Source organism: Rosa chinensis, chromosome 7 (assembly GCF_002994745.2).
Source record: "Rosa chinensis cultivar Old Blush chromosome 7, RchiOBHm-V2, whole genome shotgun sequence".
In the NCBI taxonomy this organism is placed as follows: domain Eukaryota; kingdom Viridiplantae; phylum Streptophyta; class Magnoliopsida; order Rosales; family Rosaceae; genus Rosa; species Rosa chinensis.
The window spans coordinates 20,711,615-20,781,728 of NC_037094.1; the positions used below are offsets into that span (position 1 = coordinate 20,711,615).

At 38.9% G+C, this 70,114-nt stretch overlaps 8 protein-coding genes, 1 long non-coding RNA gene and 1 other non-coding gene across 11 annotated transcripts; 2 read left to right on the forward strand and 8 right to left on the reverse strand.

Moving 5' to 3' along the window:
• Positions 1-20,604: 20,604 nt before the first annotated feature.
• Positions 20,605-21,875, reverse strand: LOC112178873 (heat shock 22 kDa protein, mitochondrial). The gene is made up of 2 exons (XM_024317125.2): positions 21,578-21,875; positions 20,605-21,297 (listed from the first exon to the last, which is right to left on the reverse strand). The coding sequence occupies exons 1-2, from the start codon at positions 21,789-21,791 to the stop codon at positions 20,840-20,842; spliced, it is 672 nt and encodes a 223-aa protein (XP_024172893.1). The 5' UTR covers positions 21,792-21,875; the 3' UTR covers positions 20,605-20,839.
• A 2,293-nt stretch (positions 21,876-24,168) lies between these two features.
• Positions 24,169-27,060, reverse strand: LOC112177569 (BAG family molecular chaperone regulator 5, mitochondrial). The gene is made up of 2 exons (XM_024315852.1): positions 26,652-27,060; positions 24,169-24,524 (listed from the first exon to the last, which is right to left on the reverse strand). Exons 1-2 carry the CDS (start codon positions 27,058-27,060, stop codon positions 24,169-24,171), a joined length of 765 nt encoding a protein of 254 aa, XP_024171620.1.
• On the forward strand, positions 25,907-25,997 carry LOC112181061. Its single transcript, XR_002928671.1, has one exon. It is a non-coding gene; the product is annotated as a small nucleolar RNA snoR26 (small nucleolar RNA).
• Positions 27,061-29,597: 2,537 nt separating the features above from the next.
• LOC121050359 lies at positions 29,598-32,098 on the reverse strand. 2 transcript variants are annotated; one of them, XM_040510046.1, is made up of 8 exons: positions 31,960-32,098; positions 31,398-31,667; positions 30,983-31,269; positions 30,625-30,798; positions 30,421-30,528; positions 30,232-30,301; positions 30,047-30,148; positions 29,598-29,915 (listed from the first exon to the last, which is right to left on the reverse strand). In XM_040510046.1, the coding sequence occupies exons 2-8, from the start codon at positions 31,593-31,595 to the stop codon at positions 29,814-29,816; spliced, it is 1,041 nt and encodes a 346-aa protein (XP_040365980.1). In that variant the 5' UTR covers positions 31,596-31,667; positions 31,960-32,098; the 3' UTR covers positions 29,598-29,813. The 2 variants fall into 2 exon arrangements, with proteins under 2 accessions (XP_040365980.1, XP_040365981.1); XM_040510047.1 differs by having other exon boundaries at positions 31,916-32,055.
• A 5,829-nt stretch (positions 32,099-37,927) lies between these two features.
• LOC112177570 (serine/threonine-protein phosphatase 4 regulatory subunit 2-like) lies at positions 37,928-38,539 on the reverse strand. The gene is made up of 2 exons (XM_024315853.1): positions 38,464-38,539; positions 37,928-38,337 (listed from the first exon to the last, which is right to left on the reverse strand). Exons 1-2 carry the CDS (start codon positions 38,537-38,539, stop codon positions 37,928-37,930), a joined length of 486 nt encoding a protein of 161 aa, XP_024171621.1.
• A 1,049-nt stretch (positions 38,540-39,588) lies between these two features.
• Positions 39,589-41,267, reverse strand: LOC112177571 (zinc finger BED domain-containing protein RICESLEEPER 2-like). The gene is made up of 4 exons (XM_024315854.1): positions 41,042-41,267; positions 40,117-40,838; positions 39,942-39,989; positions 39,589-39,594 (listed from the first exon to the last, which is right to left on the reverse strand). The coding sequence occupies exons 1-4, from the start codon at positions 41,265-41,267 to the stop codon at positions 39,589-39,591; spliced, it is 1,002 nt and encodes a 333-aa protein (XP_024171622.1).
• Positions 41,268-43,238: 1,971 nt separating this feature from the next.
• Positions 43,239-45,056, reverse strand: LOC121050312. Its single transcript, XR_005802649.1, has 4 exons — positions 44,886-45,056; positions 44,662-44,734; positions 44,359-44,469; positions 43,239-43,427 (listed from the first exon to the last, which is right to left on the reverse strand). It is a non-coding gene; the product is annotated as an uncharacterized LOC121050312 (long non-coding RNA).
• Positions 45,057-45,843: 787 nt separating this feature from the next.
• Positions 45,844-46,869, forward strand: LOC112177572 (SMR domain-containing protein At5g58720). The gene has a single exon (XM_024315855.2). It carries the CDS (start codon positions 45,964-45,966, stop codon positions 46,864-46,866), a length of 903 nt encoding a protein of 300 aa, XP_024171623.1. The 5' UTR covers positions 45,844-45,963; the 3' UTR covers positions 46,867-46,869.
• Positions 46,870-47,143: 274 nt separating this feature from the next.
• On the reverse strand, positions 47,144-51,414 carry LOC112180200 (vesicle-associated protein 1-2). The gene is made up of 8 exons (XM_024318718.2): positions 51,240-51,414; positions 51,069-51,139; positions 50,575-50,656; positions 50,365-50,480; positions 50,110-50,274; positions 49,969-50,019; positions 48,400-48,477; positions 47,144-47,616 (listed from the first exon to the last, which is right to left on the reverse strand). Exons 1-8 carry the CDS (start codon positions 51,289-51,291, stop codon positions 47,506-47,508), a joined length of 726 nt encoding a protein of 241 aa, XP_024174486.1. The 5' UTR covers positions 51,292-51,414; the 3' UTR covers positions 47,144-47,505.
• A 1,941-nt stretch (positions 51,415-53,355) lies between these two features.
• Positions 53,356-57,528, reverse strand: LOC112180004 (phosphatidylinositol/phosphatidylcholine transfer protein SFH11). Its single transcript, XM_024318488.2, has 11 exons — positions 56,961-57,528; positions 56,744-56,843; positions 56,244-56,510; positions 56,043-56,120; positions 55,644-55,745; positions 55,160-55,209; positions 54,959-55,067; positions 54,726-54,806; positions 53,864-53,905; positions 53,739-53,780; positions 53,356-53,648 (listed from the first exon to the last, which is right to left on the reverse strand). The coding sequence occupies exons 1-11, from the start codon at positions 57,329-57,331 to the stop codon at positions 53,574-53,576; spliced, it is 1,317 nt and encodes a 438-aa protein (XP_024174256.1). The 5' UTR covers positions 57,332-57,528; the 3' UTR covers positions 53,356-53,573.
• Between the last annotated feature and the right edge of the window lie 12,586 nt (positions 57,529-70,114).

Below are 70,114 nucleotides of genomic sequence, written 5' to 3' on the forward strand. Positions count from 1 at the left end.
CACGAAACCTTACCCAACAATTTGATAAAATCATGAAGAGTCCATAAGTTTTCTCAAAGATTTGGCTCTAAAGGAGGCTCTTTTCAAACTTAGAGCAAGAGATTTTCGCATTTAGAGAGTTGGAGTTCGATTTGCAGCAAAGGATTTCAAGGTATGAATTTGATTTCGTCGATCTTGTTGATGAATTCGGTGCTTTAATGATGAATATCATGAATTCGATGCTTTGAGTTTGATTTCCGTGGTCTGAATTTTGAATTAGTTTCGAATTAAAGCCTATGTTCATTAGTTTTGTTTCGATTTAATCATTATTAAGTTTCAAAATAATCACTTGTTCTCTTTTTATTGTTTAATTAAGCACTTTGGTGCAACTTGGAATATGGGATTATGATAATAGCATAAATGGTCGAAAATCATGTATAATAACAATTGGTGCAGTGATAGCAATTGATACTAAATGACGGAAACAACTTTGGGTATTGGCAAGGTTTGCATAATAGGCAGACCAGTGTTGGGGTCAATCAATTGTCATTAAAATATTGGTACATATGTTACATTACAATGTATCACTCGCGCACTAAACATATTGATCTCTGTTACCACTGGATACGAGATGCAATTCTCAAGAAGATGTTTCACTTGCAAAAGATTTACACCAACCGAAAACTCAAGAAAGGATAAGTTATTCCCAAGCAGAAAGCTAGACTTTTGCATTAAGGTTGCTGGAATGGACTTCCATTGAGAAGTCATGGTGTCCATGGTCTAGAGGGGTAGATTCAGGGGCGTATCTACTCCAGTGGCTAGTTGGGCTAGTTCAACCCAGATTTCCAAAAATATTTTATGCAATACATGTCACACCCCAAACCCGAGATCAATATTATATTGAAATATGGTACCCGAATTCGTGATGTGAGTTATTACAAATAAAACTTCCTCAAAGAATAAATTAAAGTAAAAGAATTTGTAAATAAGTCTGAATAGTACTTTTATTAGGAATTGAAATTATTATTTTTACAATACTGAAGTTGAACAAAATATAATACATTATTTCTCTTGAGATAGTAGTAGAAAATAAAACATTCATTTATTTAGAGAATCACCCCATTTCTACTCGTTACCTGAAAATAAGGTGTAGCATCATGAGTAACACAGACCCAGTAAGTACAGCTGACATTCTTATATTAAAATGTCTTATAAGAAATCAAATTTGGACAACCAATTAAAATGTACCAAGAACCATTTATATGTTCATACAAATTCTTAAATATGTATATGTATACACACAATACACACACACACACACATATACAAATATATTCATCCGTGTGAATGGTTTATGAGACTGGAAATAAATCACATAGTCACATCTCCTTATCGAACCAACAAATATTGCAGCATTAATATATGAAATAACCTTAAAGCAATGCATGCTTGATTCTCTTTTCACTTAGCACCGTAACATATTAATAATATATCGCAGACAGATATTTGATCAAAATAATATAAGTACACTTCTCTTCTTAGTGAATTTTCGGATTAACTTGTAACAATTCATAAATCCACGTGCTAGGGTCCAACGTACTATACCAAAGCACGGGTAAGCCGCAGCATACTGAGGACACTACCAAAGTATGTATACTCAAGGTCGGCACTTCCTTCCTATGAGTATAATAGTGCACTATCTGTAGGGACTAGGGCCCAGGTTAACTTCTCATGTCACAAAACACTTTTACCAGTAATTCACTTAAGCACGGGGTAGTACTAATCACCCGGCTTCACAACTGTACTTATCAGACATAATCAAATTCACAAAATACAATCTTTATGAATTATAGATTGTAATATATGTATATGTACGCACACATATAGAGACATATACTTAGGAATAATCTAATATGAAAACATATGTAACATAATTGTATAACACAAATAAGTAAATTCACTAGCAAACAACATAATTAAAAATAAGCTTGTACATAACTGAAATCAAGTAAAATAATAAAGCACAAGCATTAAATGAGTAACTATACACAATTCAACAAGATTATATTATAGTTAGTATTTCAGTCCTTATGTCCAAATCCATTGAAGTTCATGGAGAAGGTAGAAGAGAAGGAAGATTCTTTGACTAAGAGTCCTTATATGATGACATGGGCTTCGGCCTCTTTGACTAAGAGATTTTTCGGTCGGTATGCTTGCATCAAGGCGAGTTAGATCTTTTAGATAGAACTCATTTCATAATGTTTTCAGTCTGTAGTTTGATATGGTTTCTAGACTCCTAAACATTTTTGGTTTATGTGGTAGTGATGTTATGACATTGTTGAAAAAAAAAAAAAAACAACCGTGTTCATGTTTCTCCGATTAGAGCCATCAAACTTCAAAATGTGTTATGTTGTCCATCACAAGTCCGAATTAATCAAATGAGTACATCATTTCAAAGGGTTTTTCACAAAGAATTCAATGGAATGAGTCATATAATCCAGTTCGAAGTGACATAGTCCAGAAATGGTGAAGAACCATAACAGTGCAGAAACTGATATTTTTGATACTAACCTTTGGCGTCTAAGTCTTTACGTACAGTGTAAAGTTACCATTACTTATCAAACTTTCCAGATCACAAATATAGGTCCTAAGCTTCAAATTGATATAAAGTTTGTAGAAAATGGTTAAGAAATGAGGGAGATATGAATTTTTGAAATTGTGATAGTTGCGTGAGATTTCCAGCGAGTTTAAAAGTTGAAAACTTTGATTAGCCATAACTTCTTCATTTCTTAATCTTTTTTAGTGATTCAAAAGCCTAAATTGAAGAAATTTTGATGTGAGTTTTGGAAATTTTGTTGAATATTCTAGACCATGTGAGTTTTGGATTTTCCCATAAAGATAATAATTGTCTCTCCACATTTCTATGCAAGTTACTTGAAAGATCCATGAAGTTTGAAGAGTCATGAAGAAGCATTAATTGTAAGTGGTTGGATTGTGGTGTATGAATGAGCATTTAGTGAATGATTATAGAGATTTCTATCCTTAGCTATAAAAGGGTGTGAATATTTAGCATTTGAAAGGTAGTACAGAAAGAGGGAAGTGTGTATGGAGATAGGAATGAAAACACACTAAAGCCACGTTTGGTTCGAGGAAAGTAAGTATCAGAAAATGAAACTTGTTCCTTTGTTACGTTTGGGATGCAAAAGGAAATGAAATCATTTCTTGAAAGAATGGAAAATAAGGGGGAAGTAGTTCCTTCCAAACCCCAAAGGAATTACTTTCTCCCCTTCTATCTTTGCATTTATTACTCACAACATAATATTTTTAGAGTTAATTACATATAAGTGCATCTTAGAATGTCTTTTTAGCCATAAGGCCATCAACTAGTTTTTTCCTTCATAACGCCACTAGATTAAAAAAGATGTTATATTTTGGATATTAAAAACCAATATATTTACATAAATGCCACTAGAGTACAAAATCAACATTCATTCTCTCTCTCCTCTCCGGCAAGGTCTCCGGTCAACTCCGACGGGTCTCTGGCGAACTCCAGCCGACCTCCGGCTAACTTCCGGTGGGTCTCAAACCAACTTCCGGCGGGTCTCCGGCGACCACAAAAGCTACTATCCCCAGCAACAAAAGCTACTGTTGCTAGCAACAAAAGCTACTCTGATGAGATTTCCGGCAACCTCCGGCGATGTCACAAAAGGTACTGTCACCAGCAATAAAACATATGCTCCCCAAAACCAAAAGCTACTATCTTCACCAACAAAAGCTACTGTCACCAACAACAAAAGCTACTGTCACCAGCAACAAACACTACTGTCACTAACACCAAAAGCTACTGTCACCGGCAACAAACACTACTGTCACTAACACTAGAAAGCTACTGTCACCAGTAACAAAAACAATAACCAAACAGAACAAAAACTACTACCAAGCATAACAAAAGCTACTTCCAGAGACTGAAAAAGCAATTCTGAAAAACTACAAAGCTATGGAAATTTAAAGGATACAACCAAAATAAAAATGCAACTGTAATAGAGAACATAAAACATATTCAATGATACACAAAATATGCAAGATTCAACAATGATATAACTATGTAAAAAGCTACTTCCATAGTTGTAAAAAGCCACTACCATAGCTGTGAAAATCTAGTACAATAGTTACATAAAGCAACTGTCAATGTTGTAATGCTACTGTCATTTTTCAGATGACCACCGTTGATGTTTCTTATTGTCAAGCTCTACCACACTACACTAACCATAGAGGCATTATTTTGCCACCTTCAGCACCAGACTTCATTTCAACTTTAATTGGTTGGCTAGATGATATCTTGGTCAATGGAGGCTTCACTACTCAAATTCACATGATTTTTGGATTCTACTACTGCAAAGGGGAAGAATTCTGCAAAAAAAAAAAATACAACAAAACAAGCAATCTTTATCAACTAGATATTTAGGTATAAGCAATCTAAAATATACTAACATAGATACAGAAAGCTACTATGACATATGTAGAAAGATACTAGCCTAGTAACAAAAAGCTACTAACATAGATACTAATTGCAACAAAACCAATTGATTATCCATGTTGATAGTGTAACACAAATCTCAAACAAGAAATGCTACATATACTAAATCACAACAAAAATAAAACTAAATTTCATATAGAATCCTAATTTTTCAATATGATAAGCTATTAATAGAAAACAACTTGAAATCAATCAAAATGAAAACAAAAAAACCTACTGGAATCAGCTTAAAAAGATACTAGCATAAGCATAGACAGCTACTATCATTATGTTGAATAATCACTATAATAGTTACAGAGAGCTACTGACTTGAAATTAATCAAAATGAAAACAGAAAAGCTACTGACATCAGCTTGAAAAGATACCAATTTAAGGATAGAAAACTACTATCACTGTGTTGAAAAACCACTACAACAGTTATAGAGAGCTACTGACTGCAACAGAAAATAAAAGAATTTTTGAAAGAACAAAGATATGACAAAGATCAGTAGGCAGGCGTGAATGAAAACACATGAATCTAAAACTAGATAAACACCATCGAAAGCCCTATGAAGAATCTTATTAGTTTCCATGTACTAATTCTTAATTCTCCTTGTGCATTTTTTATCAGGAAAAGATTATCTACTTACTGAAACGTAATAAAACTAGAAGACATACAAAACAACAAACCTTGAATACGACATCTAAAATTTGAACTATTCATCATCTTATTTCCTTTAATAAGAACAAAATGTTACAAATATGAATAAAACACTATGAAATAGAATGCCAACAAAACAAGAATAAAATATGGTTGAGGATCATTAATATAAACAAACAGCAATATAATACATAAAGTGCATTCTCTTATAAAGTTCACAAACTAATTAAATAAGCCTAGCCTTTAGTTGATAACCTTGGTGAACGGAAGAGCAATGCATCTTGGAGTTCTGACCTCCTTCCATCTTCAGAGCAACCACAAAGCTCTAGAGGAATTAGACCAACCAATGCAACTGGGACTACCTCTGATGGGAGAACCAAAAAGGTTGTTAGAATCATCATAGAGTAAATTAAAGCAAAGTATCTATGTAGATCAGAAGATGGGAAGGGCATCTGTAGTTAACAGATGCTGCTCTAATGGTTCAAATTATGAAGATTTGGACGTTTCTCCATATTGTACTTTTGTAGAGATATTTATCAATTTTAGTCATTCAAAAAAAATTAAATAAGCCTTTAGAACCGCCTTTACATTCTCAGTTATTGCAAACACATGAACAACATGCTTCAAACCCATGGCATACGATTACGAGAAGCAAAAGCTCTCTACATTTCAAAACCAATGAACAAATAAAATCCATGGATTCTTAAGAAAGAATAGGAAATGAAACTGCAGAAGCACAATTTCTACTTAAATAACCAAAAATCACCTATTCTAACCAAACCATCTACTTGGAGATCATTGATTTTGATAACCTAATTTCATCTCCATTATCAAAGAACACTAATCAAAACTGAACACAAGATCCACATCTCCGTACCTATTCGGCAGAGAGAAGCCAATCGGATCGTTGCCAGAGATACTGAGGGGAGCTTCGTTGAGATAAGGCCATCAAAACATCAAAATCAAGCAGTTCCAGTAAATCAATGTGTTCAATTTCGCAAATGCTTAACCAAAATCCTAACAATTTCCATAACTCAGTACAAGCAAAATGAAAAGCTCCGGAATCTAGTAATGACCAATCGCTATGAAGAAAATAAAGAAATTGAAATGGAAAAAGTGTAGAAACTAAAAGGATATCAGATTGACATTACGAAAGAGTCGTCAATTAGAGCTAGATTGAGCTTGGGGTCGGGAATGGCGAAGATCTGGAGATCGAGCGGCTAGCAGTAGGTGAGGTCGATGAGACCGAGAAGCTATCAGGTTAGTTAGAGCTCGAGCATTGTCACCGGATCTAATGGTTTCGTCCATAGTAGTAGTCGTCTTGGACGTTGTCGCCGGAAGCTAGAGAAACAAAATCGACGAGTGGTTCGTCAGAGGATGATGAGGAAGAAAGAGGGCTTCTAAGGGAAAGTCGGGGAGAGAGAGATATATATATTAATCTGATGTGGGCAGGTTTTGTTAAGTGGAGGGGCAAAATCGTCATGAATGAAGAAATTTGATGATGCAAGTGGCCTTATTTGTACAAGAAAAATTAGGTGGCCTTTTGGCTAATTAAAGTTTCAAAGTGACACTTATGTGTAATTTTCTAATATTTTTATGGGAAATTGGTCCAAACAGTACCTGAACTCTTGCTCCTTATAAATTTCGGTACCTCACGTTTTGAAAATATCAGAACGGTACCTGAGATTCTGACTCCGACCAAACATTAGTACCTACAGCTGTTAACTCCGTTACTACATCTGCCAATTGGCAATTTTAAACTTAAATTGACCAATTTATCCTTTATTTTATATTTTTTTTCTTATTATTATTATATATATATATATATTTTTTTTTACATTTCTCAATTGTTCTTCTTCATATAATAAAAAAAAAATTTGTTTTCCAGTGAATGCAAAAGAAGAATTTTGACAGTGAAGAAGAATCCCATTCCTCCTCCTCCTCTTTTTGTCTCTCTGTGGAAAGAAACCCCATTTTCGTCAACAGTTTCAAAGTCCCAAACACACACAGACCCCTCTCTATTTTGGACTCTTGTTTTTCCATTGGGTCTCTCGCATTTTTTCTTGTACAATTCTTATGCTTTGTTCTTCTTGAGCCCTATTCTCTTTTGCTTATACAGAGAAACAAAGCGGGCAATTTCTTTCTTGCTTTCTGATAAACTTCTATAAAAACCACATTGCGCGTGTGACGATCAGAGAAAGACCCACAAAGCCTCAACCTTTTTTCAGTATATTTCTCCTTTCGGGGTTTTGCGTTGGATTTCGTTTTTAGGTGCAGCGATTTGTTCTTGCTGAAATTCATTCTCCAAAACCCTCTTTCTGAACGCAAAAAGAGAATGGGAGAGAATGGGTGACAGCGGTGTGATCGTCATGGCCGGAACGTCGGCGGCCTCCATGACTTTGTTTCTGAAAGTTTCAATCTTTTTCTGAATCATGGGTCTATTGTAAATTTGTAATGGGTTTGGTCCAATTTCAATTGGGTTTTGCTTAAACCTTAGGAATTTCATGAATTTAATGAGGATGATTGCTTAGATTTGTCTCCTAGAATCTGAGAGCTGGGTTTAATTAATCAAGGGATGTATAGTATTGGGTCAGCTTTTTCAGACCCGCACACCTGTAAGTATATTGGGCTATTACCATTCAACACATGCTCTCCTAAAGCTGCTAGGAGATTAGAAGATGCAAAGGATTAGGAGAATATATCTCTTGCCTTTCCGGTGGCTCAAGGCTATAAAGGAAGATTGCAGAATCGGATCACCAAGAGGAAATCAAGGAAATCATGCTCACTGATCTTGATATGAAGGTGTCTTTTAATTCATATCATTTTGCATGATTCTAAATTAATTTGCATTGCTTTTAATTGATCTGAAAATCTCATTTGTTTTACAATGCATATCCGATAGAGATATTTGATCGCAGTTAGAAAAGATTTGATTGCATATTCAAAACAGTTTAAAACCTTTCTATATTTATCTTATTCGGTGATTAAGAAGAGATTTGATTGAGGGGGAGTTTTGCTCCTCTATAAAAGGTCCCTTAAACTGCATTGTGAAGGTAGAGTTTTGGTGTTAGGCATTTTTGTTTGTTTCATGTGTTGCATAGTTTTGCACAAACTGATTTATGGAAAAACTCTCCTTCATATTTACTTTTCCTATTCACTGCATTCCTTCTCACATATCATACTTGAGATCAGTGCGTCCTTGATACAAGGAGAAAGGGAAAGATTGATTCATTGAAGCTTACCAGACATTGAGAGATTTGAGTTTGTAGTATAGGCTTTTCAAATTGTATACAAGTTAGCTGTGTTGCTAGTAACGTGGTTGTGATGAATACCACGACTTGTGATCTGTAAAGATTTGATTCAATAGTGGATTTGTTCCTCGTGTTGGCTACGTTAAAAGTCACGCAGTGAAGTTTCCTCAGTGGAGAGGTTTACACTGCGTCAGCAATTGTTGATGTCTTCTTAATTGTGTTGTTAATTTACAAAGCCTTGTTTGTTATTCAAATACATAGAGTTTCCGTTCCATCTGGTGTTTTCACTTGGTATCAGAGCGGGTTCTAGAACTTTCTAGTGATCCCGGGAATGATAGAACATTCACGTGATAGGGCTGCTGGTGGATCTGTAAATAGTCCTCCATGGTTCAATGGCGGATGTGAAAAATATACTCAGTGGAAGATATACATGAAATCATATCTCTATGCTCAAGATGAACATGTGTGGAATATTGTAGAAAATGGCTGGAAGGTACCTGTTGTAAAAGCAAAAGGAGAAAGCTCTTCCACTGCCACTCTCAAACCAAGGAAGGATTGGACTGAGGAAGAAGTTCGTGATCTGCAAGCAGATTTCAAACTAAGAATAGCATTTTCACAACCCTCTCTGAACAGGAAAAACTAAGGATCAGTCATTGTGACACTGCCAAGCAGGCATGGGATCTTCTACAGACGACATACAAAGGAAATAAAAAGGTACGAGCACAGAAATTACAAGCATTGATCTTTGAGTTCGAAACTATGACTATGGGAGATGATGAAACTGTGGATGATTTTCATGGTAGAATTCTTAAAATTTCCAGTCAGTGTCGTAGTCTGGGGGCACCCTTTGAGGAAGATAAGATAGTCAAAAAGATACTCAGGGCCTTGCCAGAAAAGTTTCATTCAAAAGTCACTAGTATAGAGGACTCATTTGATATTGATGAGTATCCACTCGATGAGCTCATCAGAAATCTCAAAACCTATGAGATGAGGCTAAAGCCTGAGAAGAAATCTAAGGGTGTAGCTTTCAAGGCAGTGAAAGAGGTAGAAGAAGAAGAAACACTTGACCTTGCTCTCTTAACAAAAGAATTCAAGAAGTTACTCAAAAGCAAAAACTCTATGAGGAATCCCAGTGCTCCCCTGAATAATTTTCACAGTAGCAGTAATGGAAGTAGTGATTACAGTATGAAGAATGGGAAAGGCAGCTTCAAAGGAGCTCATTCAGGAAAAACCAAGTGTTATGAATGTGGCGGTTACGGTCATATTTCCACTTACTGTGGAAATAGAAAACATAGGAACAGTCAAAATAAGTCACTACTCTCAACATGGAGTGATGATGAAACTCAAGTAGTTGAAAATGTGGCATTTGTATCATCCTTATTAGCTGACTCTGAGTGTGATGAGATATTCTCAGATGATGAAACTACTATCCGCGGCAAGAAACTCTATAAGGCGTCAAAAGCCACATTGATCAAGAACATGGAATTGGAAAGAGAAGTCGAGATGTTAAAGGCTGAAAAAGGAGAGATGCAGCACCTGTTAAAGGAATCTCAGACCTTGTTGGATCAAGAGCGGAATAGGTTCGCTAATGAATTAGCAAATGTGTCAAATGACGAAGATGCGTCAGCATGGAAGAATGAACGTCTGGAACTCAATAAAAAAAATCAAAGTGCTGGAACTTGAGGTAAAAGGACAACATGCCTTGAACTTAAATTGGCTAACAGAAATTGATTCCTTGCAGGATGAACTAAAAATCACACAAGAAAAGTTTACCAAGTTCGACATCAGCTCAGGAGCTGTATCTAAACTAATTGGATTAGGTAAAGCCCCACATGACACTTCTGGACTTGGCTACTCTGGTGAAAGTTCCAAAGGTACAAAGTTTGTAAAAGAATCTCGACAAATCATTGAGAATGACGAATCCAGTACCAAACCTGTCAAAAGGTTCAAGAAGCATAAATATGATCAACAGGTAAAAGTTGACCAAGGAACTGCTACTGGTCAAAACAGGTATCTCAACTCTAAGGACTTTATTCCTACCTGTCATTACTGTGGTAAGATAGGACATATTAGACCTAGATGTAACGAGAGAATGGTTAAGGCACAGCCTGTTCAAGAAAGTTGTAGTGTAGAATCACTACAAATTGAACTTAGAGAGCAAAAGGAGCTTATTAATAAGCTGACTGATTTATTTTCTAAAAGCAACTTAAAAAGTGCCAAAGATAAACCTGTCTGGACTAGGAAAAACAGTTCTCTTACTCACGCTGATGCTACTTGTCTTATCACATGTGTGAAACCAAGTGAAAAAGTGACACATATTGAGGCCACCTATCTAGTTGCTCTAACTGCTTTGGAGGACAAAAGCAAAGATTTCTGGTATGTTGATAGTGGCTGTTCTCGCCACATGACTGGAGACAAAGCATGGTTCTCCTCCTTTGAGGATGAATGCACAACAGGATCTGTCACCTTTGGTGATGGGAGAAAAGCAACCATACTAGCACGAGGCACTGTCAATACTCCTGGCATTCCAAATCTCAAGAATGTACTCTATGTTGAAGGGCTGATAGCAAATTTAATTAGTGTCAGTCACTTGGCAGATGACTATGAAGATGTGTGGTTCAATAAACAACGATGTCTAGTGTTAAATCATAGAGGGGAAGGCATCATGGGAGGTAAGAGATCCTTTGATAACTGTTACCATATTAAAGCTAATGAATCTTCTTCTGCGCAGTCTTGTCTTTCAGTGCGATCCACAGAGGATACATTTGAATTATGGCACAAGAGACTTGGACATGTGAACTATCAAGATCTGTTAAAATTATCTTCCAAGCAATGTGTCAGAGGCTTGCCATCTCTAAAAGGCAAGACAGATAAGAAGTGTCGAGGCTGCAGAATTGGGAAGCATATCAAGACTCCTCACAAAGTGGTGAACTCAGCTACAACCACAAAAGTTATGGAACTGCTCCATATGGATCTTATGGGACCAGCTCAAACCGAAAGTATTGGAGGTAAAATCTATATGTTGGTAGTGGTAGATGATTTTTCAAGATTTACATGGGTAAATTTTCTGAAAGACAAAGCTGAAGCATTTGAATCTTTTAAATGCCTAAGTCAGAAAATGTTGATAGAGAAGCAATCATCTAATTTGTGTATGATAAGACTCAGATCTGATAATGGAATTGAGTTTAAAAATGCTGCTTTTACTAACTATTTCAATGAGCTTGGTGTTTCCCATGAGTTTTCAGTAGGGCTGTCAATTCCGACACGACCCGATAACACGACTCGAAACCCGCACGAAATAAAGCGGGTTGAACCCGCACGATTAAAAAGCGGGTCGGTGGTGGGTCAACCCGCCATGACCCATTTAATAAATGGGTCGGCCACGGGTCAACCCGCTAACACGAAGTGAACCCGTATAACCCGATTATGCTATGTTTCTTCTTGAAATTTTGGACGTTTGAAGTATTTAATCATAAGATTAGACAAGTTGGGTTTGGGTTTATATCTTGCGACACGACAAATACCTTAACCCGACACGAACCCAACCCGACACGACCCATTGACAGCCCTGGTTTTCAGCCCCAATCACTCCTCAACAAAATGGAATTGTTGAGAGGAAGAACAGAGTCCTGTTGGATATGGCCAGAGTCATGCTACATGATGCAGGTCTTAGCACCAACTTTTGGGCTGAAGCTATAAGCACTGCTTGCTACACCATAAATTGAGTCTTTTCTCAAACCGGGCACTGACAAAACAGCATATGAACTTTGGAAAGGTAAAAAACCAAATGTAGGACTCTTTCATGTTTTTGGAAGTATCTGCTACATATTAAGGGATCGAGAACACCTTGGGAAATTTGATGCAAGGAGTGATGAAGGTGTGTTCCTAGGTTACTCCCTGAATAGTAGGGTTTATCGATTTTACAACAAGAGAACTCGTGTGGTGATGGAATCTATCAATGTATCCATTGATGATGAGCTTGTCAAGCAGGAAGAGTCATATGCAGATACTTCTTCAACCTCAAACACACTGGCAGAATCTAAGTTAAACAATGATGAGGAAGAGGAAATAACTGACAGCATTTTTGAACCTGCTCCGACAATAAGACAAGGTTTCAAACAAGTTTGAAAGGATCATTCTAGTTAAGACATCATTGGGAGAGTTTCAGATGGCCTAAGGACTAGAAGTCAAGCTACCGCACAGGTAAGTCAAGATCAGGTAAGCCATGACAATGTATTGCTTTGTTTTATCTCTGAAAATCTGATGAACATAAATATAATATCCCAATTTCGTTTTGTGTCATTGGTTGAACCAAAAAATGCTAGGGAAGCCTTATTGGATGATCAATGGATTAGTGCTATGCAGGAAGAATTGAACCAGTTCACTAGGAATGATGTGTGGTACTTAGTACCAAGACCTAGTAATTGCAATGTCATAGGGACTAAATGGATTTTTAGAAATAAAAGTGATGAAAAAGGGAATGTCATTAGAAACAAAGCTAGGCTAGTTGCACAGGGATATTCACAGGTCGAGGGTCTTGATTTTGATGAAACTTTTGCTCCTGTTGCACGATTAGAGTCTGTGAGATTACTCTTGTCTGTGGCTTGTCATCTTAGGTTCAAACTGTTCCAAATGGATGTCAAAACTGCTTTTCTCAATGGTATATTACAAGAAGAAGTTTATGTGGAACAACCCCAAGGTTTCAAAGATCCACATAACCTGGACCATGTCTACAGACTCAAGAAAGCCTTGTATGGACTAAAGCAGGCTCCATGAGCCTGGTATGAAAGGCTTTCCACTTATCTTGTGGGAAAAGGGTACACTCGGGGCTCCATTGATAAGACCTTATTTGTGAAACGTGAAAACTCTGATGTTATTATTGCTCAAGTATATGCTGATGACATTGTCTTTGGCTCTACATCTAGGCATCTAGTTCAGGAATTTCAGTCAATCATGGAAAGTGAATTTGAAATGAGTATGTGTAGTGAACTAACATTTTTTGTTGGTTTGCAAGTAAAACAGCTTATGACAGGTTTATTTCTTTCCCAAACCAAATATGCTGAAAATCTGATCAAGAAATTTGGTCTTCAATCCAAGAAGGTGGTCAACAATCCAATGAGCACCACTACAAAGCTGAGTGAAGATCAGGATGGGAAATCAGTTGATTCCACACTCTACAGAAGCATGATTGGCAGCCTGCTATATCTCACTGCCAGTAGGCCCGATATCTCCTACAGTGTGGGAGTGTGTGCTCGATTTCAAGCTAATCCTAAAGAGTCTCACTTAGAAGCTGTCAAAAGAATCATACGATATGTTGTTGGTACTGTTAACTGTGGCATTTACTATACCTTTGACACTAATGTGGAAATTGCAAGATACTCTGATGCTGACTGGGGAGGGAACTTGAAGGACAGAAAAAGCACCTCTGGGGGATGCTTCTTCATTGGCAACAATCTGGTTGCCTGGCATAGCAAGAAACAAAACTGCATTTCTCTATCTACTGCAGAGGCTGAGTATGTTGCAGCTGGGAGCTGCTGCACACAAATGCTTTGGATGAAGCAAATGCTTCATGATTATGGCATCTCTCAAGGTAAGTTGTCTATTTTCTGTGACAACACAAGTGCTATTAACATCACAAAAAATCTTGTTCAACACTCTAGAACAAAGCACATTGATCTTTGATATCACTTCATTAGGGATTTGGTTGAGCAGAATATACTTGAGTTAAGTTTTGTGCCCACTGATAGTCAACTTGCTGATCTGTTCACAAAACCTCTTGACACTGCTAGATAGGTTTGAGATGTTGAGAAATGCACTTGGGATCTGTGCTAAGTGTTGAGGCATTCTTCTGTTTGGTCATTGTTAATTGAGAAAGTTGTGATCTTAGTGTACTTTGACCATTGTCCTTAGTGAATTGCACATTTCATCAGTTAAGTGTCCATTGCTATCATGTCTTATTCTGGACAAATAATTGTGTACTCATGTTTAGTCACTTAATCAAGTAACTCTGTTATGCACTTCACTTATAGCTTTATGTGGTGGCATGTTCTTTGTTTACTGTCAAGAGAGAATCGGTGAAGTAGGAGAACTGCCTAAAATGCTCAGATGTTTCATTCCCTCTTCTCAAAGTAATCAGGTCCTAGTTGTGGTGAACTTTCTAGGATTTGTAAGAAACGAGAATGGATAATTGTATCCCATCTCTCAAAGTAATCAGGCCTTGGTTGTGGTGAACTTTCCAAGGTTTGCAAGAAACGAGTTGGTGGGTGATCTATGTACGTAAAATATGACATTACAGACAACAACTCGAGACTCTCTCCTTGGAGCATCCTTGTTATGCTTAGTACCCTAAGATAGTCTGTTCTGGGAGTTGCTGAGAAGCGTCTTGTTACATGGGTTCTTGTTGTTACAAAATAAAGAAGTCGATGACTCAACTAAAATACGTACCTGGGAACAATCTTTCCTAATTCTCCTAGGAGATCTCCTCAGCTCAGTTCATATGTTAAGTTTTTCTACTTCACTTCTCCTCCTGTCTCTAAACCTGATTCTCAGCCCCATGTACTGACTACTCACATTTGTCACAGGTTTACTCCTTAAGAACTAATATTGAGTACCAATTCAATTTGTTGATAGAATACATCATGATTGATGCTATGAAATATGTGTCCTTCTCTAAGTGATTTATGCTCTCTGTGCTTCGACTATGCTATATTTTCTCCTTTCGATATGCCAACTGCATTCATTGCTTTGATACTTAGCAGAGGAATAGATTGTGTGATATAATTGCAGATTATGGGAATCTATATTTCTCTTGGTCTCTCTCTAATTGACTGCCATCTGATTGCACTTAATTTCCTTACTGGTTAAGCCTAAGTTGAGGGGGAGACGTTATTTGCATACGTGTATCTCGGAACAATAACTTGTAATAATTCCTCTCTGTCTTGGAAACGTTATCTCCAACTGGCCTATCTCTTCTATTTCTCTAACCCTACTGGTTCGATATAAATACCTCTATCATATCTCTTTCAGATTTCACTCTGGTTTGTCTAAATGTGCAAGTTTTTCCAACTCTTCCTCTCTCATCATGGTTCGCACAAAGATCACCTCACGCATTGGTGGACATTGGCGTCTTCCTCCTCCCAAGGAGGGCCGCCAGGCCGCTGCCAGAGCCGGCGTCCTCCATCCTGGCATGCATCGTGAACGAAGCTGGAGTCCTCCTGCTCCCTCTCGTCAGTCTTCTCATCTTCCTACTGAAGCCTCTTCCTCTGCCTTGCCTCCTCCGGTCTCTCTGGACAGTCTTCGTAATAACATCCTGGTGGCTGATTAGCGGATCGCTTGCCTCACCAATGATATGGATGATATGCACTCCCTCCTAGTCCACACCAACCACACTTTGACCAACCTCCTCAAGGAGGTCCGGAACATGTAGAACCACCCTCCAGGATTTGGCGCTCCTGGTCCAGGAGGAAGATGCACAGGAGGAGAGCTCTGCTTCTATGGATACCGAGGAGTTCAAGGACACCGTAACCAAACTGATGGAGGATTTTAACGTGCCTTCCCATTCAAAGGGGGAGAAGCAAAAAAAAAAAATTTCATCTTTTCAGTTTTCTCTTCTTTCAGCTTTTTATTTTTCATTGGACAATAACTTTTATTTTGGAGTTGTAAGTGCATAAGCACAGATATTTGTTTTTGGGATGCTTATTATTATTATTTGATTTTTGTTTTGGCAACTTGGATTTGGAAAAAGATGGAAACTGATTCCTTAATCCAAGTAGCACCTTTTTGTTCTTGATTAGAGGTTATCTGTGAAATCTAACATGCAGGGGTACAAAGATGAAAAAGTCATGTGTTGAATGGGAATGCCCAAAAGGGGAGATTATAAGTATATTGGGCTATTACCATTCAACACATGCTCTCCTAAAGCTGCTAGGAGATCAGAAGATGCAAAGGATTAGGAGAATATCTCTCTTGCCTTTCCGGTGGCTCAAGGCTATAAAGGAAGATTGCAGAATCGGATCACCAAGAGGAAATCAAGGAAATCATGCTCACTGATCTTGATATGAAGGTGTCTTTTAATTCATATCATTTTGCATGATTCTAAATTGATTTTCATTGCTTTTAATTGATCTGAAAATCTCATTTGTTTTACAATGCATATCCAATAGAGATATTTGATCACAGTTAGAAAAGATTTGATTGCATATTCAAAACAGTTTAAAACCTTTCTATATTTATCTTATTCGGTGATTAAGAAGAGATTTGATTGAGGGGGAGTTTTGCTCCTCTATAAAAGGTCCCTTAAACTGCATTGTGAAGGTAGAGTTTTGGTGTTAGGCATTTTTGTTTGTTTCATGTGTTGCATAGTCTTCACAAACTGATTTATGGAAAAACTCTCCTTCATATTTACTTTTCCTGTTCACTGCATTCCTTCTCACATATCATACTTGAGAGCAGTGAGTCCTTGATACAAGGAGAAATGGAAAGATTGATTCATTGAAGCTTACCAGACATTGAGAGATTTGAGTTTGCAGTATAGGCTTTTCAAATTGTATACAAGTTAGCTGTGTTGCTAGTAACGTGGTTGTGATTAATACCACGACTTGTGATCTGTAACGATTTGATTCAATAGTGGATTTGTTCCTCGTGTTGGCTACGTTAAAAGCCACGCAGTGAAGTTTCCTCAGTGGAGAGGTTTACACTGCGTCAGCAATTGTTGATGTCTTCTTAATTGTGTTGTTAATTTACAAAGCCTTGTTTGTTATTCAAATACATAGAGTTTCTGTTCCATCTGGTGTTTTCAACACCATTTCCACCGCCTTTTTTAGATTATCCAATTCACAGAGTTCGGAAATCTTCACATTCTTATCCGCAATTTTCCGGTCTGTGGTTCCGGCGAGCGTGGTCGCCAAGATAGGAAATTTGGAGTGAAAGTTACAAAAATTCAAAGAGAACAGAGAAGTTCTTGAATTGGGTTTGAAGAAGATGAAGCAAGGCTTCAAAGGCTTTGGCTTTATGAAATGGTAAGAAGAAGAAGAAGAGACCCATGACTGGTTTGGTGAGGTTGTGCAGCGAGAGAAAATCGAAGTCCAACAGTTCCAAGTGTTTAGGCTGAGAGAGTGGATGAGAGAGAGAGAGAGGAATAGGAAAAGGCGGTGGCTGAGGCGGCAGCAGAGAGAAAGGGGGAAGAATGCATAGATAAAAATAAATGAATAAATAAAATAAAATAAAAAAAGGTTAATTAAGATACGAAGGGACAATTGTGCCCTTCAAAAATTGCCAGCTAGATGACGCTTGGTTTTCCCTAAACCATTCTGTTGAGCAAAAATAGTAAATAAAATATACTCAACAACGCCGTAACGGAGCTCACGGCTCTACGTACCAACGTTCAGTCGGGGCCAGAATTTCAGGTACCATTCTGATATTTTCAAAACGTGAGGTACCGAAATTTATAAGGAGCAATAGTTCAGATACTGTTTGGACCAATTTCCCTTATTTTATTACATTATTTACAAACTTTTTAACAACTTTCCTAATAACTTTCCTTACATTACCAAACATCAGAATGGAAAGTAGTTGGGAAATGAATTTCCCATAAAAAAAAAACAAAAAAATTACTTTCCTTTCCGTGAACCAAACGAGACCTAAGATCCTTTTGTTCCGGGAGGAATAGCTTCTCATCATATTGCAGCAGGGACCTTAGGTATATTGGCAGGTCTATTCCATCTTAGTGTTCGTCCACCCCAACGCCTATACAAAGGATTACGTGTGGGAAATATTGAAACCGTCCTTTCCAGTAGTATTGCTGCTGTCTTTTTTGCAGCTTTTATAGTTGCTGGAACTATGTGGTATGGTTCAGCAACTACCCTGATTGAATTGTTTAGTCCCACGCGCTATCAATGGGATCAAGGATACTTCCAACAAGAAATATATCGAAGAATTGGTGCTGGCTTAGCCGAAAATCAAAGTTTATCCTAAGCTTGGTCTAAAATTCTTTTAAAAACTTGCTTTTTATGATTACATCGGCAATAATCCGGCAAAGGGGGGATTATTCAGAGCGGGCTCAATGGACAACGGGGATGGAATAGCTGTTAGGTGGTTAGGACATCCTATCTTTAGAGATAAAGAGGGGCATGAACTTTTTGTACGTCGTATGCCGACGTTTTTTTAGAGTGGATGAGGTAGCAATCGTCTATCGTTGGCTAATTTCAGCCAATGATAGACAATTATTAGTTGTTCTTGGCTTCTAATCTCATCTTCCATTTAAAATTGGACGGTTATTAGTCATCCACCTCAGCACTTAAACTTAATAAATTAAATATTCACTAACGACGGTTATCTTTTCTTCTTTTCCGTCATCTCACCTCTTCTCACTTCTTCTCCACAATCCAAACCTTCAGCAGAGTAAATAATTCTGGATCCTAGAGTTTATGGCAATCCATAGATCCTCAAAACCCATCTCAGATTCACGATTGGAGAGCAAAGACGAGCCGTATTTGAGCAAAACATGTGCATTCTGATTAGGTTTTTCCTTCAATCTCAGATCCCAAATCCCCAGAGTTTCTGCAATTGAAGCCAATACAAATGGTGATTTAACTTGCAGTTCAAAGCCCAATGTCGCAACCTAAAATATCAATTAAAAAACGTAACCAACAAGGAGAATTAATATTGAGTAAAACCATGGGCAGATCTTTGTGTTCTTGGATATGAGATTTGAGGAAAACTCATGGATTCAAAAGAAACCAGCAGTGCTAGAAAATCTGGAAAATCGCCACCAAATCCGAGACCGTCATCGAAACCTACCACCGCTACTTGCAGGAATCCGGTTCGGGTCTGAGGAAAGAGATCGAGGTCGCTCAGGGGTCGTTGGAGACAGTCGGCAGCGTACTCGATAAGTTCGGCAACACAGATCTCAAGAAAACGGCTCAAATCATCTCTTAGGGCACCGACGCGATCCTGGCCCCTGATCATGAATCCAATTCATCCGATTCCAACAACAAGGGTACACCTCCCATAAGAAACCAGCAGTGCTAGAAAATCTGGAAATCGATAAGGATCGCTGGCTTGAAAGAAAGTTAATTAGAAAATTCAAACCATTAAAAACCAGCGATGTTGAAAATCCATAAAAATTTCTTTTCCTCCACAGTCTCAAACTTAATTAGAAGGCCCAAGAAGATTGAAAAGCTTAAGGAAAACGAGCAGAAAGAAAGAATGAGAAGAAGAAGAAGAGGAGGAACCAGGAACCACGGAGATAACGGAAGAGAAAAGCAAATAGACGGTCGTCAGTCTTGAAACTCCAATTTTTGGATAATTAATGGCCAAGTGCTGAGATGGATGAGTAATGACCGTCAAATTTTAAAGGGATATCTTCACATATGGTTTATGAATTTTAGATATTTCTACACTTTGGTGAACCAACTTTCATAACTATAAGAATGGTGTATCAAGTTTGCTCTAATCTTTCATTTTGGTGTACGCCATTAAATTTTCCGTTATCTTTGCCCAAAAAAAAAAAAATTCCGTTATCTTTCCCTTAGTTTTGTCAGTTTTTTTTTTTTTGGTAAAGATAACGGAAAACTTAACAGCGTACACCAAAATGAAAGATTGGAGCAAACTTGATACACAATTCTGATAGTTATGAAAGTTGGTAGAAATGCCAAAAGTTCATACACCATTTGTGATGTTTTCCCAATTTTAAATGGAAGGATGAGATTAGAAATCAAGGATAACCAAGGCTAAAATTAGCCAAGGGAAAGATCCTGATCCTAGTCTAAGAGTGTGATTCCTTGAAGTGTGCCGTACTCGAAGTTGGTTTACTCTTGCTGTAATTGTAATTGCATATAGTGAAAGTCAATTGTTGTTTGCTGTCCCGTAGATGTAGGCTATTCTCGAACCACGTTAATCCTTCTCTATCTCTTTTATTTCCTTGCTCATTATTATTTATGGTTTGAGTTGTCGTGATTTCCCTACCATTATTCTATCACATTCCCTTTGCATACTTCTCTCTAAATCCTACAATCTCACAGAAAGTCCTTGTATGTACGTAACCATATTTGTTTAGGTTTACAATTTTGATGTAATGCAACTAGTATCATTTGCAGTTTTGGGACACAATTGAAAATCTCTATGGATATCAAACGAGAAAACTTCATCACAATGGCCGGAAAAGACATTGAATGCTAGGGAGACTCAACGACGATGAATTTGGAGAAATGACAGATGGATTCACATTTCATGTAAATGAAAATCGTCAGTTCTTAGTATCTGCATTTGGCTAAAGTTACAATCGGCTTACAACTCTGATTTGGATTTCTATTATTCATCGAAAAGCAGAGCTTACAATCCTAGACCAAACCACGAAAACAAAAGCTACAACTCGAAAAGGACTCAGTATGTTCAAACACCTCAGAAATTCACAAGACCAACCCAGCCATCTCTCTAATCAATCTTCACCTCATACACATTCTTCTTCTCCTCCTCTCTCACCTTAGGAACCACCACCTTGAGAACCCCATTCTTCATTTCGGCCTTGATCGAATCGAGCTCATAAAGGTTAGGAGGCAGATCCAATCGGCTAGAGAATCTCCTCCCTCCTTCTTCTTCATCCTCAGGGTCCTTTCCTTCTCCTCTCACAGTCAGAGTGTTCTGCTCCACAGACACCTTCACGTCCCCCTTCTCAAGCCCTGGCATGTCCATCCTCAGCAGCAATGCATCGTCGTTTTCCTTCACGTCCCACCCTCTTCTTGATCCGGCTGCACCGACTCCTCGAGACGCAGCCAGGTATGGGTTGTCCATGAATTGGTCCATCAAGTTAAGGACCTGGCTCAGACTTCTTGGCACCTGGTTCAGACTTCTTGCAAGACTCCGAGACTCATCGTAAAATGGATCAAACACATCTGCAATCACATAAACCCAATTGAGAATTGCATAATTAACAAGAACCCAAATGAGGTTTCACATAATTAACAAGAACCCATATGAGGTTTCACATAATAGACAGAAACCCTGTTGAGATTTCATAAAATTAACACAAGCCCAGTGAAGCTTTCACACAATTAAAAGAAACCCAGTTAACATTCTTACATATTAACAGGAACCCAGTTGAGGTTTTAACAATATTGAAAGACCCTCAGTTAAAGATTGAGAAAAATAAAAAAGAACTGAAAGAGAAACTACCTATAGGGTCACGGCGGCGAGAGGGAGAGCTGGTGGTGGTGCGGTCGACGGAGACGCTCCGGTCATCGTCGTCGTAGCTGGTCCTCTGGGCGTTGGTGTTGAAGGAGCGAGAAACAGAGGGAGCTACTGAAACAGAGCGAAGAGGGTTGAAGAGCTTGGAGAAGAGGCTTGGGGATGAGGCCCTTCTGAGAGCGATTGAGATTGACGAAGCCATGGAGCTATGTTAAGAGAGCAAGAACGCAAGAGCTAAATGGGTTTTGGAAATTGATGCAAAGAGCGGTGATGGCCTTAAAAGGGTTTAAGCAGAGGGGTTTATATATAGGGAGGGGACACCTGTGAGGATTATAGGGGGAAAGCGTGGAGAAGGGGAAAGATGAGAACCGTGGAGAAGGTTCCAGAGCTGAGGGGAATTGAATGTTCTGGAAACAACAGATTCATGTGACACCTTCCTTGTTTTTTTTTTTTTTTTTGGTGGGGGAGGTATTGTTAGTGTATAGTATTTTTCCCTTGAAAAGCATAGTGCAAGGTCTTTCTTGCAATTTGGTGGCTCCGGCTTGGTGGATTTTATTTTGGTAAGAAGGTTCTTCTTGGCTCATGAATTATATCGGAAAAAAAAAAATTTGTTTACTAGTAATTCAGGAAGTTTTATATATCTGTTCTTACAACTAAAAAAATAAAAAATAAAAAATAAAGAACTGTCTATTACCTCTACTAATAGGCGCTACCTCACCCTCATCTATACTATTATTAAGAGAAGATGCTTTGTTAGCCAAAACTAAAAAATTTGACAGAAATGACCCTGAAACATTAAAAAACTTTGAGAATTAATTAAATCACAAGGGCAATTATGACAATTACAAATTATATTTTTATTAAAAAAATAAACAAAAAAAATCCCACAACCCACTTTTGTCTCCCACTAACTTCTCTCTACAATAACTGTTTTAATCCATTATCTTTTTTTCTTTTGGAAAAAAAAAATTTAAAAAAAAAAAAACACTTGCACATGCAGAGCATGTGTAGAAGAAAACTAGTATTATATAATGTCAAGTTGTCATTCGATTGCTTACTTTGTTTTTTTTTTTTTTTTGAGATTTGAGAGAATAGTTCTTCCTACTACTAATATTTTGAGTCGAACATTAAATATAAGAATTCATTGGTAAATGCATTAGACCTAGAAGGATTGATTTGCATCATTTCCCTTCAAATTCATGAGGGTCTTTAACTAGATGTGTGTGTTTGGTGTGGTGGTGAGATAATAATTTCCTATTTAGGAGGTCATGTGTTCGAGCTCCATGAAGAGTGAGGAGGGGTGAAGTTACCAAAAAAGAAAAAAAGGGTCTTTAACCCAAATAACCTAAACTTTAAAGTCCTCCATTTGGCTACTTCAATTCGTTTTGCAAGAAATAGTGTAGATATATCTTACAAATTAATTAATTGGAATGAGTAAAGTAAAACATTATTCCACTAAAACTACTCTATTTCTTTTTGCAGGAACAAGGGAACTCAAGTAATTCTCTACATGAATTTCTATTATAAACATGGAATGAAGAAACGCATTTGCATGTCAAAACCTGGAAAAAATGGCTCAATTTTTTCATCATCTAAGCAGAAGACACTGAGATCATAATTCATATTTGGTTTGAGTGTTTCCAAAGGATGTAGCCTACGCATTCCGTTTGACGCAAAATAAATGCAATTCCCATCTAAGCCTTTGAAGTCACTTGCTGAGAGGCACAAGGAAGAACCTTGGTCTGCCAATAATAATATTTGATCCCCCAAACTTTGTACCCTATCAAAGTTGTTGCCCGAGCCAATCTTGTATACCCTAAATCCACTTGTTCTAAAGTACACATTCTGTCCTTCGTAACCTAGATCTCTATCACCTTCCACACCGCCCTCATCTTCTTCGTCGCTGACGTCAACTTCCTCATCACTCTCACCATCCTCATTGTCGTCGTCACCTACTGGTGCACCGTCCGCTTCATCGTCGTCATCTCCTTTTAATTGTTCATTGTTGTTGTTTCCTTCATCACCACCCTCATCATCCTTATTACCGGCGACGAAAACACCACCAAGAAAAAAGGAAACGAGGAAAGCACCAACGAAAATGAATAAGCATACAAGGGCATCAGCAACAGTAAAAGAATTGAGTTCAATCATAAGGCCGATCTGCCATAACAGAATGCTGATGATGTGGATGATAATGCAGATGTGAATTAGATCATCTTCCTCACCCACATACATTGTTTTTCGGTCATAAATTTGATGGATCAACAAAACTTCATTGTTCGCTGATTCTAACAAATATGAGTTCACTTCACTATTCCGCAAGATCGTAAAGTCGGGATAAATCTCTGGTACAATAAACTCGGGGTTATTCAATAAATTTTCAAAACTGTCAAAGACGAACTTCACTTCTACTACATTAATTATCTCCAAAATTCAAACTCTCATCTTCCATGTTACCGTCATCACCATGGAGCACGGCATATAATTTGCCACATGAAAACAGTATATTTATAATATACCCTGATATCAGGAAGAATGTCCAGCTTTTGTCTCCAAGTTTGCACAAACCTAATACACACTTAAAAACTGCGCGCAGCCACCATACATTCGGACTCGTTTGGGCTAGATAATTCAATATTTTCGAGGAAAGAATCAGCTTCATGATCAATTACTACAGACTCATCATGGAAAGATGGAACCTTGTGCTGGGCTCCAGAAATCGGGTTTAGTACAAGTATCTCAGCGTTTAGTCCTTTTCCTTTGACCATAATCAACCAACCTTTAGAAGAACCATAAAACCACCACCCTCCTGGAGGGAGCCTCAACTTGTGAACTTGACCATTAGTGAGGCTCGAAAATATCTTGGACCTAGGGTTATGAGGGTGTACTAACCAGGGGAGCTGCGGAGCACCACGGATGTCTCTTCGCCTAGCAACTGACCTCCAAGACTCACAGACAAATCTTAAACGTATTCGATCGGTTATGTCGAGACGCTGTATAATCTTCTCCATAATATCTGGTTGTGGCTCTTGCCAACTCCGGAAACGAGTTGGGTTGCTGCTCATGTCTTTTCACGTACTCTCTCGATCTAGCTTGCTTTTTCTTGTTGTTCAATTGTAAATCAATATTCAATTCCAGGATGATACTTTAGAATTAAGTACATACAAGGAGCTTCTTCAGTAAAACTGTGCTGTACTAGGAATCCATGCCATATCCAAATAAAACAGAGTCTGTGGGTTTTACTTTTTCCATTTTTCAGAATTCAATAAAGATTTAAAAAGTATAGGGTTTACGTCAGTATTGGTATTCTCAATTTTTAGTATGCATTTTAGTTGTAAAATTGTGTGCGTGGTTGTTGCTCTAATTAACATGGTAGAAAATTATAGATTAAGGAACATGGAGGATTGGAGAGGGATCCATTTTTCCTTTACATAGAGTAATTAAGAACCATTCCATCGTGTTGTAGTTATCAAATAGGAAAACAAAATACTTCCATGTTCCCAGCCTTGTAATGCATGAAACAAAGTCTAAATGGTAGCAAACTTTCAACTTGAACAAATTAGATAACCTACAAGATCAAACCACATCATGCCTGACTGCATCTATATATTACTGATTTACTATATTAATTAAACCAAGGAAAAACAACTACAATATCCCAATATGGTATATATCCTTCTCATCCAAACTCAAAAATTCACAATTTGTAGTAATTTACAGCAACCCAATAGAATTGATAATGTGAACCAAATGAAAGTATTAGGATGGATATGGTTTAAACCTGGGGGGTAGGGTTTAGGGTTACTATCCTAACTTACCTAAGCTTTCACTGAGATTAAGACACGTGTTAATTTTCATATCCAATTAATGGTCTACAACAAACAACAAAGCTAGCTTGTGTTTTTTTGTTCTATATCAGTCTATCTTATTCTTCTCCTAATCTCTTCCTTTCACGCTGAAGTGCAGATCTCCCTCTCTCCCCTCTCTGCTCTCCCTCTTCTACTCTCACTCAGCACCAATACATAACAACAACTGCTAATCAAGTGGGTTTAGTTAAATTAGATTTTCTGAACATGAAAATACCAAATTGATAGGTGAAAATATCAAATTGATAGGTATGGTTGATCCCGTAGTGCTTGAAGGGAGATAATTCAAGTATCAATGAATGAAATTATACAGGGAAGAACCCATCAATGGAACATCCAACCCCAAATTATACATATATGATTATCTTCGATCTGTTTAATAGTTTTCCCTCTACTACTTGCTAGTTGAATTTTTGATTGTCTGCTTTTCTGAGTTATAGAAAGATTTCAGCAAGCATCAGTGATGATTTTCTTTGATTCGTTATCCTTGCACTATGATTGCCCGTGAAGAAAACTATGGGGAATTTGAATCTGAGATGCTATTTCTTCTTTTCACTCTAGTTTTGATTTGATCGATAAGTTGGGTATTATATGTTTGTTTTAGTACTTGTTCTTTCTGGATTGAGGATGTAAATAAATCTGCATTTACCTATCTGCAACTTCGCGTTATCTATCTGCATCTTCCCATAATCCATTTTGGGAATTTGAGATACGATCAAGTTACAAAATTTATTTGATATTCGGCATGTCTCAATTCGATAAACTGGAGAATAAGATGATGAAGTTGTGTTTGATCTGGAGAAAGAAAGAGTGGGCGAGAATACAGACCCTTGATTTTGTAAAATCACTAATTTTTTAAGCTGGGGGAGAAAAGTAGACAATTGGATATGAATATTGACACGTGTCTTAATCTCAGTGAAAGTTTAGGTAGGTTAGGACAGCAATGTGCTTAGGAGAGGATCTGGGTCCGTGGTTAATAGGCTTAGATGGAAGGGGCCGTGACCACTTATCCAATTTCAACTCAAAAATTGCCCACTTATTCCACTAAGAGTTTTTATTTAACCCCATTTACCCAATCTAATATCTACTGACAATTTTGCCCCTATTAATTAACTCTCTCTCTCTCTCTCTCTCTCTCTCTCTCTCTCTCTCTCTCTCTCTCTCTCTCTCTCGGATCTGGATTGGAAATTTTCGGCAGCGAAACCCCAAATACTCAGCAGAAAACCTCTCCATTTCCTCACCTCCTCTCTCCCTACACCACCCCTCCTCCATCTCCGCCACGACGTCGTTCCAGTAGTCCCTCCCAAACCCACCGCTGCACCCACCCCAGAACCCCTCCATGTCTTCCTGAACAATCGCGTCCACGATCTCCTGCAGCCCCACAATCTGACGGCTCACCTTCCTCCTTGCCTCCCTCACCGTGGGGTCCACCCCGGTCACGGAGTCCAAACTCAGTAGCAACTTCATCAGCGCCTCGTTCATCCTCAGCTTCTCCTGCACACTGCTCCTTAAGGCGTCGACCTTCTCCTGCCGTTGGATCAGGTGCTGGAACTCGTCGGCCTCGGAATGGACGGTCGCGATTGTCTTGTAGAGGCCGCAAACCATTTCACTTGGGGATCACTTGATGTTGAAATGGTTTGTGCTGAGTATTTGGGGTTTCACTTGGATGGCGAAGAGAGTAGCATTTTTGTTCTGTAGCTGGAGTTGATGAAATGACATTCTCCACAGTTTTTTTTTTTTTTTTTTTTTTTTTTTTGCGTTTTCTCTTGTTTTTTTTTTTTTTTTGCCTGAGTCCCAATTACATTCTTCACTGCCATTCTCTATCTCTTTCTCACTCTCTCTTTCACTTTGAGGCGGAGTTCAATATGGGATGTTACTGGGGGGCCCTAATATATCTATTGCCCCCAATAGACCAACATAGTACACTACATTTCCACACTATAAACACAAATAAACGTATCAGCTATCAAAAAAATAATTCCCACAAATAATAACATAGAGTAAATAGATTATTGAGGGAATAACATAGAGTCAATAGATTATCGGGGGGCAATAGTATGTCTATTACCCCCCAATAGACCAACATAGTACACTACAATTCCACTCTATAAACACAAATAAACGTATTAGCTATCAAAAACATAATTCCCACAAATAATAACATAGAGTCAATAGATTATTGGGGGGCAATAATCAATCTATTGGGGGCAATAATATGATTACTGGGGGGGCAATAATATGGTTATTGAGTATTATTGAGGGGCAATAAATTCATACGCCGGAATCCCGACACCAGTCAAGTAGCCGGATTCCGGTCGGCGGTCGGCCACTGGTCACCGGAGTCGGGCAAAGTGGAGGATGATTTCTCCCTCTAAGTGAGAAAGAAGGAGAGGGCAAAAAAGTCCCAAAAATTAATAAAAAAGAATTAATTGGGTATTAGGGAAATAATCCCTTAGAGTGTTTTGGGTAAACGGGGTTAAAAAACAGTTAGTGGAGCAAGTGGGCAATTTTTAAGCAGAAATTGGGTAAATGATCATTTCCCCTAGATGGAAATGATTCTCAATTTTGAATTAATTAAAATTACCAAACTGCAGTAAGAGGATTGCAGTCGTCTATTAATCTCTGTGACCCAGATTTAATATATTTCAAAATTAATCATGAAGGGGATAGCATTAATCAATAACCATAGCAGAAATAAAGAACTCAGACACAAACGATTTGCTGACGTAGTAAAACTCTCAAATTGAGTTAAACAACTGCGGGCCTTAACTCCTGAAGGTCAAATGAAAAGCGATGCACTAAGTGAATATGAACAAGCACATATCAACTTACAACCAACGTGAATAGCTCTGACCTCAGCTATTTCTGACTAGACTCATTTAGACGGTTACACAAACACCACCTTGTTATTCTCCACCTTCAGAACTGCTTCCACTCATCTCTCTAACTTTAACACACGAACTATGCACGCCACTTCCTCCCAATTGACCTTGTGAGATTCTCGGACATGCAAATGATATGAATGATATGAAGGTGTTTGATTGAATTATCAATTCACTTCAACATGGAACAAGTGAACTAATAATTCTCAATGAAACTCATGAGTTTTTCTATGAATGAAAAAAAAAAAAACTCTCTCAACTAACCATGGACGCACAATGTATTCTCTAGAAGCGTAGTAGAAAGAAAATATTTTTCTCCTCCATGTATATGTAGCCAACACCCTAAAACATCTAGGGAATTTAAAACTCTAGACCTAATTGACTTCTATTAGGAAAGTAGTATTCCTAAAAATATCTACGTAATAAAAAATAATTCTATCCCTAAATAAAATGATATGCATAACTAACCAAATCAATTAAATCAAATGCAATCCTATAAATTAGATACATGAATGAATTCAATTGAAGCTCGCACTATGCCAAAAATGTATCAGACGACAGACAGAAACTGTTGTCTGATTTGGAGTGCCACCATTGTAGAGCGAGCCGTTGTCTGTTGAAAATTCAGACAATGGTGGAACACAGTTGTCTGATAAACAAACAAGCAACGGGTATGTGGTATAACTGTTGTGTGATGGCTAGACAGGTGGCTCAGTAGATGCCATGCGCAGCTGCACAGCAGTTGAAGCGCTTCCTTCAGACAACAGTGCTTGGTTTCAAGCTGTTGTATGTTAACTATATCAGACAATATATTTTTATTTTTTGTGTTGTCTGATTGATCCTCAAATTTCAATGCTTGGATTATATCTGTTGTATGATCAACATTTGGGACAACGGAGTTCAATTGCAATTGTTGTCTGATTTATTTTTTGGACAACAGAGTTCAATTGATTCTGTTGTATGATTAATGTTTAGGACAACTGAGTTTAGTTGCTTTTGTTGTGTGAGTAGAAATTAGAATACACTGATTTGTTAAAAATCGATGTGTGATATGAATGATGGTAATCAGTTTCTGCCCCATTCTCGGCCATTCAGACAACGGGCAGTCGACATTATATATATTCTGTTGTGTGATCATTTGAACATCCCATTCCTGAATTAGATTGTGCATTCATTTCGTCTATTTACAAATTGAACAGTATTCCATCAAACACGAATATTGGAAACCATCAAATGAGTAATCTAACCAATACTTTAAACTTCAAAAGCAAAAGAGATGCATTTCCAAATAAGAAAGCCAACATTTTAAACAAGAAAAGCATTCTAGTGCATGCCCATCTACTTGGGACATCAAAAAGCTGATACACATATGTATTGTTCCAAAACATGCCACATGGTGCATGAGAATGTACCAGCAGAGAAGCACAAAAAAGATGATTTCCTTATCAAAATTGTATCAGCAACAAGCGCGCTACTTCAAGGCTCATGCACATATGTGTTGACAACAAACTTCCCCCACTCATTTTGCACTTGATCAATATCTGCTTGGGTGTATTGGCTGCTGCCTCTCCTCTCCCACTGAAATCAGTTGATTATATCAAAAGGATTAGTAACCAAAATTTTTGGTGAATAAGGCATGGACATAATAACAAAGTTCTGAGAAATTGAGTCAAGTGACTATATTTATAGCTATATATATATGTCGATACCTTCGTAGGAAACAATGACATGTCTTTATCCTCAATGATATCTCTCATGTATCGCATGATAAAGTATCCACACTCCTTGTTGCTAGGTTGGGGAGGAATGCCCTAAACACAATCAAATGACTCAAGAAGTGAAATCGGACAAACTGAAATATTGTTTTCTGAAAATCAGAAGTAGTGAAGCTTACAGCCAAATTTTTCCATTGGACTGAACTCCGGCCTTGCTTTTTCTTTTCAGCATTATACATACTCATAGCACTACACCAAAACAATAATATAATTGATGATGTACCATATAGGAAAGGAGGCAACAAGTGTATTCAACAGATTTTATAAAATTGAGGCATGTGTGATTAATATGTAAACCAACGACTTACGTTTCCACGATAGACATCCAATCTCCTGTGGGTAAGCTTCTTTTCAGCGGGTCCATAAAATAGGCGCTTTGTTTGTCCGGATCAACAAGTGTCAAAGTCCAATGATCACTACATGCATGCAAAATGTCATATATCCTGAACACTAATTTTTTTTTGTTCAGACACAAGTTATTTATGAAAGTTTACAAACCTTCGTGAACTTACCCCGAGTTAAATGGCAACAAGAACATCTGTCCTGGTTTAGCAGTTGCAAGCCTATCTTTGATGTGTTGGGCCCTGACAGTTCCATTCCCACACCCCACAGCACCAACAAGTGAAGGGTCAAAAAATTCAACCATGTCAAGCATTTTATAAGCCTTCAACTGATCATAGAGGTACCTGATAACAAACATTTATACCAAGTCAGTAAGTTCAGCAACTGCATTTCTTATCAAGGCAACAAACATTTACACCAAGTCAGTAAGTTTCAGCAACTGCATTTCTTATCAAGGCATTGGGGAGAGAAAAAAAAAAAAATATATATATATATATATATATAATAACAGTACTGCATATTTTCTACCTCTGGTACACTACAATGCAAGTTCTAGTTAATTCCCTCATGCTTGCCAGTCGCCGAACATCTTTTCCCAATATATAAGTCTTGCGAGAAAATCCAAACACTACAAGCTCCATGTAGAAGCTGATTGTATGCCCATCTTTGAATGCATCTTCACCCCACAAACATAACATCTTCAATGAAGCTAGTAATGATGGTGCCAATTTAGCCAAGCCAAATTCAATCTCTGAGTCCTCTTCCCCTATCTCTTTCCTTTTCTTCTTCTTTTCAGCACTATCCTTGAGAGGTTTCTACAATAAGAAAATAAATGTGAGGTATATATCATAAATATATGCTGCATATCTAAAGTTATGTGAATTTCTATAAACAATTGAATGTTACCAAAGTATCTATAAATTGAATTAGACTGAGTTTTTACCTTGAGATGTGATTTTATGACTAGGTGTTTAGGCCATGCTACCCAACTCCCCATAGCCTGCTTCACTGTTTCAATTTCATCTTTCACAGGAAATGGCACTTTTGCTTTCTCCTCAAGCGCGGCATATATAGAAAAGCGCACATTGCCATCCCCTAGTGGAGTGCCATGAACGAGTTGGGAAGGATCCTCGCACTCCATAACAGTGGCACAAGCAAAAATATGTTCAACAGAACCTATTGCCAACTTGCATTCAACCTCAGCTACCTTTGACTACAATGTAGACAAAAAAAACAAGATTTATAGCTGTTTGTAACAATAAGCTGCAAGCTTGAGACAGTTTCAAAAAATTGGAAACAGGAATAATAGTTATTCACCAACAACTATTGGTTCTGCGATTTGCAACACAACTTTCCAGATTTCAAGTAAACATTCAAAGATACTATTTTCCAGAGTTTCATGCTATTCGCACTTGAAATGAATTGTCAAACAATATGGGGCGTGACAGAAAAGCTAATTACATGAGAAATTCTGAAACAGTGCAGTAAGAGCGTAACGGACTCACTTCAACTCCGTTTTTCACGAAACCAAGTTCAAAATGATCATTGAAGATTCGCCTTTAAGCTACCAAAAACTGAGAGTAAAACAAGTACAGTTTTTTTGAAAAATCATGAAATGACCCACTGGTTTAGCTTTGATAATTTAACTTTGATCTTTTCCAGTTCATTATTGGCATTAAGTAAAACCAAATTACCTTTGATGTGGGTGGACACATCGTCAAATCCACGTATTCTACCCCCTCCTCATTCTCCGGATCCTTGGTCAGATTGACTTTTTCTTCAACAGCCTCAGTGACATCCTCACGGTTGACAACTACTTTCTCAACCAACTTGGGAAACCCATTACCTCCCTTGGAGCAAGGACGTTTATTCAACCTACCTTCCTTAACCACCTTTGTCCGTTTCCTTTTATGCATGAGGGTTTTGTTTTCCATTGCTTCAAAAATGCTCCGAATTTTAGTTCCATCCACATTGTGCGCTACTTCTTCCAACGGAGCTTTATCCGATTCTTGAGCCATCTCATCTACTGTCCTTGAGCAACTTCCTTGGCCAGATGCATGTGGCTGAATAGTTGCACCTTCTTTTCCATTTACCTTTGCTTCAAGTTCAGCAAACTTGGCCTCCCACATAGCCCGCTCATCTGCAAGTATTTTTTCTTTCGCTTCATTAATTATCCTCTCCCTTGCCTCCTCTAGTATCTTCTCCCTTGCCTCCTCTACTATCTTCTCTCTCTCCTCTAACAATATTTTCTGCACACTAACTCTGACAGTAGCTTCTATGCTCTCCTTTCTACTTTTAGGGAGGTGGAAGTAAGTAGAGGGAGTGACAAAACCTCCTATTCCCCGCACTCTTCCCCCATGCTCTGGAGTCCCCAAAGCCAATGTCAAGACATCATTTGTTCCTTCAGCATTTAGTTCTCCACTAGCAACCTTAATTTCTCTTCAAGTTTGCCTGAGAGTTTAGAGTAGAAATATCATCACATATCATGTTCAGAAATCTTATACATACATAATAGGCTTTTTATATTGGACTTACTATCTTTTTAGCAGTCTTTTTTGACTCCTCATCCTTGAAACTGCCATCCTTTGTTTGCTGTCCTTTTATCCACAAAGTGGCTCTATCAACTTCTTCGTCACTCATTCTGGTAGCCTACAAAGTGAAATAGTTAATGCATGCATTACACATGGTGTAAACTCCACACTAGTAAGGTAGAAAACAGTTTCACTAACCAACTCATCCTCCAACCCTGCATATCCCTTACGGGACATTCTATGAGGATACTTATTCAAGCTCCGCCTCTCTTGTTGCTCATGACGCTTTTCCTGCAAAATAGGGATACTTAGTTAAATGAGAAGTCTATAGATACATAACTGCAATGTGAAGTCTATATATACGTAACTGCATTTGATATTTGTACAACTAAATGATTTTAGTAGAAGTGCATTTATACCAAGAATGAGGCTTTCGTCCGCATTTTCACAAATTTTGTCCAATGGTTAGCAAGGATGAAATGATAATCATTCGGAGGATATCGCAAGGCTTCATGAAAGGATAATCTGGAAATTTATCATCTCCCAACTTCTAAGACGCAGAATCTGCAGGATGCCGAATTAAGCCATCCTTGTTTCTGTTGGTGGCATGCCAAGTTAAACTCTTCGATGTTTCAATTGATTGAAACATTCCTTTGAACGTAGGAATCGGTGGAAAGTACCACAACACTTTTGTAGGTACTCCCTCCCTTTCTTTTTTGCAACTTCCCACCTAGAAATACCACATGTGGGACAACACATTTCATCAGCATACTGTTTTCTATATAGAATACAGTCATTCGAGCAAGCGTGTATTTTGGTGTAATCCATTCCCAATGCACTCAAAGTCTTCTTTGCCTCGTACACAGAGGCAGGTATCTCGTTTCCTATGGGCAGAAATTCAACAAAGGCAATCAACCAGTCGGAGTATGCTGCATCACTCATACCATGCTTCGCTTTCAAGTTGTAAAGCCTGACCAACACATTCATCTCTTTGTGTACCTATTGCAACCAGGGTGTAAGGGTTTGTTGGCATCTTCTACAAACTGCCTGAATTCATTACACTCAGTTGAAAGCTCATCATTCTCATTGCCTTCCAACTCCACATCACTATCTAATTGTACTTCATAATCTGCCCCCACATTTCCCTCCACAGATTCAGATTCAACACCCTCTGTCTCTGCGCTATCAATATCACTATCTGATTTTGACTGTACCATAACCTCCCCATGTTTTGTCCATTTATCATAACCTACGTCTATCCCATTTAGAAACAAGTGATCCTTTATCACTTGTGCAGAAAAGTCTTTCACATTTCCACATTTTGTGCAAGGACAACAAATGCGATTAGGGTCTCTAGCATTATCAACAGCAAACTGACAAAACTCCTTCACTCCTAGCTTATATTCATAAGACCTCCTATCAGCATGCATCCATGACCTATCCATCTACATTACACTAAACTAATTTAGAACACAAACCAAACCTACATTTACCAAACCATTTAAAAAAGACAGCAACTTGCATTTATATATACTCCGATATCAAGTGACTAAGCAAAGCATCTATATAAACCAATTTACATGTCAGAGAAGTAAAAAACAAAATTGTTCGACCAAAAATTCATTCAAAAAGTACCTTAACTGTGCTCAGAAATATATAGGTACTCAACATCAAAATAGTTCAGTCAATACATGATCTAAACAACAATTAGCATAAATATATGGATATGACGAAATGCATCTCTTTTAATAAACTTCTAGTAGCCTACCTGTCTTATACATTCAAAATGCATTAATTAATCATGGTAAATGCAGATCAATGCATAGCCATAAGACATCAAGTCAAACCATACCAAAATGTTTGGACAACATTTTCCCAACTAATAAACATGCTCCACACTTAGTTTGGTGTAATATTTTATTGTTTTCTACAAAAGCTTATTGCCCTCACAAAGATATAGCAGCCTATTTCAATAAACAAACAACATAGATCATAAAAAAACACAACCATTTTTTATGAATGATATAAAGAATACAAAGAATCATTTTTGACAGAAAACCTTACCAGTTAAGCTCCCAACAATACTCTTGCTTAACTCTAGCTAGCTTCAATCTCCCAACTCTAATGGATAAAACCCTATACAACAAAAGCAGTGGTTAAAAGCAAAACCAAAACCAAAACATGGAGCCGAGAATTTAAGGCAGACCTTCAAAATTAAATACTCTTGTTTTGTATAAACCAAAAGCATATCCAGACTAAATTAATAGAGAACTGAAATCCCTACATCAATACTTCACCAAAACTCAATGCATTATCAAAGTTATTCACATTGTCAAAAGTGGGAAAAGAACTCAACATATAAGCCACCCTCATTGACCAGTTCACATTACTATGTACTTCAATTACATATCTTGATTACAAGAACAGAACACAAGGCGGTTTATTTATACTTTTAACTTAATTACTATATGTAAAAAAAAAAAAAAACAAGAAAACCAGTTTCATGCTCATAAATCTACCTCTAAAAAAGTTCAGCTCTTTTGCTCTCAAACACTGTGTAGTATACATTACAAAACGAACTGCAATTTGCGCTCATAATACGAATAATCCTTGAGCCAAAAAAACACACTTGAAGTTCAACAAAAGGGGAATGGTATCCTACAGCATTGACATTCGATTTTCTTTCGAGATCCACTTTTAGAATCAGAAGCAAATTTCGACCCAGATTTGTTGTTCTTAGAACTTCGATTCCTCCCTGCAACTCGAAAACCAAAACCAATTTCAGAACAACAACAAAAATCTAAACTTGTTTCATTCAATGCACACACATACATAGGTTTCCACTCAAGAAGATTTACTAAGTACCAACAGACAACAAGAATATCTAAATTACAACCAGGTTGTTCATATAAAACATAATAAAGAAAAGATTTCACCAACAATTCAATAAACAATTACTAACCACAAAGTCCACAAACCAATTAACAAAACGATCAAATAAGTATAATCTACTAAGAATTAACAGAGTAAAAAGAATGGTCTTTCACCAAACAAAGATGGCACCCACTTTCGGACAACGAACATTTACATTTGAAAATATACCCATCTTTTTAACACCTGACAGAAATCAGAGGACTTGACAATCATCTAACAAGGTAAAGTTAGAACAACCAAAGAGAAGAATATGAACGATTGCACATGCAGTACCGATTAAGGAAGTCGCACTCACCCCAAATTCCTAAACGGAACAAAAGTAGAATTCAAACACATGCAGCTCAAGTATTTTTGCCCAATTCCAAACTTTACCTTGACAAACAGACCACCTCGGGCAGAGGATATCGATGATGATCTTCTTCCGCTATTGTTCCAAGTAACCCAGCTCGTTGTTCTTGTTATTGTTGAGTCTTCGTCTTCCTCCTCATCTTCTTCATCCGGATTTATCAATTAATGTACCGAGAAACTCCCCCCCCACCCCCCCCCCCCCCCCCCTTTTTCCTCCTCCTCCAAATCCCCAAATTGAAAACCCTAATCCCGTGTTTTCAGAAGATGGTGTTCTAAGAAGATGGGTTATGAGAAAAAGATGGGTTTGGAGATGAAGATGGGTTCGATCCGTAAAGAGAAGAACACGGTGGGGGTTTTGCTTTGAGATATGAGTTTTCCAGTTTTTGTCGAAGACTAGCTAGCTAGCTACCCCAGTGTTGAAAACGGCCAAGTACATTTAAGTTTTGCTGTTTTGTCGAAGATGGGAGACAATATGCCCTATTAATTCCTATCAGAGTGTGGTAGACAAAGTGCATTTAAGTTTATTTTTTTATTTGTATAACCAATTCAAACAACACACAAAATAATTTTGGTTGTCTGATAATATACAATGAAACTTCAGCTTAGAGATCCAACTAGCAAATCTCCCTCTTAGTGCAAAGGGACAAACTCATTTTTCCCGCCTAAGATTACCATCGCACATTCACACAACACAAATAAGCCATTCCGTTGTAGGAGCTTAAATCGTGTACCAGCATTTCACTCAAATATTGGCCTTTTTGGGGATACTCACTCACATTTTGGGGTACATGTGATTTTCTTCCAAACTTGCACAACAGAAACAAAAAAAATGTGTTGTATGTTATTTTGCAACTTACTCTCATACAGCATATACAACAATACTGTTGTGCAAGGTGAGTCAAAATTTCGACCCAAATTTGAGCAAGGTGAGGGGGAATTTTTTTTACATTCAGACAACAGACAACAGACAAATCCTTAAAACTGTTGTACAATAATCTTGGACCCAAAAAATTTGATGTACGACCTCCTTATACAACGCCAATCTCATTAAACCTATTGTGTGAAGCAGTTTCAGTGATCACACAACGGATTTTTTTTTGTTGTCTAAAAAGTGTAGTGTGATGCAGTTTTTGGCATAGTGTCGTCTATATTGGCAAGTTTGTATTAATCACGCACAGATGCTTTTCAGACCACTTCGGGATTGAAACACTGTCTTCATCCCTTCGTGCAATCACACAAGAAATAAATATGTTATGAGACGCAATGAATGAATTACCTTTGAGAGCTTCACTAAAGTCAGTTGGGGGTCTTCATCATGTGTTCCAATAGCTTTCCTCTTCACCTTAAATATTGACATAGTTCTAACCTCGGCCTAACACTTATTGTTTTGTATAAGGAATGCCAACACATAAAATTCTTATACTAACACCAAAAGAGATCCAACTGTAAAATATAGCATTGGACATATATTAGGACATTAGCTCCAAGATTCCCAGTTCCTAGTGTCCAACAATTTTGCATAAATTAGGATTGGTTATTAACTTATTATTAGTGTAGGATTACAAGTTGGAACTGCTAAAAGTCTGAAACAAACTAATATTGATTGGTGCTGAAACTCTTCTTGTATTATTGGTACTGAAACTTTATTCTAGTTGAAAATTTATAACAAAATTGGAGTGAACAACTGTATTGGCATGTTGAGATTTGGAAATGATGGCTCAATTGCTCCATCTATTAAGTAGAAGGCGTCTAAGTCGCGCGCTATATTTGGTTTAAGAGTGTCTAGAGGATCTAACTTGTCGTTTCCATTATCTGACCCAAAATAAATGCAATTTCCTTCTAACTCTTCGAAGTCACTTGTTGAGAGGGACAACAAAGAACCTTGGTCTTCCAAAATAAGTATTTGGTCCCCGAAATTATCTATACTAATAAGGTTGTCTTTCTCAGATCCAATCTTGTATATTTTGAAAGAGCCTTCCTCATCATCACCATTGCCTTCATCATCATCATCACTATAGTTGTCTTCATCATCATCATCACTGTAGTTGCCATCATTATCATCCTCCCTATCTGCCATCAATATCTCAAATGTTAATATTACTATTACCACTTTCCTCATCACCCTCGTTACCATACTCATCATCATCATCATCATCAATGTCCATGTTATTATCCAAAATTCATTGTTTTCCATACCACCCTCCTCCTCCTCCTCCTCTTCTTCTTCTTCATTGTTGTTGTCGCCTTCATCTTCACCCTCATTGTCTTCCATATCATCATTGACTTAATCCCATACATTAAAGCTCGATGGACCAACAAAATTTCATTGTTGGTTGATTCTAAAAAATATGTCTTGTACAAAGGACATATAAAAAGTTCTTCGTCATCGGGATCCATACATATTTTTTCTTTCTTGTCATAGACCAACTTCAATTCCACTTCATGATCTTCAAACATAAAGTCCGAGCTACTATAACTCCATCCATGTCATCATTATTGACCAAGGGATATAGCATTCCATAAGAAAACAATATGTTGCTAAAATACTCATTTTCATCCAAGATCTCAGAGACACTCCAGCTTTTGTTTCCGGGTCTACACTGCAGCGACCATAAAATTTGAAATATCAAACCTAGATAATATAATGTGATCAAAGAAAAGACATGCTTCATGATCAGGTCCTGTTAGTTGAACAAACCCTTTGACATATGGAAGCTTGTTTATGTCTCCTGAAATTGGATTTAGGAGAAATATTTCTGAGTCTGGTCCTTCTTCCTTGACCATGATGAGCCAACCTTTTGATGACCCAAAGCACCACCCTCCTTGAATTTGCTCAGGTAGCCTTAAGTAGTGAACTTTTCCATTGGAGAGGCTAGAAAAGCTCAAGTACTTGGAATTAGGGGCATGAGGATGTACTAACTAGGGGAGTTGTGGAGCACCTTTTCGAGTAGAACTGACCCCCAAGACCTAGAGACAAATCTTAAGGGTATCCGATCAGTACTTGCTTCGAGATGTTGAACAATCTTCTCAATGATTTCTTGTACGTGGTGGTTCTTGCCAGGGCCTTAGAGGAGTTTGGTTGCTAGTAGGGGTGGCTTCAGTTTGATTCAGTTCGGTTTTGGGCCGAAATTGAGAACCAAACCGAACTTGGACTTTGGTTCGGTTCGGTTTTGTGTTTTTGGGAAGTAGAAACTGAAAACCAAACCGACCAATTCAGTCTGGTCGAGTTAGATTTTTTTTTTTTTTTTTATTAAGTAAAACAGAATTTTACCACTTCTACTTCACCTCTTTGGTATTTTAAGTCTAGAATTTTTTGTTTCTTCAAACCTATAATAATAATCCATAACAATGAGTTTACAAGTTCACTAATGCATGCTTTATACTTCAATAGACAATAATCTATACTCCATAGTTCATAATTCAAACTTCAAAGCTTCAAAATAAAGAATTTAGTCCAAAATTTATAGTCCATCAACGTATGAAATGGTCAAAAAATATAGAGTCCAAAGTTTATAAAGTCCATCAAGTCATCAACACTAACCTCACAAATAAAAAATGTTTGAGTTCACTAAAAGATTAAACATCATAAAGAGAATGAACAAACATCAACATACGAAGGAGGGCATGAACTCAAGCTTGGAAAGATGAAGTCTTCAACTTTGGAGGTAACATACCACTCCAACTACTCCCCATTGCAGCTCAACATGGCATCTTAAGCAATTCTACATTGGCATAAGAGAACAATAAAAAGAAAAACATTAGAAAAGAAATACATACGATCATATATAACATACAAATTACAACTTTATTAACCCAAAGAACATTAAATAAGAAAATAGAAACAATTACCTCTTTCTGCTTCTTCACACAATCCATCTCCTCAATGGTAGGCACTTGATGTAAATACACATTTTCACTTCTAAGCCAATTTTGGCTACATATCAAGGCCTCCACCATTCTAGGACTTAGGGAGCTATGATATTGATCAATAATCGTCCCACTTGTGCTAAAGGAAGATTTCCAAGCTATGGTTGACACCGGAATAGCTAGAATCTCCTTCGCAACGCGGACCAATGTGAGATATTTATAAACTTCATTCACCCTCCACCAATTCAACAAGTCAAAGTCTTCACCATCACCTTCAATAGGATCTCCAAGATATCTATCCACATCATTGTTGATGATCTCGGCTTTCTTTGCTCTTCTCCTTTGCTCCTTCTCTTTCAACTTCCTTTCTAACTCCGTACAACCTTTAATTGAAGAAGACACCCCCTCACTTGATGCTTGAGTGACACTAACCTCACTAACACCATTTTCTCTTCCCTCTTCTTCATACACCTTGTGAAGGTCATACAAGAGATCTTTCACTCTCTTTGTGTTAGCTTCCACTTTTTCATCCATCTCCCCATCAAGTATCTCAAAATAATCAACAACTTTTTCAAGCTTATGACATGGATTAAGAACAATACCAATGAACAAATAGGGATTCAACTTTTCAAAGCTACCCCAATACTTATTAAACTTGTCTTGCATGGGTGATGCAATGTCCAACAAGCACGAGTTAGATTGTTCTTGCAAGATACCATAAATATAAAGTAAATCACCAAAAGTGTTATGAATAGTAGGAGAAGTAGAACAACACACTTTTAAAGTGACTTCATAAAATGTCTCAAGTAATCGGCAAATTGCTCCCCATACTCCCAATTAACACTTGTCGGTGGCCCTTCTTTTGTCTTTTCATTCGTGTCACCTTGGAGCCATTCCCAAAAATTACCAGCATCATCTTCTGTCATTCTATCAAAAGCTTTTTGGAGTTTCAAAGCCCGTTCCAACCTCAAGAATGTGGAATTCCACCTAGTAGGGACATCTAAAACCACAAGCTCTTTGCACTCTAGTTTCACCCTTTCAACACACTCTTTGAAAAAATCAAGTCTTTGTGAGGAGGCCGAGGATCTAACATACCTCACTGCATTCCGAATGGCCACAGTGGTCATCCTCATTACACCGAACCCATCATTCAAATCAAGTTTAAAATATTGGCTACACACCTCAGTGCAAATTTTTCCCTTCATGCAAAAGTGCATTAGGAACCCCCCCAATAACCTTTCCTCTTTTTCAACTCCCTCAATGCAACATTATTTGACGAAGCATTACTAACGGTAACTGTGAGAATCTTCTCTACACCTCATTCCAACAAGCAATGCTCCAAAAGCTTTAGCTATAGCTCTCCCCTATGATTTGGGATCACACAAAAATTAAGAATTCTCTTATGCAACACCCAATTATCATCAATAAAGTGTGCAGTGAGAACTGAGAACCATATAATTGATGTTTTGAATAGAAGTTCATGTATCGGTTGCAAGACACAACATATATCTACTCAATTGATCCATCAATGTAATTACTGGTGTCGATTGGTTTTCTGATGCCTATTTTGTGTACAAGGTTCTTGAAGTGATGGAGTAGGGTCTGAATCATCTCTATTGCTGTGATTGAAACTCAAATTATATAGATTAGATATAAATTAATTATACACAACGAGCTTGATCTAGCTATGTGTCATCAAGTGGGATTAGAAGTTCTTATCCAACATTAACAAGACTTGTTGGGGACATGTATTTTTTTTCTTTTTCTTTTTTTTCTAAAGTAAAATTTTTTCTGACTTTTCATTGATGGCGAAGGTTACAAATAATGAGTCACCCAGTAAGAGTAGCATGTAAGACCACTACCGAAATAATTTTACCTACTCGTCTAGTGATAGCACACAAAAGTAAATAATAGTACCAAACATTAGAACTTTTGTTACTATTATATCTTGCGTTTTCCACTTAAAAATTTCCGAGAGAACATATAACATTGTATGGGTTGTAGTTGATAATTTTGATTTGATTTAACAAAGTTATAGAATTTTACAGTTATCCCTTTATTACAAAAACCTCCAAACGCTTGATGTTTTCATAGTGGGACAAGAACGTGGGAGTTTCGGCCACATTGTTTTTAGAGTTAATTACATTTAAGTGCATCTTTAAATGTTTTTTTAGCCATAAGGCCACCAATTAATTTGTTTCCCTCATAAGGCCACTAGATTAAAAAGGATGTTATATTTTGGATATAAAAAACTAACATATTTACATAAATGCCACTAGAGTAAACAGTCAACAATCATTCTCTCTCTCCTCTCTGGTGAGGTCTCCGGTCAACTCTGGCCAACTTCCAGCAAACTCCGACGACCACAAAAGCTACTGTCACTAACACAAAAAACTACTGTGATTAGCAACAACCTCCGGTGAGGTCACAAAAGCAACTATCCCTAGCAATAAAAGCTACTGTCGCTAGCAACAAAAGCTACGCTAGCGAGATTTCCGACAACCTCCGGCGAGATCACAAAAGCTATTGTCATTAGCAACAAAAGCTGCTGTCATTAACAACATTACAACAAAAGCTACTCTGATGAGATTTCCGACGACCTCCGGCGATGTCACAAAAGCTACTGTCAAAACCAAAAGCAACGCTCCCCAAAACCAAAAGGTAGTATCCCTATCAACAAAAGTTACTGTCACCAACACCAAAATCTACTTTCACTAGCAGTAAACGCTACTGTCACCGGCCAACACCAGAAAGATACTCTCACCAATAACAAAAGCTACTCTCACTATCACCAAAAGTTACTCTCATCAACTCCAAAAACAATAACTAAGCAAAACAAAAACTACTACCAAACAAAATAAAAGCTACTCCTAAAGATTAAGAAAGCTATTTTCAAAGACTAACAAAGTTATGGAAATGTAAAGGATACAACCAAAATTAAAATATTATTGCAATTGAGAAAAGAAAGCATATTCAATGATACAAAAAGTATGCAGGGTTCAACAATGATATAACTATGTAAAACGCAACTTCCATAGTTGTAAAAAGTCACTACCATAGTTGTGAAAATATATTACAATAGTTGTATAAAGCTACTATCAATATTGTAATGCTACTGCCATTTTTCAATGGTGACGCTCTAAACCCATAGGCATAATTTTACCACGTCCAACACGAGACTTCATTTCAACATTTCTTGATTCGCTGAATGATCTCTTGGTCAATTGAGGCTTCAATATCCAAATTCACATGATTTTTAAAATCTACTACTACAAATGCAAAGGGGAAGAATTCTGCAAGAACAAAAATCAACAAAATACTAGTATTTGAAATGAAAACTAAAAATAGCAATGTACCGTTGCGCTGTAAACGTGGCACTCTTTATCAATCAGATAATCAAAAACAAGTAATATAAATAGCTACTGACATAGTTACAAAAAGCTACTATGACACGTGTGCAAAGCCACTGAACCAATAATAAAAAGCTACTAATATACAGGTCGCACAAAACTTGCTGATTGTTCATGTTGATAGTGCAGCACAAATCTCAAACAAGAAATGTTTAAGAGGTACGAAATCATAACAAAAAGAAAATTAAATTTCATTCAGAATCATGTTTTTCCAATTTGATAACTTATTGACAGATGATCACTTGAAATCAATCAAAATGAAGAAAAAAAAAGCTACTAACATTAGATTGAAAAGATACTAGCATAAGGATAAAAAGCTACTATCACTGTGTTGAAAACCCACTATAATAGCTATAGAGAGCTACTGACTTGAATTAATCAAACTGAAAACAAAAAAGCTACTGACATCAGATTGAAAAGATACTAACGTATGGATAGAAAGCTACTATCTCTATCACTACGTTAAAAAGCCACTATAATACATATGAGTTATTGACTTGAAATCAATCAAAATGAAAATCAAAATGCTATTAACTTGAAAAGATACTAACATAGACATAGAGCTACTATCAATGTGTTGAAAAGCCACTATAACAATTATAAAGAGCAACTGACTTGAAATCAAATAAAATGAAAAAAAAAAAAAATGAAAAAAATACTGACATCACGTGGAAAAGATACTAAGATAGTGATAGAAAACTACTATCACTTTGTTGAAAAACCACTATAACATTTATAGCGAGCTACTATAGCAGTCAGACACATGGAAATATCACAAACACAATTGAGGAACTGCCAAAACTACTTAACCAACCTTTTTTTCACCATCCGTGCTAGAACCCCATGGCAGCCCCCTTTGACTAAACAAGTTCAACATGTATGCAGCAGTTCTTAATTTTCTTTGACTCTAGCTATGGGATCTATCCTACATCAGATCAAGCAAAGTGAATAAAATTAACACCTAGCCTCTCAATTTACATCAAATTTTGATATGAAACATATGAAATTGGGACACTTGCTATATCGAAATAGTCGTTCCCAACTCTAAACCCCAATGAAAATGCCACATCTATAAAATCCCAGACATGTTAACATGAACAATGAATAATGATTTTACCTGTGTCCCAAATTGCAAGCAAGCTTGAGCTTCTTGCTGCCGAGATGAACATACTTCACCATAAAATCAACACCTACGCACACAGAACCAAGACAGAAAGCAAAAACATTACACAATTTCAAGAAAGACGAAGGAAATTTGAGAGGAAAAGGTAAATTGGAGAGAAAGAAAGGAAATGCGAACCAATGGTAGGAGAGAGGTTTTCGAAGGAATTGGAAGTGAACCTGAGGAGAAGATGGTGAAAACCAAATGGATCGTTTTGCCTAGCTTTGGATCGCAAATCAAGCAGGCCGGATAACCAGGCGCACAGATTGCCTCGCCATATGCACCTCATTGGAGCACCTCAAGTGCCTCGCCGCTGCCACTGAAGGATAATAGAGAGGTAGCGCTAAGGCTCCGGCTCCGGCGCGAGTCACCAAGGCATCGACTCAGACTGACAGTATGAACGAGTCACCGATTAGAGCTAGATTGAGCTTGATGCCGGGAATGGCGAAGGTTTGGAGATCGAGTGAAGAGCGGTAGGCGAGGTTGGTGAGACCGAGGAGCTATCCGATCAGTTTGAGCTCGGACATTGTCACCGGATCTGATGGTTTCGTTTGTAGCTGTAAATGTCTTAGCCGCCGGTCGGTTCGAGCTCGGGCATCGTCACTGGATCTAATGGTACTGTCCGTAGTCGTAGGCGTCTTGGCCGCCGTCACCGGAGGACGAAGAGGAAGAGAGAGGGCATTTGAGAGAGAATCGAGGAGAGAGAGAATCTTTTTTCTTTTCTTTTTTTGAAAGAGAGAGAATAATTTATCGGATATGAGCAATTGGTTTTGTCTGGTAAAAGGGCATAATTGTCAGAGACGAAATTATTTATAGATGAAAGTGGCCTTATACGTACAAGAAAAATTCAGTGGCTTTATGTCTAATTAAAGTTTCAAAATGACACTTATGAGTAATTTTTTATTGTTTTTATTAACCTGACTTTCAAAGATTTTTAATATTTTATTTATGTCCATTAATAATCTTTTGATATTGGTTTACTACTGCAACTAGGATTTGAAATCCGTACCCAAGTAGGATTAGAAACTCGCACCGAAAAGAGAAACCTTGCCGATTCCTTATACCGACAACCTACTTATATAAGTTGTATTTGGGTCGAGTACTTGGCTACCTTCAGAATTGGTAACCGATCGAGAAGCTGTGATTTAGGAGTAAAAAGAAAAGGGTTTCTGGGGTATTACTCCGGCCGCTGGAACAGTTTTTCTAATTTACGGTTTTCGGTAAAAAGTACGTGAGATCTTTCTAGAAACGTGGAAGATGACGTTCAGATTTGAAGTTGCTGCTACTAGAGAAGAGGAGGAGGCCGAACAGTTTCTTTGGTCTATGCTCGGAGACGAGTCGGAGTTAAACTTGGGTGTTGTTAGGGATGTCCTTTCTCAGTGTGGGTATGAAGTTGAAAAGGCCTTGGATGCCCTACTTGAGTTATCTTCTTCCTCAAGTGAGACATGGTATTGTGTGGGAGATACTCACCAGAGTTATAAAGAGGTTCTTGCTGGTACTACTTCCAAAGCTCACCGGAGTACGAGCTCAGATAACCTCTCTCAGGTGGTGTTGGAATCTTTGTTCAACAAATCTAAGAGGAGGAGTCCAGAAAATGAAGAACCAAGAACCATGAATTCTTGGAAGAATAGTATGAAGGAATTGCAAGAGTCATCAGGACCTGAGCTTCATGTTGCCATAAGAGCTGAATATGATGCATATAGAGGGACTGCAAAGCAGCACTGGGATTCAGTAACGTCCCACTATCAGAAAGCTGCAACTGCATATTCAAACGGATCGCGGGCATACGCAGGTTACCTCTCTGAGCAGGCGAAGGTAAAGGCGAAATTGGCACGAGAGGCGGATGAGAAGGCAAGCCAGGAGATCTTCAAAGCTAGAAACAAGGATAAGTGGATAAACAATGGTGTGATAACCATTGATTTGCATGGCCAGCATGTCAAACAAGCAATGAAGCTTTTGAAAATCCACCTTCTGAAAGGAACCAATGCGCAGTCGCTTCGGCACCTCAGGGTTATCACCGGCTGTGGTGCAGGAAAGTCCATTCTGAAACAATCAGTCATCAGACTCATCCAGAACGAAGGTATTAAATGGAACGAAGAGAATCCGGGAGCGGTATTAATCAAGCTAGCTTCACAGAGACAACTTCAGGTTCATGGATAGGGAAGTATCTGCAGCCTGTCGTTAATTGTTGTCGTTGAGTCTGCTATTTAGTTTTTCATTTTTTGGTCAGTGTTACCTATTTGGTGTCATCTTTTCTGTAACTTTTAAGGCCACGTCTTAGGTCTGGAACTGGAAAGATCTTGGTTTATATCTCATTACTTCAGAAAGCGCAATTTTATTTTGTTTCTAATGACATGACACAGACCATCACAACATGCAAAACAAAATTTACGAGCCCAGAATGGGTCACTTACATCCATAAGGATAGCTACAAACAAACAGAAAATTAGAAACGAAATAACTGAATACGCGTTTTACATCATATTGAGATGTATAAAATTATTAACAGTCAAAGACATAGTGGAGCAAGGTCCCTCAAGTTAAACCCACAAAATAAAAAAGTAAAAATCATCCTCTTTTAAGTTACAAAAAGAATGTTGAGTTTTACCAAACGAGTCTGACACAGCTAATCTAGTATTCCAGCACCTACAGACTCATGACCCCACCTAAACAAGCTTAGAAACTTTGACAAAGCTACCTAAGATGAAGCACCTCTCCTTCGTTCGTTTGTGTCCTTCCACCATCATTCTTCAATGACTGAGAAGGAAAAGGTTTGGCAAAAGATCTGTAACAAACCGCTTACGACTTCTTCATGAGATAACCCAAAAGTAAGCCAATGAGGCCAATAATAATGACGACAATGATTGAAACACCACCATGGCTTTTGCCCCCTTGATTCCTTAAGAGTTCCTGCAAAAGAACTTGTTAAGAAATAAAGCAACAATATTTGACAAGCAAGACATAAATTGAAGAAAAGTGGAAGTGTGGAATCCAAGAAAGAATTCCTTTCAATCATTTATAAAATGAGATAATGATTATGTTAGCAGGAGAAGCCAAAAAGGAGTGACATTTTTAATGAAACAAAATTGGTGAGATGATTCGTTTTTCTACCCGTGGTGACTTTGCAATACAAATAAAAACAGAGATCAAAACTCATTTCAACACACTAAACATCCACAGTGGATGTATTCCTCGATACTGCATATTTCAAAAGGCAAAAGAAGTAAAGACAACACGCTGATTCTTAGAGCTGATTAGTATTTCTGTTAGTATAACTAAAACCAATTTTAATTGGAAATACAACAATACAGCTTATGCATTCAAGAATTCTGGGCATGCGAATAGTGAAAAATTACCTACATAAATGAGTACAAAGTTAGACACACACAAATACTTGATCAAGAAAATATGGTTAAAATCAAGGTACAACCTCTAACTGTGGTAAAGACCAATTTTAACTGGAAATACAACAATAGAGCTTATGCATTCAAGAATTCTGGGCTGAAGAGTGAAAAATTACCTACACTCGAGTACAAAGTCAGACACACACATATATACTTGATCAAGAAAATATGGTAAAAATCAAGGTACAACCTCGTTCAAGTTCGGGTGATAAATATACTGCTTCCAAACATTACAGGGCAAACAGGAGAATAAACACAATGCTATACAAGATGCATATTAAACCCTCACCAGCTCCTGACGAAGCCTCTTATTTGTTTGAAGCGCATTTGACTTTTCCTCTGACAATTTCTTAATAAGTGCATTTTCCTGCAATTATAAGTTAAATGATATAAAAACTAGACCTGCAAACACTACAACTTAAAGGATATAAGTTGTATAGAACTACTACTTATGGCATATTGACCTAAAAAATAAAAAAATAAAAAATACTCATGGCACAAGCAACATTTGAACAACAGAAGTAATTACAGGTTACATGGTTAACCTGTGGTCCTGTGCAGATTATGCATTGCCATACTGGTAGGAAATAGAGATAAAAGGCAAAAGAGGGCAAGAAAACTATGAACAAACAAATAAGATACCTTACAATTAAAAATGGACTCAAGAGACTAGAGATAATACAAGGAAAGCACAATCTTGCAACTGAAAGCCATTCACAAGATGTGATACAATTTCAACTCCCATTAAAAGCAGAAAATAGTTCTCTTGAGACACCTAGTATGTAGATGATACTTTTGAAGGCCAGTGCTAAAACCGGTCATCCAAGAAACAATGATGTAAAACCAAAAGGTGCAAAAACATTCATCAGTTCAGGCAACTCCCAAATTCAGGTAAGGCTAAACTCTAATTGGTGACAGAACCAGGAGAAACAACTCCATTCAAAGTCATTTCTCTAATGATGGAATATCCTAATCCAGCAAGTCTGTGAAGCATGGTTCTTGAAATAATGTTAAGTACATTTGCGTAAATAACTATTGAACCATGAATAATTAAGCAATATTCAAAGAATATTCCAAAGGATCTCAATCGCACGATCCTAGCAGAAATAAAAAAATTAAAAATTAAAAAATATTGTTTAGTATAGCATATTAGCATTTATATCTATATGTATGAGCCATGTCTGATTAAGAAACTAACATATACCTATATAGCCAATTGGCCATAAATACATAAAAAAATAATTTAGGAGATTGTTACGCCATACTAAGTTTCTGAAAAAACAACTTGGTACAACATCCATGTTATACAAGACAACAAAACTCAAATCTATACATAAAATGCCTGGTGACATTTGACGGTGTACTAGCTCGAGCATTGATGTATCAAAAGGATAACACCTGAGTGCGATGTAACCCAGGAAGACAAAGCAAGGGGACAAACAAAAGTCCACAATCATCTATTGCTCATGAGGACTCCATGTGTGTATGTGCAACACACTAAGGCCAGATGAGTTTTGTTAGCATCACAGAGCACCAGCCTAATTATTATATAGTTTTATAACATACTAAGTGAGGTCCACATGAAGGTTATCGATACACTAACTAATTCAAAGGAGTAGGGGTCGATGAGGTTTGGGAGAGAGTTAGGTTCTTATCATCCTTATGGGCTTCCATTTCTAAAAAATTCAATAACTACACCCTTTCTTCTATAGTTCAAAGTAACAGATATCTGACCTAAAAAACTGCATAGCAGTTCCTCTTAAATACATAGAAAAACTCAGAAACTGGATGAGTTATATGTGACACAATAGTAAACAAATAAACTAGGGCTTTTGTTTCTGCATGTGTAGGCATTTACCTCTGCAGATCTCTTCGGAACTTCAATCTGCTCTGAAAGTCCTTTTGCAGCCTGAAATCACCAATAAACGGCAAACCAATCAATATCTCTCTTCTGACTATGGAAAATATTCATTATAGTCTCATAATCTAGAGTACTCACATTGGAAAACTCGGAACCATTAAGATTTCCATTCTCTGTAACAGAAGCTCTTGGTGAAGACCCTTCCTCTGACCCTTCTGGGACCGGAGAAGGGGGCTGAGGTGGAGAAACATATACCACTCTCAATTTGCACTCCTCAACCACATGTCCTGCGTCTTTATTGAACTACACACAACCGCAATCCCACAAATGAATAGCATTCAACATAAAGTACCCACACACATCAGAATTCAGAACATTGTGTAATGTAACTACCACTTCTGGAGTAATATCCTTCGGAGTTGCACCGTCATTGGTTTTTACACTCTGCAGGAGAAACTTATCCTTGCATTGCATGTCTGGAGGAGCCTCTTTTTGCGCCTGCATTGTAACTGAATCACAACAAACAATCAAAAACCATTAATCTCCATCATTGACAAAAACAAATTCTACATAAACCACACAACAAAAATGATTACTATTCACCTATAACATCACACGTGGATCGCGGCAAAACAATTCCCGTGTTCGGACGAACACAATACTTCTTTGGATTCGTAGTTTTGACCTGAAACACAACCAAAATCAATATCAAACATCCAAAGCATCCTATAATCTTCATTTCTACCACCAATCTGACAATTCGAAAAAAAATACAAGCCTCAATTTCTCCACCACAGCTCACTAGATTTCGGAAATACACAACAAAATCCAAAAATTCAAATCTTACAGAAACTCCAGATTCAATTCTCTATTCGTGATTTACAACACACGTAAAAAAAAAAAAAAAAATCCCTAACAGAGCCACACGTGGAGATCAATTACGAAATTAACAAACAATTCATGCTTAATCAAATCCATGCAGTAATTCAAAAATCTATTCACATTCTCCGTAATTCACAACATTACCTAACAATATGCACAAAAATGAAGATGCAGGTAAAAATCAGAAAACAAAAACCAAAGAGGCAATGGAATACCTTGAAAGCGACATAGCTATCGGTCTTATTCGAGAGCTGAAGCGAGCAAGAGATCTGCTTCTTCAATTCGACTGCAGAGAAAACAAAAAATCAAAAAACGAAACGCGGAATGCAATAAAATCGAAACGGATCGAAACGAAAGCGTTTCGGTGAAATTCAAAATTGACTGACAGGGGAACTTGAGCTCGAGAGGCTCGATGCTGAGAAGCTCGCCGGTGCTCATTGGAATTTTCGCTGATCGGAATTTCGGTTTCCGATTTGGAACAGAGATAGATTGGCGGAGAGAACAACCAGATTTAGGCGTTGGCGGAACAAAGAAGAGCGGAGCTCAAACATTAATAATGATTGTGATTTTATGAGTGGGAAAAAGTGGTTTTTTTTTTTTTTCCTTCTTTTTTTATAATTATTTTATTTTTACTTTTTCTTCTTCTTTTTTTCTTGGACTTTTGGGAAATTCTAATTGCTAATTATGAAAATTGAACAACCTCTTTTCTCTCGATCCCTTATTTTGGCATTATAGTTTTTCCATTTAAAAAAAAAATTATAATTTCTTATTGGGAAAAAAAATAATTTTGTTCATAAAAACTTGTCTTTTTGGCTTAGTAAAATGCTTTATTTTGTGGTTGGTGAGCTTGATTTGGTGATTTGGTAGGGAGAAAAGTGGCTAATGAGAGAAAGATTGTGCTAATGCCATAAGGGACCCATTTGGTAAAGCATTTATTTTGTATATAATTTCTTGTTTTGAAGTGTTCAGTCCCTCAATTTTGACTTCTTTTTTTTTGAACTTGTGATCCTTCATTTGGCATTTTTCAAATCATTGTCCATACGTGCTCCCTTGATTTCTTTGATTTATTTATTTATTTTTTTGCGGAGGTTATTGAGGTTAATTGTGACATTTGTTGTCTCTTTGTGCACTTGTAATAAAATCTTAAATATGATATTACTATCTTTTCGGAGACACACGATTTAAATTATGAGATTGTTTAGGATTGTTATAGGGGAGTCCAATTTGAATATCTTGGTTCTCCTGAGATTTAAACTAAATAGTCGATTAAAAAGAAAGGAAATTATCTCTATTTTCTATGTATATTAAGGTTTAGCAACCACCCTACCATCCTATACATTGTAATCATTGAAATTGTATAGTGTCAATTGAATTAAATGCTAGAAACCAAGATAAGTAGGTGATATGTCTAATGCGCATTGGTTATTTAATGAGTGGTCTATCCCTATGCATTAATGTGGTATCACCACAACTTCTTGTCTGTCTCTTAAGAGCAACGAAAAGATATGTAATGGCTCTTCTGACTTGAGATTAATATATTGGCTATGCCTTTATTATAAAAAATAATAATAATAATAATAATAAAGTAGGTGATATGTCTTAGAGTTATATTATGTGCAATATCAATATCCGTTAAATAGTAACACTTACATTCGTGTAAGCATTTCCGAGTAATTGCCCAAAAAAATGAAGGGAACAAAATATCACCAACTAAAAAAGTTGCTTATAAAAAGCATCGACTTTGTGCCGGGACCAAAGGGCCCTTAAGAAATTTTGTTTTATAATTCCTTCTCCTCCAAAACCTCAAGAGCATGAAACTGTCTACTTCTTGCTGCTTATTGAAGGGGTAGGTGACCTTTGGATGACTACCAACGACAAATAGTTTTATTTATTCTTGAGATAAATACTACGTTCACCACATGACCACAACACGTTATTATTGATAGTTAAATAATTAAAACAATCTCTCGAAAGTACAAACTATAAAGGAGAATTCATCTTCAATATTAAAAAAAATATATGTATAGAAGTGCATAAGTAACTTTTAATATATGGCACTTGATGAATCCCCCAAAAGATCCAGTCGTTTGTAGTTTTGTACAACAATGACTCATTAGGACAACTACAAGCCACATCTTGTTGCCGACGTTCCCCAACTTATATGGTTAAGTAATATTGTGCTTGGTATGTGAAAATGACACAAAATTGAATCATAACATTCCCAATACGTTTCTTTTCTAAAAGGTTTGTCCTACGTCGGGATTTGACACTAACTCCAATTGGTCAGGGAGATCTTTAGCATTACAGCAACGAGCAATCATTTCATGTCCTCAATATACTAGGGGGCCAAATGGAATTCCATTTTCATCCATCTCTCACTACATTTCCCCCATATCATTTGAGACCATTCGCGATTTCTTGAACAGGGTAAAGTATAGTGGATAAGATATCATCATTAGATGAGTGAATTATTTGGTGTCAACGGATATATCTAAAAGATAAATAAAATTATTGTGTCTCGTAGCAATTGCTACTATTTCAACATAATCAAATGTGATAATCGTGTTTGTTCACTTTGGTGAAGTAATTATTATGCACGACTCTAGGTTACATGAACATTAGTCCAGGCACTTTGAACAGAACAAGGCCATTGATACACAGGCCATTAACTAAAATGGAAGTTTTTTGTTTATGCGTAGAAAATGTACACAGTTATTTTGCTAATTTGAAGTGCAATGTACTTCCCAAGAAGTTGATCTCAACTCTTCTACATGCTGCACAAGTTCTTTCAAGACCTGGTAGGAGAAAAAACAGAGGAAGTGTCACTATGAATCAGGTTAGTAAATAGTACCAACTTATAAGAAGAAATATGTTTCACAACTCACATTCTTGGTGTCCTCAAGTGCAGCTTCTAATGCTTCAATTTTCTGCAACACTAAATCTAGTTAATATGGGTTTGCAGAATAAGTTGAAATGTATAGCAACTTTACTAAATACTTGTCAAGCTTACTTTCTTGGCGTCTTGAAGTGCTGCTTCTAGAACTTGGATTCTCTGACACAAAATGCATAAAACACAATGAGTTATTTCTTCAACGAAAGAGAAAATCCATAAGTAGTAAGTACTGATCATGAGCGCATTATAAGAGTATCATTGGCTAAACAATCATTTGGTTATGCCATTTTGTGCTTTGCTCTAACCGAAGCTCTCATCATCATCAGAAAACTTTCGAGTTAGATAAACTAGAGAATGTTCATGTTTCTGCAATTAAAATGAGTATATCAAGCAACCTATCAAGAAACAAGATTCTCTAAATGAACAACAATTTGAAGTTCTGCTAAATTTTAATAATTCGGTAAAAACGAATTATAACTTTAAAGCTGACAAAATTACTCGTGATTTTTACAGAGTATTACGCATCATGTGATCATATGGAAGAGTCGCACATCAAATAAGTAATTGTCTATATATGTATATTAAATGGTATATCTAGCTCTAACATTCAATTGTACCAGCCGAGCCTAGTGAAGTGGACTTATAACGCATCGTGTGATCATATGGAACATATGGAAGAGTCACACATCAAATAAGTAACTGTCTATATATGTATGTTAAATGGTATATCTAACTCTAACATTCAATTGTACCAGCCGAGCCTAATGAAGTGGGCTTATAACTAAGCGAAGTATTTAGAGTGAGTCTTGATTTGTAGTTCACTTCAATGAGTAGTGCTAACGCATGCAAGCCCGCCCTCAGGTTAGCGGGAACCCCATCCTTAATGGATGGGTAGCAAATTACATTCAATTGTGTCGGTCTTAAAACACTCCACAGAAGTATGGAACCTACGGATTGGTTAATTATAAGAGGTGCTTACCCTATTTTGCATCGGCGGCTCTTCTGAAGCCTCATTACTATATTCTTCATTATCAGTTACCTCATTGCCTGCAGAGATTGCCTGAAAGATATAGATGAAGCATTTATGCCCTGCCGTATTAAGTAAACATAAAACATGGTACCTTATAAGTCTAAACTCTGATGCAACAAAAGTTGCATTAGAAGTTCTAACACTGAAGTGGAAAATTTTCCAGAACACGAAAGGTTGATAACCTGAAGCACATCTGTAATCTCCGGATTGTTCCAGGGTCCTCTGTCACTTAAAAGGCAGCCCCCATATTCAGAACAAGTGCAGCTTCCACCCAGAAATGTCGGCAAATTACTGCAGAAAATCGAACTTTAACATTTAGTAAGAGTTATAAAGATGAACCAATTACCAGTTGAGCTTGCAAGTTTGCACTTCGCTATATCTACCTTTGATCAATTACTTCAAGCAAGTCACTCTGATAATTGTATCCCAGCACCTGCAATAGTAATCTCTTAGATTGAAAGATAATCATTCCGCAATCTAAAAAGAGAGACAAATTATGATATTGTGTGATGTTAATTGTACACTTATTTTACATCGATTTGAACAACAATTACAATTTATATAAATTAAAATTAAAATATTGAGAACAAAGTTACTATATTCATTTACACTATCATATGTAAATTAAACTAAAATTACAACATTGACAACAAATTTGTTCAAAAACTTGTAACAAGGTCTTAGGTGATGTAATATATTATCATTAATAAAACTAAGATTACACAAAATAAGACTTACGTTACCACTCTAACAACAAATTTATTGTCACATTTGTGAATGTGTGTAGATATATGGATATATATTATAGAATTTTTTCTAAAAAGATAGTGGTTAATTATAGGACAATTCATGGAGAAGAGAACATACTCGAATCTTTGCTAATGTTCGTGCATCAAGGAAAGCTTTCACTGCTTTCCACAGCATCTTAAACCCATTTCCAGCATTCACAATAAACAGGCGATTTAGAGTCTGAAAATATCGATTGCCTCGAAGTCATCAACCAATGTATATGAACATATATATAAACTAAAACACGTTCTCTGCCCCTGTTAGTAATTAAGTATTTTCTCTTTTTGAATCAAGAATGAACTTCTAATCAAAATATATTTGAAGGGACTTAAAAATATGCAGCCTGCTAATACAGAGTAAAATTAATTGATTAAGATAGCTTATTACAACCTCATATCCATCATCGACTATATTCACCCGTTCTTGGAATTCTAGGTAACTAATTTCCTGACTCACCAATCAAATATTCCAAAGTACCTCTGGGTAGTAATTGCTATCAATCTTCTGAATTTCCATAAAGAGATATCGAGCAGGCTTCGAGAAATTTGCCAATCCCTAATGAAACACAAAATGCACAACATTAAGAACCTATCTGTCAGATAGTCAATAACACATTTGATGACAATATAATTCTTTTTGGCAGCAAGAACTAATAGCATTACAACTAAGGATGCTTACCACTCCATGCACATCTAAGATACTTGTTGTAGATGCTACATGCTTCTTAGCTGCAATGGAGCAAGTAGGGTATCTCACATTCAATGTTTTCTCTTGTTCTGACACATGATACTTTGTAAATCTTTCAAGTGTAGTTACTTGCAGTAGCTTGTTAAGGTCTACCATCCCAATCCTTTCGATGTATACTGGTCTACCATATCGGTCTACCCCGTGGAATCCATGAGGATAGCACTTCTTAACTGCCTCATATTCCTCAAACTTGAACTCCTGCAATAATTAATCCCACAATTTTCTCAAGGATTTAAACAACAGAACTTCAGCCAAGAGAAAAAAAAAAAAGCAATAGAACATCCACATATATGTAGTCATTTTGACACATTTACTTTCCCAAACAAGGACTAGATTCTAGTACTTAGAACATGCGGTAAAACCAACATTCATGATCGATAATATATGATCATATACACTATTTCAAGTAGAAGATTTAGTTCGATTTTTACTTTTGGAATTGCGTCAACCCTATAATCCTCACGCCACTTGAGATAAGTAAAGAAGGCCTCTTTTGCTTTAGCAAGATCAAAGTCCCTCATTCGAAGAAACCTAACAGGAACCAACAAGTGCAATTAGTAATATGCAATTGACGTGCAACAAGAAAAGCATGCATCACTATGCATGTAGAACACCTTATCTTAACTAGTCGCAAATTATCAGACTAACCGCAAGAGCGTATGATAATCCTGGTGCTGTGAAGGAAGCTGACCCTGGAGGAACAGCAGTTCTCGAAAAGAGTCAACAAGCTTTTGATCTTTCGGATCACGAACTCCTGCAAGAACCATTTTCATGCTCTTCCTACTACTCCCTCCAAGTTTCTTGAACGACTCACGGAACTTTTTGAATCCCAAGTTCGACATTGAAGATGAAGGCTTTTTGCTATCTTGAGGCGCAGGGAAATGCCAATGGGTTTCAATGGAAGGATGAATAGTTTTAGGTTTACCTAAACTTGATGAGGGTTTACCATCCTCTCCATCTCCACTGCCTCTCGAAATCACTATATCCCTATCTAGTGATTCTCGTTTTGATGTAAGCATAGGTAAACAAATATATGGCCCTATGGAATCAAAGTTGAACAGTTTTAACTACTCTAACAACAGACTTGAACTTATTCTTGTACAAAGGCCGGCCGTCTTGGTTTCATGGTAGATTCAAGAAACTGTTTAGCAAAAGAGTATTGAATTTGTTAGAACTGTGTGAGACAATTGTGCAAACACAGAGAGCAAGGGCAAAGAAGGTGGAGACCAAACGTAAATAAGAACAGATATATGAAAGGGAAAAAAAGTGAAACAATGATTTTGGGCTGGGTATCGAATTCCATGCTTTGCCTTGCATTTTGGAATGTCTGAGCATCAAGTAAACTGTGAAGTAGACTGGTTTTCACGCAGAAAGAACGTGTTTCCTCCGTGCGTGCCTTCCATTTCAGCCTCTAGCACTATTCCATAAGTGGTTTAAGTCTTTCAGTATGTTATTCTATTCTACTGAGCAAGACAGATGTTACCACTTTTAAGACTTAATTACTCACATAATAATCTATATTTATACTTTAACGAAATTTTTTTCGTAGTTAGCGCACGAGTTATCAAAGTTGTAAGCATGTGTCCTTAAATGGTGTTTGGCTCCAAAATCAGTTGGCTTGCAAACTGTCTTTTTTGAGCGTATGTGCAGGCGTGCAAGCACCGTGGGGTGCAGTCGTCGGGGAGTCCCTTGACCTGACTTCTTGAATCAAGCGTTGTGGACGAGGAGAGCACCAACCTCGTCACAAGGCTCTTTTCTCTGCCTTCCGGAAAAGGTCTTCTTGCCTTACAGGTAAGGACTTTGGTTGTGATCTCTTCAAGTCACCGAATCGATACTCAACGTTGTAGGTTGAGTAGAGCAATCACTGGGAAATTCTGAGAAAGCACGGGTTTTGTTAAAGCGTGACTTTAGCTTCGTTGGGTTGCGAGGGCGTTACCCTTGCTTCACTGGGTTGCAGGTAGGTTTGCTCCGGGGAGGCTTTGATAATCTGTATGATTAGTTGATTTGAGAGTTGTGTCTAATTCGTCCTTGAAACCTGGTATTTATACCTAGGGTTTCGACTATTCCTTAGTCTAGAAGGATTATTGATTGAAGTTTCCTATTCAATCTCCACTACTTGACTCTAATAAGAGCTCGTTTTCTTTATGGATCACGGAATGGGTGAAGTTGTAACCCAAACCCAAGTAGGCTTATTTTTAGGCCGCAGGTATCGGCCCGCTATGCTAAATCCACTCAAGGATCTTACCAAAATTACTTTTGGGTTCAAACATTGCCCCCTAGGCCCAGAAATCAGGCCTGCAAAAATGTAACTGATTGAAGAGGGTTGAAACGACACGCCTTACTGACCGAAACGAGGTCATTAATGAGGGTTACGTCCATTTGCTTTGCAAAACGTCTTTTCGTCGTATCGTTTCCCTCACAAAATCTCTTATTTAAATCCTGCAACCATTTCGAACCTGTTACATCAGAAACTCTTTTAGTCTCCTAAACCCAAAAACCCTCTTGTTCCGAACATCTTCCTCAGAAACCCAGAAATGGCTCCTCCAAAGAAAACAGTTATTGATCAAGAGGAAGAACTCAATGACAAAGCCGCCCACATTTGCGGAACCAGCATCGGTGCCCGCTGTCGCATCCATACTACTATCCAGAGACCTCTGCTTCTCAGGCTCCCAAATCACCACGTCGGGTTGGGTCCGGCGCTGCAAGATAACATCCCCGACGACGCTATTGCCCTCTACGGCTTACCCATCCGTCGACCAATTCCGGTCCTCAGAAGGACCCCCGGAGATTTCAGCAGTTCGGGTACGCAAAAACACCGAGCGAAAATAGGGCACTGGCCATCCTCTATCAGCGCGGCGGAGCTCTCCTAGTATCGCGAAGCGCGAGCGCGAGATCTGGCTCGCTGGAACGCGGTAGGTATTACCCATACTATTGATTTATGCTTTCGCCTCCCGCAGGGTGGCAATCGCTCACCACTCGCCTCTTTTCTCTGCTTTTGGAATTCCGCCACCAACACCTTCGATTTTTGATCTGGCCAAATGAGCATCACCTTGCTAGATATCCTCACCATTACTGGATTGCCCATCGATGGTGAGCCCTATCTGCATGGCCAATTCGACTCTGCCACATTTCCTTCCATCATGGCCCAGACTGGTCGCAACGCTCACAGCAGCTCTTATTCGCGGTGGCTGGCCTATTACCGCAGAGAGCACAATGCGACAGGTGGAATTGCCTTTTTGGAGTACTCGCTCTACAAGTTCATCTTCTGCACCTCTGCCAATAAACCCACCAGTACTTGGACTTTTCTGGCCACGGCCCTCTATAACGGCCGCCGCGTAGGACTCGGACAACCCTTGTTGGGCGCCCTCTACCTCACTCTGTACCAGGCCACCATGCATCCTTTTGAGACTAGCATTTCGGGCCCTTTTTGGATCCTCGACTTCTGGATCCAAATTTATTTTCCATATTTTCGCCGTGATGATATCTCACCGCTTCCACCGGATGATCAACTCTTGGGTCAATGGCTTAGCCGCAATGAAAGGTACACATCCCCTCCTTATTCTGAGTGCTTCACATATTTGTACATTCTGCACGAAATGCCCTACTGCGACCTAGTGCTTGGTAGAAGATTCCCACCTCAACTTGAAAATGGGTTCCTTCCCGGGGCTCCTGACTACAGTGATCGTGCGCGCTTGGCTTTCGGCCGCACGATCTCCTGTTCATATATTAGGCTTGCTGTTGATGAACGTAGTTATGAGCTTTACGCGCCCAACCATTTTGCTCGCCAATTTGGCCTCGTTCAACTAGTGTCATTCCCCCTTTATGATGCCTGGACCTACAACACTTCTTGGCGCAGAATTGGCCCCACTACTGGGCCTCCACCAGCACAGAGCATGCTTGCACTGGTTGATCTCCCTGACTGGGCCAATGACATCGCTCCAGTGGATGGGAACGCTGAAGAGTACGAGCAATGGTGGTCAGAAGTCTCTGTCAACTGCTGGGGACAAAGGGATGATGAACTTTTCTCGACAATCTTTGCTGAACTGAGATATCCCTACGATGCTAATACTGAGTTGCTTGCTCACTTTCCTGAAGACGAGGCATGACCCCCGCCACCTGAACCTGCTCCGCGACCCTCGAGAACTCCATGCCCGGTCCAGGCTGGGATTGTAATCTGCGAGCCCCCTCAAGAGGTAATTGCCTTAGATTGTTCTTCATTCTCACTGTCCGCTTTTCCCCTTCTAATTCAAACTTTGTTGCATCAGGGAAGTGTGCCACCTTCCGGCAGTAGCGCAGTTAATGCTTCTCCGGCCACTGGATAGGGCGCGAAGCAGAAAGCAATAGTGACTAAACCGGACGTCGAAGACTCCTCTTCTGACGATGATGACCCACAAACAGTAAGGATCTCCCTCTTATAAGGTCTTGACGTTTTCTTTCCAAGTCTAATCTTTAAACCCTGACAGATTGCCGCTGCTTTGGGCCGAAAGCGCAGTCGCGCTGATCCTCTAACTGATCCGTGGGCAGAAGATGAACCAATCGCTGATCGACTGGTAATACACATTTACAGCGAGCACTGGCATCTTTGTCTCATTATGTATGACCGTATAACACTCCTTATTTACAGGTTCGTCATAGGTCCACCAGACAAACTGGGGAAGGATCTTCCGCTGTTGGCGAAGACGCATCTGCTTCACACGCCCAGGCGCCGACTAGTTCTAACAATCCTCCACCTCCCATTAGTGCTACAAATATGTAGTTGGCTCTAGTGCCAGTTCAAGTCATAGACGATAGCTCGCCTGAGGTTGAGGAAAGGGTACCACTCCCGGACACCCCTCGCGAGCAACCAACTGCAGTCCTTATCATGGAACAAGTAGCACTTATTCGGTTCCAGTTTCCGGCGAGACCGATCAAGAACCAATGCCAGTTGCAATCCTTCCCAAGCCACCTGTTCTAGAGGTACACTTTCTTGCTTATCCTACATTCTGATTCCTGCATTAATCTTTTGACACTTTAACCATTCACTGAAAAGCAGAATCCTGCCCCTATCGAGGAAGTGGCTGCGATCGCTGTAGAGGTGCTTGGCGAAAATCCTGCTGAACCAGACGGCGCGGACGCAGATAACCAAGAACCCGTCCCTGATGCCCCCAAGCACCTAAAGTAGGAGATGAAGTGAACCCTGAGCCGGTGCTGGAAGCGGTTCCTATTGCGAGCCTCGAGAGGCTCCTATTGCTGCTGCCCCAAATTCGCCGCCTGCGCCTCCCTCTAGACTGGAAAGGTTGGCTCGCGTACTTGAAGTGACTCCTCCTGGAGTTATAGATGATGCTAGAGAAGGTCTACGTCATCTCCTGGGACCTGATATTCTAACGCCGGAGCGCCCGCGAGAGCTTTGGAGTATCTGAGGGTACTTCTCTACGAAGGAGCCATCACTGAAGCCCAGTTCCTCGATATCGATCAACTGCTGCACGATCTTCCCCAATGGCTCAATGAGAAGGCGGCCGCAACCGCGCAGGCCAGGCAGACCTAAGCCCACTATCTGACCCTCACTCAACTGACAGACACTTCGCGCAATTTCTTAGGCAATCGGGGTACTCTCATAAGGGATTTGACGGTTACGAGGAACCATCTCAGGACCCAAATTCAAGATCTTCAGGCCCAATTAACTGCTGTAAGTCTAGGGCTACCACTTGGTTTGGTAATTACCAAACCGACCGAATACCAACCGATATTTTAAGTTTGGTAAACCGACTTTTTGGTAACCGAGACGGATAAAACTGAAATCGAAAATTACCGAAAAAGTTGGTTTGGTTTTGGTAAATGCCGAATCTACCGATTATCTAAATTTTAGCTTTATATACTATGAATTTCAATAAACATACATGTATATTAAGAAATAAACATAAAATTTTTCATAATAGTATGAACATTACTACATATATATACTACATTAATAGTACTTGTATTTTAAGTAAGAACTAAATACTAGTTAGTACCTTGTGGTTTAGGTCCAAAATCAATTCAGTCCCTGGACTTCTAATTTCATCAAAAACACCCCTGTACTTTCAATTTTGATCTAATAGGTCCAATTTGTTAATATTCTATTATGGGTTCAAGTTATAGTTGGATTATTTGTTGAAAAACTATTTATTTTTAATAGTAGGACTCACTCCTAAATTGACTATGCAGACCACCTCGACACCACATCATAAAACATAGGTCATTTATGAGCCACATTAACAAGTTAAATAACTCAATTGTCGGAAAACCAACAAATTGGACTTATTAGATCAAAATTGAAAGTGCAGATGTGTTTTTGATGAAATTAGAAGTTCAGAGACTGAATTGATTTTGGACCTAAACCACAGGGTAGTAATTTGTATTTAGCCCTTTAAGTAACCTAGTCAAAGATGGTTAAATAACCTAGTTTTATTGAAAATGACTCAAACTTGATGTCATATATACAAAAGAAAGCTATAATTAGGAGATGAGTACAAAGTTTACGACTATAAAATTGAAGAACCTAGTTTTGTTCGTTCTAATTTTAATTACAAAGAATTAGTTGTTCTAAAGTTGGTAACACCGAAAACCGAAATACCGAATTTGATAGTTATGATTAAAAACCAAAAATTTTGGTTGGTAATTGGTAACTCAATTTTGAAACCGAAAGCTTTGGTTTTGAAGTTGGTAATACCTATAACCGATTCGAACCGACCGAGTGACAGCCCTAGTTGTAACAGCCAGGCTCGCCCATGAGGAAACCCAACTGGAGCAACCCTTAGCCGCTTTCGAGGCGCTATCCCAAGAACTGGACCAGGCTCGCTTGGCGGCCCAACAAGCTGCTCAAGCTGCTGCTGATGCCAGCTTTCACCTGGATGAACATTTCCTCCGCCTGACTTATGCAGGCAAAGGGATTTAGGCCTCTAATATTAAGCCCACTATTTTGTATGAACAATATTAATATTAATATCATCATTTATGGTTTGGTGAAATATTCAGCCCACATTTCTTGGCCCAAATATTTTGGAATTACAGACAGTTAAGCGCTCAACTTTGCCTTTATTGCATATTAAAACCGTTTGAAAAGATAACCTCGAAATAGAGCGGTTATCTCCTCGAAGACTGCTCCGCTTCCCACACGTCTTCAAATTTCTTTCCTTTCCGAGATCATAGCATTCAATTCAATCGGTATTCCCATTGATGGTGTTGAATTGTTTCAACTGCCCATCGAAAGGTTGAAGCCACTAAGGTTGGCCCTATAAATAGCCACATTTTGGAGAAGTGAACACATACACAAACATGGCTAACCCAAAAATAACTCTGCAAGCCCTGCTCCTTTTCCTTCTGTTTCTGAAATCTTCTCCTCACGATCTCACCCTTAGCCTCTAACTTTTAGGCTTTATGGCTTAATCTCAATGCCTGGGTAGGCCTTATGGCCTAATCTCAGGTTCAACCTCGTGTCTTTTGTCTCTGTAACTCTGGATGGGATTCACCAGTTCCACCTAGATTGAAGAACACAAGGGGCTCCTAGCGTGGGATACCATATTCTAGGGATTCCCTTTCCTCAGATTTCCCTGCGCGGAGCAAAACGAAGAAGGGCGGAAGGCCACTCGAGGCTGACCGTTCTTCTTCCGCAGTTTACCTCCGGGGTCGGACGCACCAACTTCTATTTTTCCCCTGGAGGTAGATGAGGCAACTGGGTTGCGCTGACGCGCTGATTCCATCTCCATCCCGGAGGACAGCCAACTGGAATGGCTGCAATGGATTATTTCTTTCCCTCTTCTTCCAGTACAAACGATAGCAGCTGCAGCCCGGAGTCAAGAGACCATGTGAAGAGAGGAAGAGTAAGAATGATCATCTCACTGCCTCTTCCTGCCGCAAGATCCAGAAGCTCTTAGAAGATCTGAAATCCTTATGATGTTTAGCCACTTTTGGCTTTGTAAACTGCAAATGTAATTTTTGAACACATTGTATTGCTTTTGGCCGCAAAGCCACTTTATGTATGAAATTTTCTGAAAAATAATAGGGCCTTTGGTATAGGCCCTTACATATATTCCTAACACATATTGTCAAGAATACTGAAAGAAAAGTCTCAAAATAAACAAAAGAAAAGAATGGCTTAGATATATATAGAGTGTTGCCCCCTAGTGTTCTTAGGCGGAGCGAATACATGAGGATGAAGCGACAGATTGGCCTAAAGGGAAAGGATGGAGCAAGCCCAAGAAGACTATGGTTGCCCCCCTATTCCAGGAATAGTTGAAGCCGGTGGGTCTTCAAATTCCCAAACACTGGGGTAATACTTCTTGAGGAACCTGCCGTTAATGAGGTTGCGGTGGAGGTCGCTATCCAAATCTTTGAGGTGAAAAGCCCCGAGTTCCAGAATTCGGTGAATAACAAAAGGTCCTTCCCAGCGAGGAGTCCATTTACCGCGACCCGTCAACTTTTCGCCAAATGGAAGGACTGCTTTCCAAACCAATTCACCCTCCTTGTAACTGCGACCACGCGTCCTCTTATCTTAGGCGCGGGCGATCCGCTGCTTTTCCATTACCAAGGTGTCCAATGCCTCTAAGCACTTCTCGCTAAGGTCTTCATGCTATTGCCACATAGCCTGGACATAATCTTCACCAATCAGATGTTGTTGGTCTTGGTCGCGTAGAGATTGAACATTGATCTCCAAAGGGAGAACCGCATCGTGGCCGAACATTAATGCATGGGGGGGGGGGGTGGCCGTAGGGGTCCGCTTAGAAGTACGATAAGCCCATAACGTCTCATACAATGTGTCATGCCACTGGCGAGGGTTCTCCACGAGCAGTTTTTTCAACAGAGTAATGATGATCTTGTTACTGGCCTCCGCTTGACCATTAGATTGGGCATAATAAGGCGTGCTATGAATAAATTGGATGCCATAATCATTGACAAGCTTCTCAACATCGCCACCCATGAACGCTGCCCTCCTGTCAGACACTAAAACCTCTGGAATGCCAAACCTGCAAATAATATTGCGAAAGATGAATTGGCGAATGGTGGCACCGGAAGCCTCCTTCAAAGGCTCAGCTTCCAACCACTTAGTGAAGAAATCGGTAGCGACGATGATGAACTTGTGCTGGAGAGAAGAATGTGGGTGAATCATGCTGATCAAGTCCAAAGCCCAACCTCGCGTAGGCCAAGGTTTAATGATGGGCCGCATAGGAATATTAGGAATGTGCTGGACTGGTCCATGTGCCTGGCAATCTTGGCATCCTTTCGCGAATGCAATACAGTCCTTCAAAATACTGGGCCAATAATAGCCATGTCTCCTGATAAGCCAGCGCATCTTTGGACCCGCTTGATGGGCGCCACACACGCCTTCATATACTTCTTGCATTAATCGTTTCGCTTCGTGGTCATAGACACACCTGAAATTGATGCCATCTTCACCGCGTTGACGTAGCTCTTCACCTCGGAGGAAGTAATTTAAAGCAAGGAAAAAGATCTTCCTGTCTGCAATGGGATCTGGCTGCTTGAGGTAATCTATCAAAGGGATGCGCCAATCTACGTCAATAGGCTCCAGGACCGCGACGACCGGCTCGTCAGGCTGGTCTGGTCGCACAAGCCACAAAGGCAGCGTGCGTCGCTCAACCTTCAGAATGCGCTCGTGGACCCTATATTTCAATGTAATTCCTGTAGCTAGTTGGGCGAGTTCATTGGCCTCGAAGTTGCGCTCGGGAGGGATGTACTCCAAACCCACGTCATCAAATTGGTCCAGGAGCTCAACGGCGCGATTCAAATATGGTATGAGCAAGCAACTGACACACCTGAACTTCTCTTGAAACTGATTGATCACAAGCAAAGAGTCACCATGAACCTGGATGTCTCTCACCCCTAGTTCCAATAATACCTCCAGGCCAATAATAAGGGCCTCATATTCTGCTTGGTTATTGGTGCACTTAAACTCCAACTGGAAAGAATATGAAAAACGATCGCCTGCTGGGTTTTCCAGAATCGTTCCTGCCCCTGTTAAGGTTTCTGTTCTTGAGCCATCAAAAAACAATATCCAGGGTTGAAGGGTGACTGTGCCTTGATAACATACAGCATATTCTGGAATGCGCACCAAATCTGGTCGAGTGGTGGTGGTCGCTATCTCTAACTCTTTCATTGTGAGGACATCCATCATAGGGTGATGTGCTAGGAAGTCTGCGATGGCCTGTCCCTTTACGGCTTTCTGTGGAATGCTGTAGCGAGAATTCGGATAAGGCCAGCATCCACTTGCCAATGCGACCTCTCAGAATAGGTCGCGACAACATATACTTAACCAGGTCGGTTTGAGCAATGATGCAAGTAGTAAAGGATAACATGTAGTGCCGTAACTTGCATGCTGAGAAATATAGAGTAAGACGCAGCTTCTCCATTGGAGTATATCTTGTTTCGCAATTTGTAAGTGTCTTACTGAGGTAAAAACTGGCATGTTCGATGCCTTCCTCGTCATCTTGAGCGAGTAGGCTGCCAATTGAAGCTTCAGCTGTTGAAATATACAGCTTCAATGGGAATCCAGCTCTAGGTGGAACAAGTACTGGCGGGCTCGCTAAATAGGCCTTAATTTTGTCAAAAGTCTCTTGATGTGTAGACTCCCATACAAACTCGTTCTGTCCCTGAAACTTCAGCAGTGGGGAAAAGGGCTGGATTTTACCTGCAGAGTTAGAAATGAAGCGCCTCAGAAAATTGATCTTACCCAGCAATCGTTATAGCTCCTTCTTTGTTCGCGGGGGAGACGCGTTGATGACTGCGCTTGCCTTATCCTCAGGGATCTCTCAATTCCTCTCTGGTGGACTATAAATCCTAGAAAGTCACCTGCCTGAACTCCGAAAACTCATTTGGCGGGGTTCATCTTGAGCTTGTGTTGCTGCATTCTCACGAAGACCTTTCTAAGATCTACGATATGGTCTCCTCTCTTCCTAGATTTCACGACCACGTCATCGATATAAACCTCCAAAATCTTCCCCAATATGTCATGGAAGATCAAGTTCATGGCACTCTGATATGTTGCCCCCGCATTCTTCAATCCAAAAGGCATGACCACATATTCAAAAACACCCGCGACCCTGGGCAACGGAACGCGGTCTTGTGTCTGTCTTCCTCCGCGACCGGAATCTGGTGATACCCTGCAGTTCCGTCAATGAAGGACAACAGTTCATGTCCCGCTACTGCGTCTACCAGCATATCCGCGACCAGCATGGGGTAGACGTCTTTAGGCGTAGCGACATTAAGGTCTCTATAGTCCACGCAGACCCTCATCTTGCCATTCTTCTTACGGACTGGCACTATGTTGGATAGCCACTGATTGTATTTGGCTACCCTGATGATGCCTGACTTGTGCATCTTTTCAACTTCCTCTTTGATCAGGACGTGGGTCTCAGAGTTCATTCTTCGCTGCTCTTGCTTCACAGGCCTCTTGTCAGGGAGTGTGGGTAGCTGATGGCATACCAAATCCGGTGACAGGCCTGGCATGTCTTCATATTTCTCCGCGAAGCAGTCTTTGAATTCCAGTAATAAATCAATGAGCCTCTGTTTTTCGCTAGGCTCTAAATAGGCGTTAATAGCCACTTCCATAGGCTCATCTACTGTTCCAAGATTGACCTTCTCGGTAAGGTCTCTGGCCTTATGAGGAGTATCATCCAGCGCTGCTGGAGCTAGCTAAATCTCTTCGCCGTCTTCTTGTTCTTGGTCAGAGAACTACCGATCATTTACTATTTCTAAGGTCTCGATAAGATCATAGGCCTCTTTTTCCACCAGGTACGAGGATAGTCTTTCGTACAGTGAGAGGATAGTCTTTCGTACAGCGAGTGGAAGGCCTCTATGCCTTCCTCTGGAAGGTCGTAATCCATTAATCATTTAAGGGTTTGGCCACAGCGTGGCTAGGCCTTCCTTTGCGAGCGTGAGCCCCCACTATGCCAATTCAGAGGTCGTCACCCCTGTGGGGCGGCCTTTGTCATCGATGCCACTGACCCGCAATGGAGTAATAGGCTCCAAGTAGTACCTGGCATTTACATAATTTTCAGAAACTGGGAATGGACGAGGATCCGCTTTAATCACCTCATCTTTATATGTTACCCTGTTCCACATAATCAGTTCCTGATGGAGAGTTGACGGGACACAGTAACTCCGGTGGATCCAGTCCCTGCCTAGAATGGCGCTATAAGCCGCGTAGCAGTCTGTTACGAAGAAAGCATAAACGCCCTCTGCGGGGCCCACTTTGATACGCAGGAACAATAAGCCCAATGTTTTCGTTACAGTCCCCGCGAAGTTCTTGAGCGTGAGAGACGTAGACTGGATCTTCTCTTTCTTGATCCCCAGTAAATGCATGGTTCTTGTTGTGATGACATTGACTGCGGCCCCAGTATCAACCATTATTTTGCTAATCTTGGTACGAGCAATCCCCGCTGTGATGTACAAAGGCCTCATGTGTTGGATCCTGGCTGGGGTTGGCCTTGTAAAGCTCATGAAGAACTCCTTGCTGTTGGCATCCTCTATTTCCAGAAACACAGCTTCGTCGACAGGTGTCGCTGCCGCTGAAGTAATCTGTAGAGGCTGTTCACTGTTCTCCTCAGTTTCAATACATACTTGCGCGGCGACTGGCAGTGCGTACTTCGCCGGAAGCACGTAAACCATGTTGCAAGAGGTATCAACTATATCTGTCTCGTCCATGTCCTCTTCCAGGTTGAGTTTGGGCTCATCAAGCGAGATGTCGGTGTTGAACTGCTTAGCCAACCGGTCCACCAATGAGTCTTCCGTAAGGCCTTTTACCTCACACTGCTTGTGTTCCTGCACCGCCTCCCCTGCTGTACTCTATTTTGGGGGCACGATCACTACACTTTGGACTTTTTTAGGTCTCCACTGTAAAGCTTCTGCAGTGTTGCCCTTGCCCCCCAGTCTCTCAAAGACCGAGGATTTGATATCTGGTTCCTCGAGAAACAACTGCTTAGTTGGTGAGCTTGTCTTCCTAGCTGGAGGAGGTGTTCGCTCTTTAGTGATCCTGCAGAGGCCCCTGACTCCGACCGTGCTTGCTTTTGAAAATTGCGGGGAGCCACCAATGGTTTAGCGGCTAATGCCTCCATCTCCTTCTGATATTGCTCAAGAAATTTGACCAATTGCGAGGGTTTGATCAGACCCTGATCCAGAGCCTCCAGCGTTCGCTTGGCTTCTCCAAACCTGCGCTGCAGCTTTCTTTTCTTGGAAGGACTGATCTCCACTGCTTTCCCCTTTTCCCTGGTGTACCATTTGCCTTCCTTGATGGTGGGAGTTGAAGCAAGTGGGATGTAGGGTTTTGTCAAAACATCTTTGTCCTTGCCATCTTGTTTTTGTTCTACTGCAACTGCCTTCAGCTTTTTGAACAAGTTGGAGTCCCTTGGGGATGACGGTGACTCGGTCTTGTCTCTTGCTCTTAGACTCGACGGTTGATAGTTTTGCGACTGTGAGGCCCACTTGATTGGCGGGAACGAACCGAAACGAAATGTCTGCTCGACCTCTTCATGTGACACTTGGATGCCACATTCCTCTTTTCATCGAGAATAAAGGACGATTGGTGAGGCTTTGCTGACTGGTCTGGCCTTCATTTTCCCCAGGACCTCGTTTTTATTTTCTTCTTTTCCCCTGGTGGCCAAATCTAGGGTTGGTTTCCTCTGGTTCTGCTTGGGCCAGTTCACATCAACCATGTTGACTCTGGTGTCGGGAAAAGGGTTCAGATCTACAAGCGCTGCCGCGATCACTGGAGCTTCCACCTGCAAACTATAATTATTGAGCCATACCTGAATCTGATCCTTCAACTTCACACA

Bases quoted from the DNA above. Each gene is read 5' to 3' on its own strand.
- LOC121050359 (XM_040510046.1), bottom strand. From the start codon at position 31,595: ATGGAGTGCGAGGATCCTTCCCAACTCGTTCATGGCACTCCACTAGGG. The intron at 30,529-30,624 runs GTAAGTTCACGA...GCATGCATGTAG, and splicing joins TTGTTGCCATTTAACTCGGG to TGATCATTGGACTTTGACAC. The intron at 30,302-30,420 runs GTAAGTCGTTGG...GTTTTGGTGTAG, and splicing joins TGGATGTCTATCGTGGAAAC to TGCTATGAGTATGTATAATG.
- LOC112177570 (XM_024315853.1), bottom strand. From the start codon at position 38,539: ATGGAAGACAATGAGGGTGAAGATGAAGGCGACAACAACAATGAAGAA. The intron at 38,338-38,463 runs GTATGGAAAACA...TATTGATGGCAG, and splicing joins GGAGGAGGAGGAGGAGGGTG to ATAGGGAGGATGATAATGAT.
- LOC112180200 (XM_024318718.2), bottom strand. From the start codon at position 51,291: ATGAGCACCGGCGAGCTTCTCAGCATCGAGCCTCTCGAGCTCAAGTTC. The intron at 48,478-49,968 runs GTAAATGCCTAC...TTATAATTGCAG, and splicing joins TTCCGAAGAGATCTGCAGAG to GAAAATGCACTTATTAAGAA. The intron at 47,617-48,399 runs GTGAGGGTTTAA...GTTCTTTTGCAG, and splicing joins AGAGGCTTCGTCAGGAGCTG to GAACTCTTAAGGAATCAAGG.
- LOC112178873 (XM_024317125.2), bottom strand. From the start codon at position 21,791: ATGGCTTCGTCAATCTCAATCGCTCTCAGAAGGGCCTCATCCCCAAGC. The intron at 21,298-21,577 runs GTAGTTTCTCTT...ATGTGATTGCAG, and splicing joins TCGCCGCCGTGACCCTATAG to ATGTGTTTGATCCATTTTAC.
- LOC112177569 (XM_024315852.1), bottom strand. From the start codon at position 27,060: ATGGTTTGCGGCCTCTACAAGACAATCGCGACCGTCCATTCCGAGGCC. The intron at 24,525-26,651 runs GCCGAAAATTTC...CTTGGAGGTCAG, and splicing joins TGAGTATTTGGGGTTTCGCT to TTGCTAGGCGAAGAGACATC.
- LOC112177571 (XM_024315854.1), bottom strand. From the start codon at position 41,267: ATGAGGATGACCACTGTGGCCATTCGGAATGCAGTGAGGTATGTTAGA. The intron at 40,839-41,041 runs GTAATTTTTGGG...GTATCTTGCAAG, and splicing joins AATGACAGAAGATGATGCTG to AACAATCTAACTCGTGCTTG. The intron at 39,990-40,116 runs GTAATTGTTTCT...ATGCCAATGTAG, and splicing joins GTGTGAAGAAGCAGAAAGAG to AATTGCTTAAGATGCCATGT.
- LOC112180004 (XM_024318488.2), bottom strand. From the start codon at position 57,331: ATGCTTACATCAAAACGAGAATCACTAGATAGGGATATAGTGATTTCG. The intron at 56,121-56,243 runs GTAAGCATCCTT...GTGTTTCATTAG, and splicing joins TCTTAGATGTGCATGGAGTG to GGATTGGCAAATTTCTCGAA. The intron at 53,781-53,863 runs GTAAGCTTGACA...TTAGTGTTGCAG, and splicing joins CACTTCAAGACGCCAAGAAA to AAAATTGAAGCATTAGAAGC.
- LOC112177572 (XM_024315855.2), top strand. From the start codon at position 45,964: ATGACGTTCAGATTTGAAGTTGCTGCTACTAGAGAAGAGGAGGAGGCC.